General features: G+C 44.2%; 1 protein-coding gene and 1 non-coding gene across 2 annotated transcripts; one reads left to right on the forward strand and one right to left on the reverse strand.

Moving 5' to 3' along the window:
- The first annotated feature begins 4,980 nt into the window (after positions 1 to 4,980).
- Positions 4,981 to 5,052, forward strand: TRNAD-AUC (transfer RNA aspartic acid (anticodon AUC)). Its single transcript has one exon. It is a non-coding gene; the product is annotated as a tRNA-Asp (tRNA).
- Positions 5,053 to 20,719: 15,667 nt separating this feature from the next.
- On the reverse strand, positions 20,720 to 50,953 carry LOC141144366 (uncharacterized). Its single transcript, XM_073629992.1, has 9 exons — positions 49,879 to 50,953; positions 46,791 to 46,889; positions 36,775 to 36,853; positions 33,737 to 33,881; positions 29,721 to 29,770; positions 27,998 to 28,132; positions 27,084 to 27,195; positions 25,898 to 25,964; positions 20,720 to 20,837 (listed from the first exon to the last, which is right to left on the reverse strand). The coding sequence occupies exons 1-9, from the start codon at positions 50,891 to 50,893 to the stop codon at positions 20,746 to 20,748; spliced, it is 1,794 nt and encodes a 597-aa protein (XP_073486093.1). The 5' UTR covers positions 50,894 to 50,953; the 3' UTR covers positions 20,720 to 20,745.
- Positions 50,954 to 72,089: the final 21,136 nt, after the last annotated feature.

Consider the following 72,089-nt stretch of genomic DNA (forward strand, 5'->3'; position numbering starts at 1 on the left):
ATAAGCTGCAGCATTTGGTGGTGACACATGCTGCTGCATTTGGTGGTGACACATGCTGCTGCTTTTGGTGGTGACATGCCTCGGGCGGTGATGTCATAAGGGGCGGGGAAAGAAAGAAAGAAAGAAAGAAAGAAAGAAAGAAAGAAAGAAAGAAAGAAAGAAAGAAAGAAAGAAAGAAAGAAAGAAAGAAAGAAAGAAGAAAGAGAAAGAAAGAAAGAAAGAAAGAAAGAAAGAAAGAAAGAAAGAAAGAAAGAAAGAAAGAAAGAAAGAAAGAAAGAAAGAAAAAGAAAGAAAGAAAGAAAGAAAGAAAGAAAGAAAGAAAGAAAGAAAGAAAGAAAGAAAGAAAGAAAGAAAGAAAGAAAAAAAAAAAAAAAGAAAAAAAGAAAGAAAGAAAAAAAAGAAAAGAAAGAAAGAAAGAAAGAAAGAAAGAAAGAAAGAAAGAAAGAAAGAAAGAAAGAAAGAAGAAAGAAAGAGAAAGAAAAAAAGAAAGAAAAAAAAAAAACAAGAAAAAAAGAAAAAAAAAAAAGAAAAAGAAAGAAAGAAAGAAAGAAAGAAAGGAGTGCACAGAGCCTCCTTTCCTCCCTCCCTTCCCCTCACATAGAGACACTTCTAATCCTTTACCTGCTATCCAGCTTGAATCCATTGGTACTTCACCTGCTGCCCAGCCAGATTCCACTGATCCTTTACCCACGGACCAGCCTGACTTCATGGATATGCCACCAGCTATCAAATCTGGTGCCACTGATCTTCTACTGTTCATGCTGACACTACTAATCCTTTACCTGCTATCCAGCTTGAATCCATTGTTATTTAACCTGTTGCCCAGCCATATGCCACTGATCCTTTATCTGCTGACAAGCCTGATGTTGCTTATATACCACCTGCTGCCCAGTCTGCCTCTGCTAGTTTTGTGCCTGCTGCCCAGTCAGTCTCTGGTACTAGGGTCAAGATATCACCAACTCCAGAGGTCTAATACCTCTGCATCTCCATGCATGTTGCATGCCTGGCATGGGTTACCCGTTTGGTCCAAGATTCCTGTAGTCAACTTTCATGCGCCATTTGCTTAGGTTGTGTCAAAGCCTGGTGGTCCAGATTTCTGCTTTTTATTTACAGCTCCAGTAGTAGAGGTGTTCGGGGTAAGGGCAGAGTTCCATCTGAATTTTGTCCTGGTGTAATGTGTGCCTCTGCGATTCCAAGAGTGTTCGGGGACCTTTGCTGGGGAACCAATGTCTTGAAAAGACCTGGGTGACTGTTAAAATACACTTACAGCTCCAGTAGTAGAGGTGTTCTGGGTAAGGGCAGATTTCTATCTAAAGTTCGGCCTGATCCAGTTGTAATGTGTGCCCCTGCCACTCCAAGGGCATTAGGGGACCTTTTCTGGGGAACCAATGTCTTGGTAAGACCTGGGTGACTGTTAAAATATACTTACACTTACAGTTCCAGTAGTAGAGGTGTTCTGGGTAAGGGCAGATTTCCATCTGACGTTTGTCCTGATCCAGTTGTAATGTGTGCCTCTGCCACTCCAAGGGCATTAGGGGACCTTTTCTGGGGAACCAATGTCTTGGTAAGACCTGGGTGACTGTTAAAAAAAAACTTAAATTTACAGCTCCAGTAGTAGAGGTGTTCTGGGTAAAGGCAGATTTCTATCTAAAGTTTGTCCTGATCCAGTTGTAATGTGTGCCCCTGCCACTCCAAGGGCATTAGGGGACCTTTTCTGGGGAACCAATGTCTTGGTAAGACCTGGGTGACTGTTAAAATACACTTACAGCTCCAGTAGTAGAGGTGTTTAGGGGACCTATGCTGGGGAACCAATTCCTTGGAAAGACCTGGGTGACTGGTAAAATGAAAAGCAGTATGGGTTAGGGGACTCCACGTTAAGCCTGCAGATGGTCCATGGGATCCCAGCATTGGGATATTTTCTGCCCTGTGGAGCTGCAAGTTCCAAATGTTGTACTTGTTAAAGGATCTGACCTGCGGGAAACTCAGCCAGCTTCCAGGCCCCAACAGCAAGGCACTCAGCCAGCTTCCCAGACCCCAACAGCAGGGCACTCAGCCTGCTTCCAGACCCCAACAGCAGGGCACTCAGCCTGCTTCCAGACCCCAACAGCAGGGCACCTAGCCAGTTGTCAGAACCTGGCAGCATGGTATCTAACAGACTGAAGGACTATCACTTTTCAAATGTACTTTTTATCATGTTATAGAGCACTTTTAAAGCAGAACAGGTTACTTTCAACCAAACTATAAACACATCATATGGCTGGTATCATGGCTGATCACCATGAGAACTGCAGATCAAACAGAAATAAAAATGGAAGTTTCCTTGCTTGTAAAGGATAAGAGGTCAGTAGAAGCAATATTAACCACCAACAATGGTGTCAGTGGACACAATAATACCTGGACCTAGGTAGTATTACGCCTATTTGGATGCACTGTGCCCGCACGGGTGTGCTAGAGAGCCGCAACCTGGGAGCTGCCTTGCAGTGCAACATCCACACCTCCAGTGGCTCTGGTGAAGACCAGGTGGCTCCTTAGACCCTGTGACTCTGGTACACCTCCGTTTGCATGCGGTCACACTGCTCCAACTCCAAAAAATAGCCACAAAAATAGCTGAATTAAAAGAAAAATGGAGTCCATTCAAAGATACGTCAGAATACAAAGAAAAATCTGCTCAAATACAAAGGTTTTTGGCTAAAGCTGATAAAGACATCAAACATAAAAAACCTAAAAATACCAAAGGGATTGGAACAACTATAGAGAAAACAAAGTACTTTTTATCATAATGTAGGGCACTTTTAAAGAAGAACAGGTTGCTTTCAACCAAACTATAAACATATCATATGGCTGGTGTCATGGCTGGTCACCTATACAACACCATGAGAACTGCAGATCAAACAGAAATGAAGATGGAAGCTTCCTTGCTTGTAAAGGATAAGAGGTCAGTTGGACGCAATAATAACCACCAACAATGGTGTCAGTGGGTGCACCTTGTGTGTAAACATCAGAAGAGCATCTACGGTCTTCAACAATCTGCAAGGATGTGGAATGTGAAAGTGAACAAAGTACTTACTAAAGAGGGATTCTCAAGATGTAAAGCAGACGGGGGTCTCTACTCCAGGAATCAAGACAGATGGATATACATCCTTATCTATGTTGATGACATTATAACCTGTTTTGAACAAGAAGGGGATTACAATCAGAAAGTTCACAAGCTGAAAGAAAATTTTGAAATCAAAGAACTTGGGAACATTAGCTACTATCAGAGAAACTTCAAGAGTTTGTTTCCATGTCTAGCAACAAATTCCAATGCAAACCAGGACTAATACGCACTGTAGCAGAGCGTCCCAGAGAGAGCCAGGAAAAGTCCACTTCGAGGTTTATACATCTCCCAGGCAATTTTTCAGGGCAATGGCTGGTGTTAGTGCTTCAATCATCCCCGGCACCAAGGTTGGTATGGTGTCAGGAGTCAGGATGATTGAAACACATTATTTCTATCATTACATTGTAATGTAAAATGAAATGGTTCAACTCACCATAATGCAGAATCATTGGGAGCCCTGAGCGTGTCACTTGCCACCATCGCTTGTCACTTGCCACTATGCCTGCCACCAGATGGAGATGTCACTTGCCACGCTGCCTGGCTGCCACCAGATGGAGATGTCACTTGCCACGCTGCCTGCCACCAGATGGAGATGTCACTTGCCACGCTGCCTGGCTGCCACCAGATGTTGATGTCACTTGCCACGCTACCACCAAATGGAGATGTCACTTGCCACGCTGCCTGGCTGCCACCAGATGTTGATGTCACTTGCCACGCTGCCTGGCTGCCATCAGATGGAGGAGGGCGGAACAGCGGTGCGGGCAATGAGAGATGTCACCTCTCTCCACCGCCGCCGCACCGCTGACATTACTTCTCGATCTTTTCAAAAATGGCGCCGGGTGGCGCAATCACGCTACTGCGCATGTGCTGCCCGGCCGTGCATGTACGAGCCTTCCCAAGCCCGGCCGCTTCGGAACGGCGCATGCGCAGTAGTGGGTGGCTCGCGGCCATCTTTTCTAAGGGTACCGGTGCCCTTAATCGACTTTAACGGGCAGCCCGAAAGGGGGGGTGGCCGCGAAGTCGCCGCAGGAGCGGCGCCGCCCCTGCACCACTGCTGCTCCGAGGCCTGGCCTTGGTGGCCTTGTGGCAAATCTGGCCCTGGGAATATCCACAAATACCAAGCCAGACTAGTTGCCAAGGGTTGCTCTCAGAAATTTGGTGAAGATTATGACGAAAATTTCACTCCACCATCAGAGCACTTCTTAGCATTGCAGCCAGAAAGGGCATGCAAGTGAAATACCTAGACATGGAGACACTAAGGAAGATCTCTAGATAGAGCGACCACCAGGGTTTGAGAAAGGGGACAACCTTGTGTGTAAACATCAGAAGAGCATCTACGGTCTTATACAATCTGCAAGGATGTGGAATGCGAAAGTGAACAAAGTACTTACTAAAGAGGGATTCTCAAGATGTAAAGCAGACCCCCGTCTCTACTCCAGGAATCAAGAAGACAGATGGATATACATCCTTATCTATGTTGATGACATTTATAACCTGTTTTGAACAAGAAGGGGATTACAATCAGATAGTTCACAAGCTGAAAGAAAATTTTGAAATCAAAGAACTTGGGGACATTAGCTACAATCTGGGTATCCAAATAGAGAGAGAAAAAGATGGAAGTTCTCAGAAAATCTGCGAAATCTTGCAACAATTCTAATATGCAATATGCAAAGGAAGTGAAATGTCTATGGAACCAGGCTATCGAAAGAGCACTGAAGGAGAAAACTTGCTACCCAACAATGATACGTATCACAGAGGAATTGGTAAGCTGCTATATGTTGCCACTGTGACAAGACCAGACATATTTGCAGCACTGGGATCCAGCGTCATCCTCACCTCCCCATTCCCAGGTTTTTTCCTCCCACACTTCAAAAACTTTCCTCGCGTTGGTGGTGCAGTGGTGAGCATAGCTGCTTATCCAGCAGCTGACCCGGGTTCGATTCCCGGCCAATGCAATTGCCAACATGGCTGCCTCGACCGCTAACCACTTTGTGTCCCCAGGGAGAAATCTGCTGTGCAAATTAAATGCTGATGGAATAAAATTTAAATCAAAAGGAATGTGTTTTGTTAAGCATTTTGAATAATATATTTTTTTGCACAAGAAAATGATTGTTTTGTATTCTCATTTTCAGCCAGTAGGTGGAGCACTCAGCTCATTTTCAGGTATTTTCTAGGCTATCCTTAGCAACTTGGCTGAAAAAAAGCCTGCTGTTTACTATATAGTATTTACTATATACTATATAGCTCTCTCTAACACTAACCCTCCCTGTAACCCCAATACTATCACTCCCTATATCCCCAAGAGTAACCCTCCCTGTAACCCCAATACTATCCCTCCCTATATCCCCAAGAATAACCCTCCCTGTAACCCCAATACTATCCCTCCCTATATCCCCAAGAATAACCCTCCCTGTAACCCCAATACTATCCCTCCCTGTAACCCCAATACTATCCCTCCCTATATCCCCAAGAATAACCCTCCCTGTAACCCCAATACTATCCCTCCCTATATCCCCAAGAATAACCCTCCCTGTAACCCCAATACTATCTCTCCCTATATCCCCAAGAATAACCCTCCCTGTAACCCCAATACTATCCCTCCCTATATCCCCAAGAATAACCCTCCCTGTAACCCCAATACTATCCCTTCCTATATCCCCAAGAATAACCCTCCCTGTAACCCCAATACTATCCCTCCCTATATCCCCAAGAATAATCCTCCCTGTAACCCCAATACTATCCCTCCCTATATCCCCAAGAATAACTCTCCCTGTAACCCCAATACTATCCCTCCCTATATCCCCAAGAATAACTCTCCCTGTAACCCCAATACTATCCCTCCCTATATCCCCAAGAATAACTCTCCCTGTAACCCCAATACTATCCCTCCCTATATCCCCAAGAATAACCCTCCCTGTAACCCCAATACTATCCCTCCCTATATCCCCAAGAATAATCCTCCCTGTAACCCCAATACTATCCCTCCCTATATCCCCAAGAATAACTCTCCCTGTAACCCCAATACTATCCCTCCCTATATCCCCAAGAATAACTCTCCCTGTAACCCCAATACTATCCCTCCCTATATCCCCAAGAATAACTCTCCCTGTAACCCCAATACTATCTCTCCCTATATCCCCAAGAATAACTCTCCCTGTAACCCCAATACTATTCCTCCCTATATCCCCAAGAATAACTCTCCCTGTAACCCCAATACTATCCCTCCCTATATCCCAAAAGAATAACCCTCCCTGTAACCCCAATACTATCCCTCCCTATATCCCCAAGAATAACTCTCCCTGTAACCCCAATACTATCCCTCCCTATATCCCCAAGAATAACCTATTGCATTGGCGACCCTCTTTTCCACTTACAGTAGCTGTGCATTTCTCACCCTAGGCTTATACTCGAGTCAATACGTTTTCCCAGTTTTTTGTGGCAAAATTAGGTGCCTCGGCTTATATTCGGGTCAACTTATACTCGAGTATATACGGTACTGCTTTTCAGCCTAAAACGGCCTCACTGCCCCTGGAATTGCTAAGTCTCCACTATCCCAGGAGGCCGTGTATAGTACATCTGTGCAAATAGTGCCCATATAACACAACTGGCAGTGCTGTGCACATGGGAAGAAAACCCGCAGAGCATGCGCAAGGTACTCTGCCAAGTATTTGTGGTCTGACAGAAGCCAGCAGCACATCTGCACACACGCCGGAGCTCTGTAGAAAACGGCGTGGAAGAGGAACGGAGGGAAGGGAATGGATATGACAGTAAAGTTCTGCGTTTTAAATTTAACAGAGAAATTTTTCTTTGTAGTAGGGCTGGGGAAAAAAATCGATTTAAATCTTGAACTGAGTCGAGAGGTCAAATCGATTCAAAGCAAGTTGTTTTTTTTTTTCCCACCGCGCCGGTCCTGAAGAGCTGCGGGCAGGAGTTTTTAGGTGAGACCGCAGCTTCGGCCTAGTCCCCTAAGCCGCGGCCTCGCCTAAAAACTCCTGCCCGCAGCTCTTCAGGACCGTCGCTGTGTCCAAAAAAAAAAACTCCATTCGAATCGTGAATCGAGTGTTTTTTTTTTTTTTTTTTTTTTTTTAAAGAAAATCGCAGATTTTTATTTTTGTGAAAAATCTCCCAGCCCTACTTTGTATCAGCCTCTTGCAAACCCCTCTACAACAGAGCTTAGAATGTAAAAGGGAGGGGCAGGCCTGGGAGCCAATCAGGTGTACAGAATGCAAAAGCGCCCACAAGGAACACGCTGATAGGAGGAGAGAGCAGAAAGATGACCTTCTCAATCTCCTGCTACTTCCTCCAGTCACTGGGGAGGAGGATACAACTTTGACTTGGTATCATCCTCTTGCAGACATCATCTGGGTATCAAGATTGTCAGCTGGCATTTCCCTTTAACCACTTGCTTACCAGGCACTTATACCACCTTCCTGCCCAGGCCAATTTTCACACACATAGAGCTTTCTTTTGGTGCTATTTAATCACCACTGGGGTTTTTTATTTTTTGATAAACAAACAAAAAAAAAGACTGAAAATTTTGAAAAAAAAAAAAGTTTGTTATAAAATTTTGCAAACAGGTAATTTTTCTCCTTCACGGATGTGCGCTGTGGAGGCGGCGATAATAGTGGGCACAGGTAGGTGGCACTGGTGGGCCATGGCTGTCGGTGTGTGGGACCGATGTTCCTTTTTACATGAGCTGTCAGCGGGAGGGGGGGGGGGAGTGGAAGAAGGTGATTACCGGCTTCTGTTTACATCATTGTGATCAGCTGCCATTGGCTGACTGCTGATCACATGGTAAAGGGCCGGGATTGGCCCTTTACTCCGATCTGAGACTAGCCGAGTCCCATGGACCCGGTGATCACAGAGCATAATGCCCACGCCCCGTAGGGGGCGCACAGGACGACGTACATGGACGCCCTCCGGTAATTTAAGCCTGCGCTGTAGCCGTATTTTTTTTTAGCTATAGCGTGCCCCTTTCCCGTGCTCTGCCATTCCGGGAGCAATGCAACAGTTGGCGACACCTGTAGAGGGAGGAGGGGGGAGAGAGCGAGGGGGGAGAGAGAGCGAGGGGGGAGGGGGGAGAGAGCGAGGGGGAGAGAGCGAGGAGGAGGGGAGAGAGAGAGGGAGGAGGGGGAGAGAGAGGGAGGAGGGGAGAGAGAGAGGGAGGAGGGGGGAGAGAGAGGGAGGAGGGGGGAGAGAGAGAGGGAGGAGGGGGGAGAGAGAGAGGGAGGAGGGGGAGAGAGAGAGAGAGGGAGGAGGGGGGAGAGAGAGAGGGAGGAGGGGGGGGAGAGAAAGGGGGAGGGGGAGAGAGAAAGGGGGGAGGGGGAGAGAGAAAGGGGGAGAGAGAGAGGGAGGAGGGGAGAGAGAGAGGGAGGAGGGGGAGAGAGAGAGGGAGGAGGGGGGGAGAGAAAGGGGGAGGGGGGAGAGAGAAAGGGGGGAGGGGGAGAGAGAAAGGGGGAGAGAGAGAGGGAGGAGGGGGAGAGAGAGAGGGAGGAGGGGGAGAGAGAGAGAGAGGGAGGAGGGGGGAGAGAGAGAGGGAGGAGGGGGGGAGAGAGAGAGGGGGGGAGAGAGAAAGGGGGGAGAGAGAGGGAGGAGGGGGAGAGAGAGGGAGGAGGGGGAGAGAGAGGGAGGAGGGGGAGAGAGAGGGAGGAGGGGGAGAGAGAGAGAGGGAGGAGGGGGAGAGAGAGGGAGGAGGGGGAGAGAGAGAGAGAGAGAGAGGAGGAGAGGGGAGAGAGGGGGTAAAGAGGGGAGACAGAGAGGGGGGTAAAGAGGAGAGGGGGGGAGAGAGAGAGAGAGAGAGAGAGAGAGAGAGAGACTAAAGTCGTACCTGCCTCTCTGTGACCCCAGAAATCGGAAGCGACAAGGAAGTAGTCATTTCTGATTCCACTTGTTTACCTGGCCATTTGCATCAAGGAAAGCAGCTGATTCGACCGATCTATGTCTGATCAGCTGCATTGGAGGCCATCCCTTGTGATGGCAATAAAGTTAATTTTAAAAAAAGAATTAAAGAGACAGTGTAAAAGAAAAAGTTTTGGATCAATTGAAAAAAAAAAAATTGAAAGTGCCCCCGCCCCCACCAATGTTTATGCGCAAATGCGTAAGTCCCGCACACATATGTAAACTGCGATTGCACCACACTTGTGAGGTAGTGTTGCGAACGTCAGAGCGAGGGCAATAATTCTAGCGCCAGACCTCCTGTGTACCTCTAAACTGGTAATCTAAAAGCATTTAAAGCATCGTCTATTGAGAATTATGGAGAAAAAGTATCATGGTTTTGCTCCCACCTGTGTAATGGCACCAAATTTTAAAGCATGACATGTTTTGTATCCATTTACTCGGCATAACATCATCTTTCATGTTTTGGGTATTATATTTATAGTGTGCGAAAAAAAATGAATCATTAAAGTGTATTCCACCCCCCCCCAATTAAATTGCGTTTGAAAAACTTATGCCGAAATACCATGTGATATAAAAATTGCAACACCCTTCATTTTATTCTCTAGGGCCTCTGCTAAAAAAAAAAAAAAAAAAGTGTGGGGGGTTCTAAGTAATTTTCTAGCAAAAAAAAAAAGTAGATTTTTAGATGTATGTGAGAAGTGTCAGAATTTGCCCGGCATTTAAATGGAATCACACTAATCCGTTGTCTTTTCTTGGCAGGTATATTCAATGTATTAGGAGTGCCGGTCACCCAGTGCCCACTGGGGCTTAGCCAAGCTGGACTGCCGCTGGGCGTACAGATTGTCTCCTCCCAGTATAACGACCATCTAACGCTGGCCGTCGCCCAACACCTAGAAAAGGCTTTTGGAGGTTGGGCTCCGCCCAGAAACGTTTGACCATTCCGTCCTTTTAGAAAATCGATTTTTGCTCCTCGTTGCTGTCGGAATGTAAATCGGAAGAGGAAAGTTGTAAACTTCTTTTACATGACTTAGCGATTTTCTAATTTAACGAATTTTCTAGTTTTTGTGTCACAACACCAATATGTATTTCGGGTGCATCAAATAAAAAAAAAAGATGTACAGAGTCCTTTATCGGTGGGTTTTCTCTATGTAGAAGCGGTGGTCTCTCTGATTTAATCAGAGCTATAGTTTTGCAATCTGCACAGAGGATGCTCCCTTTCTGATTGGAGCGCTTGAGCTCCGACGTGCCAGGGGTGTGGCAGACCTCTGCAGAGAGACCACTGCTTCCACATAAGGAGCAAAGGGTCCTCTGCAATATGCTGGCCAGGGGACAGGCTTTTCTAAACTATAAGCCAGGGATATGCAATTAGCGGACCTCCAGCTGTTGCAAAACTACAAGTCCCATCATGCTTCTGGTTGTCGCTATGCCTCATGGGACTTGTAGTTCTGCAACAGCTGGAGGTCCGCTAATTGCATATCCCTGCTATAAGCTATTGTAAACTTTTTTTCATGCCCCTTGAATGTAAAGGTGATGTAAACGGAAAGTTCAGCTTTAGGGGCTTGTTTACACAGATGGCCAGGGGGTCTATAAGAGCAGGCAGTAGTAAACGAGGGCATGCAGCCGCTCCGTTCTGATGCATGTCTTTGCTTCGTGGCTGCTGCAAAAATGAAGTGCGTTGTTTTTCGTTAGGCATGATATATACTGGAATTTTTCTTAATTTTTTTTTTTTTTTATTACTAGTAATGGCGGCAATCAGCGACTTATAGGTGGACTGAGATGTTGCGGCAGCCAATTGGACACTGCCACTATTACAGTGATCAGTGCTAACAAAAAAAAAAAAAAAGCCACTGGCTGTGGAAGGGGGTCATATCTAGGGCAATCAAAGGGTTAAATGTATGTGCTGCATTCACTAGGGGAAGTAATAGAACTTATCCCCTGCTTTGCGGGAAAAGAAACTTTACCACTTCCCCCGCCTGACAGGACAGGGCTCTGCCTTGTTTACATAGGCAGAGCCCCCATCCTCTGTGAATTAATGACGATCGCCGGGTGCTGGCGGTAGTCCAGCGGCTGGCACCTGCTGATCGACATTTGCTGTGTCGAGTCACAGCACGGCCGGGTCGCTGGTAGCACGCACGCACCCTCTATGCAGAAGTGTCAGATCACGCACTAGGGACGTGATCTGGCGCAGCCGAGCCGCCTTATATCGAGAGATTATACGGTCAGCAAGCTGTTAAATATTCTGACATTGTCACTTTGAAGCAGGGGTCTCAAACTGGCGGCCCTCCAGCTGTTGCAAAACTACAAGACCCAAAGGTCTACAAGACCCATGAGGCATTGCAAGGCTCACAGTTACAAGCATGACTCCCACAGGCAGAGGCATGACGGGAGTCATGCTTGTAACTGTCAGCCTTGCAATGCCTCATGGGACTTGTAGTTTCGCAACAGCTGGAGTTTGAGACCCCTGCTTTAAAGGATGAGTAAAGTGGAACCTCTGCTAATTTGCTTCCTCCCCCCACCATACTTGGCACCTTTTTTTTTTCAGGGGGAGGAAGGAACGGGGACCTGTCCCCACTTCTGCACACTTCACGCATGCACAGTAGGGAACCAGCCCTGAAGCCGAAAGGCTTCACTGCCAGTTTCCCTTAGTGGAGATGGCAGCAGCACCTGAAAATCGGCAGGGGGTGCCGACGTCCCGGGCTCCCTGGACAGGGGAGTGTCCATATATTAAAAAAAAGTCAGCAGCTATAGTATTTGTAGCTGCTGACTTTTAACATCCCCATAGGCAGAACTCCTCTTTTTTAAGACAAAGTGCACTTATCCTTTTTCTCCCCGACCATCCCTAACCTACCTTCCTCCTTCCACAGATGATGATCTGACAGCGAGCAGTTCCACTGGTCGTTTACAGCCTGCGCATTACAGCTGCATAGACTTCTGTTGAACCCATCTCTCAAGCTTTGGGACACGGCCCCATAAAAGTCCATGGGGACTAAAAATGTGCAGGCCGGCCAAGGCAAATAATGGCCGAGTCCCAAAGCCTGAAAAGGTCCTATAGAAGCCTATGGAGCTATATAGTGTGCAGGCTCCGTGAGGACTTGCAGAGCTGGATGTAAACAAACCCTGGAGGCCCCGGCTGTCAGATCAAGGTTTGCATCTGGGGGGGGGGGGGATGGGTCCAAAATAGGTAAATGTACTTTGTTTTAAAGTGTACTTATCCTTTTTAAAGCAGGGGGTCCCAACCTCAATCACCCCCTTAGATCAGGCAGGAGGCAGCGGGACTTTTTATTACAGAGGCCACTGAGTAAACAGGATATTCTCCTGTATGTTACCTGTCGGTGCTTGTCTCGCCCCCTCCCTGGCCCCTTCCGAGGCTGCAGATGGGCATGGATCAGGCTGCATTGATTGCAATGGTGAGGCTGCAGCTGGGCATGGTTGAGGCTGCATTGATGGCAATGGCTGAGGCTGCATTGATGGCAATGGTTGAAGCTGCAGAATTCTTGTTGGGCAGTGTATTAGTGCTCGAACGAACAGACTTAGACCGAATTTTAATATTTCAAAGAGCGTCAGGCAAAACTATCAGCCCTCACGCATGTTCACTTCATCAAATCTGGCCCTCTTTGAAAAAAAGTTTGGACACCCCTGCCTTAGATAAAATAGTTTGTCCTAAAAACCAAGCAATTGACATTTATGCAAGGCACCTTTTTGCATGCTGAATGAAATTCTAAAAAAACATGACCTGTTGGGGGTACTTGAGAAGCACATATTTAAAGTAACCCTGTCCCAAAAATAATTGTTTAAAGCGACTTACTTGCTAATGATTGTAATGCCGATCTCTCCTTTTGCTAATAAAACAGACCTGGATGTCTGTTGGGAAACACGGTTGCTGTTCTCCTGGGTCCCTCCCCCACAGCGCTCACTGGTTCCTCTTGCTGACCTTTAGGTCCCTATAGTGCACACGTAAAGGTCATCAATTTTTTGGCAGGAGGACCCAGCGAGCCCTGTGGGGGCCGAAGAGGAGGTTCAGATTCCAGGAAGGGCTTGGTTTCCTGGCAGATCATTCTTAACGCAAAGGAATCTCATGTCTGACAACACAGGCGAGTGTCTTTTTACATAGTAGGTGAGGTTGAAAAAAAAGACCCAAGTCCAACCTATGAAATTAAATTGTCTTTTTTTTTTAACCTCCGAGTCCATTTAAGGTCTAGAGCAGGGATCTTCAAACTACAGCCCTCCATCTGTTGCGGAACTACACATCCCATGAGGCATTGTAAAACTGACATTCGCTGACATGACGAGGCATCATGGGAACTGTAGTTCCTGAACAACTGGAGGGCCATAGTTTGAAGACCCCTGGTCTAGAGACTCACCTGTGGTGGTGGTGGGGGGGGGGTGTTGTGTTGCAGCCTGACACCCATGAGGAAGGGGGGGGTGAAATCTGGATCTTACCAGTGCTATTAGATCCTGTCCCCGGCCAGCTCTTCTTCGTGACCACAGAGCGGGAAAGGAGTAGTGGTGCTAGGAGGAGGGGAGTGGGCGCCCTCTGGTGGTCTAGGAGTTGTATAGAAGCAGTGTGAACAGCGAGCTTTGTTGAAACTTTTAGATCCCCGGTCACATCGGTGCAAAACTATTTAAAATCCCATAAGTTGCACCCTATTGTCCACAATGGAAGCGGTCAAATCGGTGCGACTGACTCCTGTCGGAGTTGTGCCGATTTTGAAAGTAGCTCCGGCAGTACTTTTTGCAAGTGCAGGTGCGACTTGCATAGACATCTGTGCATGAAGTCGCACCAGCATGCAGATTTGAATTTGTGAAGTCGCATTTCAAAGTCAGATTCGGTGTGACCGAAGACTTAAAAGTACCCTTCAAATACAGCTTGCTGAATATAGAACCTAATGGGAGAGCTGATTGCCACTTTAAGCAAGCTTATCCTTTTGAGTGAGGGGGGAAAAAAAAGTATTTTATCTCCTGCTGATTTTGTACGTTTGCCCCACTGATAAGGAAATGATCAGTCTATAATTTTAATGGTAGGTTTATTTTAACAGTGAGAGACAGAATAACGACAAAGATCCATTTCAAAAAAGTTATAAATTGATTTGCATTTTAATGAGTGAAACAAGTATTTGATCCCCTATCAAGATTTCTGGCTCCCAGGTGTCTTCTATACAGGTAACAAGCTGAGATTAGGAGCTCTTTTTTAAAGGGAGTGCTCCTAATCTCAGCTTGTTACGTGTCTAAAAGACGCCTGTCCACAGAAGCAATCAATCGGATTCCAATCTCTTCACCATGGCCAAGACCAAAGAGCTGTCCAAGGATGTCAGGGACAAGATTGTAGACCTACACAAGGCTGGAATGGGCTACAAGACCATCGCCAAGCAGCTTGGTGAGAGGGTGACAACAGTTGGTGCGATTATTCGCAGATGGAAGAAACACAAAATAACTGTCAATCTCCCTCGGTCTGGGGCTCCATGGAAGATCTCACCTCGTGGAGTTTCAATGATCATGAGAACGGTGAGGAATCAGCCCAGAACTACACGGGAGAATCTTGTCAATGATCTCAAGGCAGCTAGGACCATAGTCACCAAGAAAACAATTGGTAACACACTACGCCGTGAAGGACTGAAATCCTGCAGCACCCGCAAGGTCCTCCTGATCAAGAAAACACATGTACAGGACCGTCTGAAGTTTTCTAATGAACATCTGAATGATTCAGAGGAGAACTGGGTGAAAGTAATGTGGTCAGATGAGACCAAAATCGAGCTCTTTGGCATCAACTCGCTGTGTTTGGAGGAGGAGGAATGTTGCCTATGACCCCAAGAACACCATCCCCATCGTCATACATGGAGGTGGAAACATTATGCTTTGGGGGTGTTTTTCTGCTAAGGGGACAGGACAACTTCACAGCATCAAAGGACGGGGCCATGTACCATCAAATCTTGGATGAGAACCTCCTTCCCTCAGCCAGGGCATTGAAAATGGGTAATTGATGGGTATTCCAGCATGACAATGACCCAAAACACACGGCCAAGGCAACAAAGGAGTGGCTCAAGAAGAAGTACATTAAGGTCCTGGAGTGGCCTAGCCAGTCCCCAGACCTTAATCTCATAGAAAATATGTGGAGGGAGCTGAAGGTTCGAGTTACCAAAACGTCAGCCTCAAAACCTTAATGACTTGGAGAGAATCTGCAAAGAGAGATGTGTGCAAACCTGGTGGCCAACCACAAGAAACATCTGACCTCTGCGATTGCCAACAAGGGTTTCTCCACCAAGTACTAATTTCACTCATTTAAAATACAAATCCATTTATAACTTTCTTTTAAATGCTTTTTTCTGGATATTTTTGTTGTTATTCTGTCTCTCACAGTTAAAATAAACCGACCGTTAAAATTATAGACGGATCATTTCTTTGTCAGTGGGCAAACTTATAAAATCAGCAGGGGGGTTAAATACTCCCCCCCCTCACTGTACACTTTTTGAAGCCAGCTAGTAGCTTGCTTAAAGTGACAATCAGCACTCCCATTAGGATCATTGAATGGCACTTTAAAGTGGTTGTAAACCCGTTACAACCACTTTAAACTACAGGCAAGCCTATAATTAGGCTCACCTGTAGCTGCACTGGATATCTCCTAAAACCATCCCTGTATTTGCATGTGCCGATGTCATCGGCACATGCGCACTTAAGCCAACTGAAGCAATGGCACGTAGGTGCCGTGGCTTCAGTTGTACTGTGCCGTTCCCGGCGGCTCCCGCGCGCATGCACGCGAGTGACCTCATCACGGCTCCGGCCAATCACAGCGGCGGAGCCGCGATACCCGGAAGTAACCCCCTGGAGAGAGAGGTCGCCGGCCGGAGGGGGAGACGAGGACGGCTGCGGGGGGGCTTCGTTCTCGGGTAAGTAATTCATAATGAGCTAGTATGCTATGCATACTAGCTCATTATGCCTTTGCCTTGCAGGGTCTTTTTTTTTTTTTTTTACCCGGGTTTACAACCACTTTAAGAGCTTCAAAACAGAGCTGAGTGAAAGCTCTGCAATTGCTTTTTGTCAAAACTTTCTGATCACAAAGCTCTTATAGAAGCTGAAGCCCGTGTGAAACAGTCCATACAGCTCCATGCCGAGACAAACCAGTTCTTTCCGCACTGGATAGTAGCCTTGTTTAGGGCTGCAGAGATGAGCTGACAGGTTCCCGACTCCTTTTCCTTAAAGCGGAAGTAAACCCATCCATAAAACAGTTACTTTTCTGGCATGTGCCGGAAATGTAACACTCCCATTGGTTGTGCTCTCAACCAAACTGTCAAACCATCCAATGGCTGGTGTCATAACTGATCACATGTGCAGCATCATGGCAGTTGTTGATTAAACAGAGGCAAAAATGGCAGCTTCCTTGGCTAGAAACGATAGTAGGGTTTACTTACACTTTAAAAGCTGATGTATCATATAATTACTATACTGTTTGGAATTCACCGGTAATAGGTATATATATAAAAAAAAAAAAAAACACACATTCCAGATATAAAGGACCACAGAGAGGAGGTAGTCCCTCTCCATCCGACACCACAAAAGGAACAACCACTTTGAAACGTCATTTATTTCTTCCTGTCAATTTACAATTGATGTTAAATGCATATGAATTTGATAAAGCACCATGTATAATAAATAATTGCCCTTTTTTAAGTTAATGTCCTCATTTTCTTTTTTTTTCAATCCTTTTATTAGTGCTGCTGATCTCCTGCAGCCTCTTCCTATCTACATGCACTCCAGCAATGGCTGCATGACATTTCTCAAGGTGGGTTTTCCAATGGTGACAACAGTGGACCATGTGTGTTGCAACAACCACTTGTAGTCTCTATTGGAAGCCTGTGTGAGGCAGGGACAGAGTTGTCACCCCAGGAAAGTGTCCGAACAAGGACCTTCATGGCAGGGTCACCAGGCTTTACGTTAACCATAGGTGCCCAACCTGTAGCCCTCCAGCTGTGGAACTACAAGTCCCATGAGGAATTGCAAGGCTCCGACAGGTACAAGCATGATACACCAAGGCAGAGGCATGATGGGACTTGTAGTTTTGCAACAGTTGGAGGGCCCGCAGGTTGAGCACACCCCCCTTCCTGCCGCTGCCTCCCGGCCCTTTAAGTGGATCTAAAATTCAGGGGTCTCAAACTGGCGGCCCTCCAGCTGTTGCGAAACTACAAGTCCCATCATGCCTCTGCCTCTGGGAGTCATGCTTGTAACTGTCAGCCTTGCAATGCCTCATGGGACTTGTAGTTTAACAGCTGGAGGGCAGCCAGTTTGAGCTCCATGATCTAAATCAGGGATCCTCAAACTACGGCCCTCCAGCTGTTGCAGAACTACACATCCCATGAGGCATTGTAAAACTCTGACATTCACAGACATGACTAGGCATGATGGGAATTGTAGTTCCTGAACACCTGGAGGGCAACAGTTTGAAGACCCCCTGATCTAAATAGTGGAGGTGGGCATTCTCTTAATGTGACTGCTGTTGTGATTTGTCAGTCACTTGATTGGAAAGCAACCAATCACAAGTATGCATTGGACACACCTTGAGGTAAAAGGGCCAATCACAGTGGCCCTTTACCATGTGATCAGCTGTGTCCAATCACAACTTGCTGGTTATTGGCATTCCTGTTTCCTCACGTGCTGTCACAGTGTGAGAAAAGCAGAGCCTGCAAAATTTTATAACAGAAACTAAGAAAAACGTTTTTTTATTTTTCCCCCCAAAAAATTGAGTTTTTTTTTTTTTAGCAAAAAAAAACAAAAAAAAAAAAAAAAAAACCGGTAGTGATTAAATGCCACCAAAAAAAAAGCGCCATTTGTGTGAAAAAAATGTCATAAGAGCAGTGGTGTATTTAGGTTTTGTGCTGCCCTAGGCCTGACTAAACGCATGCACCCCCCTAATTTAAATACGACCCACCCCATCCTGTCGAGGCCACACCCCTTCCTGTTTAGGACCCACCCTATCATCTGTAAACCAAGCCCCTTCCTCTTTAGGCTTATTTGGCACCTTTCAGGGGGGAACGGGTACCTGTTTCTGACAGGTACCCTTCCCCACTTCCGGGAGCCTGCGCTGTCCCCTTTGAAGTTTGCCCCCCCCTCCTCCTTCCTCCACTGGGCCATTCAGAAAGTGCAACGCGCTTCGCACATGTGCAGTAGGGAACCGGTCGGTTTCCCTTACCATGAATGATAGTGGTAAAACCCGAGAGGCAATCCGAAAATCGGCTGAGGTGTCAACATCGCTGGACCCTGGGACAGGTAAGTGTCCTAATATTAAAAGTCAGCAGCTACAGTATTTGTAGCTGCTGAGTTTTATTGCTATCATGGGGGGGGGGGGTCTCACTGTGCCCATCAATTGCAGCCTCACTGTGCCCCATCAAATGCAGCCACTGTGCCATCAAATGCAGCCACTGTGCCCATCAAACGCAGCCACTGTGCCCATCAAACGCAGCCACTGTGCCCTCAAACGCAGCCACTGTACCCATCAAATGCTGCCACTGTGCCAAATGCAGCCACTGTGCCCATCAATTGCAGCCACTGTGCCCATCAATTGCAGCCACTGTGCCCATCAATTGCAGCCACTGTGCCCCATCAAACGCAGCCACTGTGCCCCATCAAACGCAGCCACTGTGCCCAAACGCAGCCACTGTGCCCATCAAACGCATCCACTGTGCCCATCAAACGCATCCACTGTGCCATCAAATGTAGCCATTGTGCCATCAAACGCAGCCATTGTGCCATCAAACGCAGCCACTGTGCCCATCAAACGTAGCCACTGTGCCCATGAAACGTAGCCACTGTGCCCATCAAATGCTAACACTGTGCCCATCAAATGCTAACACTGTGCCCATCAAATGCTAACACTGTGCCCATCAATTGCAGCCACTGTGCCCATCAAACGCAGCCACTGTGCCCATCAAACGCATCCACTGTGCCCATCAAACGCATCCACTGTGCCATCAAATGTAGCCATTGTGTCATCAAACGCAGCCATTGTGCCCATCAAACCTAGCCACTGTGCCCATCAAATGCTAACACTGTGCCCATCAAATGCTAACACTGTGCCCATCAAATGCTAACACTGTGCCCATCAAATGCCACTGTACCCATCAAACGTAGCCACTGTGCCCATCAATTGCAGCCACTGTGCCCATCAAACGTAGCCACTGTGCCCATCAAATGCTAACACTGTGCCCATCAAATGCTAACACTGTGCCCATCAAACGTAGCCACTGTGCCCATCAAATGCTAACACTGTGCCCATCAAACGTAGCCACTGTGCCCATCAAATGCTAACACTGTGCCCATCAAATGCTGCCACTGCCAGTGCCCATAACACTGATATAATTTATTTAATCATTATACCTGCTGTCCTGGGGGTTTCCCTCGTGCTCCTCTCTCTCCTCTATCTGACGTCACAGCCAGATCCCGCCCCAGGGCCGAGGAGAAGATTCACTGCAGGGGAGGGTAGGCGGAGCTTAAGGCTCCACCTGTCACCTGCTGATTATAGAGGAGCGAGTGACACACGCCGCCCCCCCCCGCATGAGAAACCCCCCCCCCCCACCTGTCTTGCCGATTCCCGGATGCCGTCTCCCGCACACATGCAGCCCACGGCGGCCGGCTTTCTGTAGCGGCGCCACGGTGTATAGGCGTGCTTGGCAGAGAGTGGGGGGGGCGTGAGGTACACGCCCCCACCCTCTGCCAAGCACGCCCATACACCGCGGCGCCGCTACAGAAAGCCGGCTGCCTTGGGCTGCATGTGTGCGGGAGGCGACAGCGGGAGCCGGGAATCGGCCAGACGGGTGGGGGGGCTTCCTCTCATGCGGGGGGGGCGGCCCTTTTCGCCGCCCCCCGCAAAGTGCCGCCCTAGGCCTAGGCCTTGTTGGCCTAGGCCAAAACACAGCCCTGCATAAGAGTACACAGTGGGGGGTTATTTACTAAATAACAAATCCACAAGTGTAAAGTGCACTTGAAATTGCACTGAAAACGCACTTGGAAGTGCAGTCGCTGTAGATTCGAGAGGGACGTGCAAGGAAAATAAAAAACAGCATTTTAGCTTGCACCTGATTGGATAATAAAATCAGCAGAGCTTCCCCTCATTTCAGATCTTCCCCCTCAGATTTACAGTGACTGCACTTGGAGTGCAAAGTGGATTTGCCTTTTCGTAAATAACCCCCAGTGTTGCACGACCGCGCAATTGTCATTTAAAGTGTAACAGCTGAAAATTGGCCTGGAAGGGGGGTGAAAGTGGCCAGTATTGAAGCGGTTAAAGCCCACCTGCCAAGGAGCCTCATATGTGCCAGGTTGGGGGGGGGGGGGGAGGGGGAGTGGTTAATGAAAACTGCAGACTTAGATATTCCCCTCACTTCCTGTCCTACTGACAAAGTTTCACCAGACAGGAAATAGAGAAAATCTCCAAGAGGGACATGGAGATAAAAATCTAGCGGGTTCTCGCCTTACCCTATTCTACGAAAGAAAACACTTTTAAAAAAGTGTCTGTGTTGCTGTTGGAGAGTCCCCCCCCCCTCATTTCCTGTCTGGTAAAAATGTCAACAGGACAGGAAGTGAAGATAAATTTCTCCAGATATCAGTAAAAACCCCACAGGGATTCCATTCCGCTCATCCCTCGATGAATAGTAAAATAATTCAGCCATTGTGATGAAGAACAAATCCTTTATTAACAAAATGAAAAAAAATAACAAAAATTGAACACAAAAATTATATATTTTAGAACAGCCTTACATTTATTACGCTTAATCAAATGTAATAGGAAATCCTCTCTCTTGTTCCTTCCTCCAATTCTCACATTCCTTCGTCACCTGTTCCACTTTCCTCTGGAGAAGAGCTGGAAAACACAAGAGATGGAAAACAAATCAATGTAAGCAGCAAGATATGATTGGTAACACCCTAGGGCAGGGGGTAGGCAACCTCGGCCCTCCAGCTGTTTTGAAACTACAAGTCCCACGAGACATTGCAAGACCCTTACCATCACAGGCATGACTCCTAGAGGCAGAGGCATTATGGGATTTGTAGTTTCACCACAGCTGGAGGGCCAAGGTTGCCTACTCCTGCCCTAGGGTGACTATCCTCAGGGATGACTATGAGGACCGCCATCGGGAATGTTAAGCTGAATGGCTCTCCTCATTGATAGCACACATTAACAGATTGCAGTGGTCATGTGGAAGATGAGCCATCAAATACAGAGCAGCAGCAGGCTGCCAAGTGCTGTAAATATTTGTATTTCAGCACCGGACAATGGGGTTGATTTACTAAAACTGGAGTGCAAAATCTGGTGCAGCTGTGCATGGTAGCTAATCGGCTTCTAACTTCAGCTTGTTCAATTAAGCTTTGACAAAAAAAAAAAGAAGGAAGCGGATTGTTTTCTATGCACAGCTGCACCAGATTTTTGTACTCTCCAGTTTTAGAAAATCAACCCGAGTGTCTGTGCAGGGATCTCCAAACTACGACCCTCCAGCTATTGCAGAACTACATGTCCCATGAGGCGTTGTAGAATCTGACACTCACAGACATGACTAGGCATGATGGGATCTGTAGTTCCTATACAATTGGGAGGGCCATAGTCTGGAGAACCCTGAATCTCCAGCCCAACAGGGATCATTTAATTCTGGCATGACAGAGGAGGAAGGAAGCAGCATGGGTGTGCATGTTTTAGGTAAGTTACCACTGAACACCAATGCCGGGGGGGTGGGTTGTATTGTACGTAATGACACCAATGGAGGGGAGGAAGGTTTCTTTTTTAATGTACCCTGGGGGATGGGGGTATATTGCTGCCCCTGATGAAAAGGGGATTACCATTGAGGCCTCTGGTTTAATAACCCCCTTCCAGGGGGTGGGAAGGATCAGCAATCATGTGACCAATGTGATTGGCTGTTACAGTGGTCACATGATTGGACTCTGATCTCAGGACCGAGAGCCATTTTTGGCAGCTGATATATTTGGAATTGAAGAGTAAATGTAACCCTCCTTCATTTGGTTGTAGATGTGGCCCCTCTTACGTTGAGCAGCACTGATCTAGAGAATAGAATTTGAATTATGGGTAAATCCATTGTGTTTACCTCTTATGACACCATCCCTTATTTACAAGAGAATATGGTAACCTTTCTTCAAAACCATGATCTAGTACAGGGATATGCACCTAGCGGACCTCCAGCTGTTGCAAAACTATAAGTCCCATCATGCCTCTGCCTCTGGGTGTCATGGTTGTAGCTGTCAGTCTTGCTATGCCTCATGGGACTTGTAGTTCTGCAACAGCCGGAGGTCCGGTAATTGCATATCCCTGATTCTAGAGATATTGAATAGAATTTAAATCCATTCTGTGTTTACCTCTTATGGCACATCCCTTATTTACAAGAGAATATGGTAACCTTTCCTTAAAACCACATAACCTAGGAGTGGAGGGTGAATTGGGTCTTTAAAATGTAAGTTCTAAAAGGCAGAAGGTTTTTTTTTTTTTTTTTTACTCGAGCCTGATCTCACTCCAACAATATGCATGAGAGCAGAGGCTCGGTCTGCTCTCTCTCTCCTCATTGGCTCAGAGACAGCAGTGGGAGCCATTTGCTCCTGCTACTGTCAATAGCAGCCAGGCGGTGTGAGTCCTACTATCTGTGTCAATAGAGGTCATAAAACGAGCCCACATAGAGCAGCCCCCAATCCTCCCCTTCTTGGGTTCCCTGCTGGTGCTCCTGGATCCTCTTCCTTGCTGAGTGCCCCCATAGCAAGCAGCTTGCCCCCGGCAGGAAGGGGGTGGGGAGCAGCCAGGAGTACTGGCGGGGGAACTGGAGAGGATGAGGACCAGAGCTGCTTTGTACATCACCAATACACAGAGCAGGTATGTCAGGTTTGTTATTTTCAAGAAGAAAAAAAAAAAATAGAATCACTTTAAGCCCTCATTCATACCAGTTCCAAATCTCATGACAAGTCGCACCCCATTGCTGGCAATTGAACCGTTCAAACTGCCGCGACTTTGAAAAAGGTTCCTGTACCTTTTCAGATTTCATTGCGACTCGCATAGACTTCTGATAAAGTCGCAAGCCACAATAAAATCGTTAGTGCAAATCGCACTAATATGCAGCTTAAGTAGTGCGATTTCAAAGCCGCACCAGTGTGAACCAGGGCCAAGGAGGACATATAACAATTAACTGATAAAACATTAACACGTTTATTACACCATTAAAATTGCAGAAGGAAACAGCAGTTGCCAGATCAAGTTTAGTGCGGCAGGTGCGCGTTTACAGTTCCAAAATAGTGCACTGGGTCAACGTGTTTTGCAATATTCTCGCTGCTTCTTCATCCTGATCCATGATATGGCAACTGATGATTCTCTCCGTGATTTTGTGGATCAGGAAGCAGCCTGTCCATTACAAAGCCGCTCAGGCAGAGCAGACAGTCCCTGACAATACTAAGCCGTAGAAGTTGGATATACTTTCACAGTATGGACCACAATGGCAATCCTCTGCAGCAAGCCTTGAAAACCTCTGTGAGCCTAAAAGATCAAGATGTGCAGATAAACATCCACTGAAGCCAGAAAGTCCCCCTACTTAAAGTGGATCCTCACGCTCCTCACGCCCATTATATGTCACTTACCTGACACAGGAGCTTGCGATGTCCCCGATTTCCTCACTGGCAGCGAGTGCCCATTCTTCACCCCTCTTCCTTCCGGGGGCCACGAACTCCGGCTCTGTAACTGGCCGGAGTCGCCTGATGTCACTCCCACGCATGTGCGCGGGAGCCGCCAGTCACGGCATGAACCCAGCTTGAAACGGCACAGCGTGCCCTTTCAAGAGTGTGCATGCACCGAATACATCGGCGCATGTGCAGAAGAACTCATCGTACGGGAAATAGTAAATATCTCCTAAACCATGTAGGTTTAGGAGATAATTCAAGCACCTACAGGTAAGCCTTAATCTAGGCTTACCTGTAGGTATAAGTGGTGTGTAAGGGTTTACAACCAATTTAAAGCGGAGTTCCACCCAGAAATGGCACTACCGCGGATCTAATTCCTCCCCCACCACATTTGGCACCTTTCATGGAGGGGGAGGATACCTGTCAAAACAAGATATCTGCCTAGGTGAATGACATGCGGGGCAGGCCAGAGCTTTATTATTTAAAAAAAATAAAAAGGAAAACGCAAAAAATGAACAAAAGCAGAGGGGTGGATGGAAGGCAATATGTCACAGAGGGTCAAGAAGCACTTTAATCATCAACGAGGTGGACTCCATGTATTTTTGCACCTCCAGGAATCTGTAGACCCAGGTCCAAAATAGACTGAATGTATCCATTGGTCTTTGGAACAGTTTGAACACAGGCTGAGAAACATCTCCCATTTCAATACGGGCTCCGTTACACCCTAAACTCTCCAGGGCCACAAAGAACTCGCTCTTCTTTCAAAATTCAGAGAGACATTTGAGCACAAAGTGTGGAGGGGGAAAGCTCTGAAATTCCAGTTTTTAACCTCTTGACACCAACTGTGGGACCTATTCGTGTCCCGTGTCCAAACATCCATGAAGGCTGATAAAATTCCCCTCACCTGCAAGAGTTGGGGTGCTCCTTCACTGTGAATATGACTGGTCTCTGGACTTGGAGGTCTTTGGAGTCCAGTTTTCCTAGTGGAACTAGGTGGTAGGCTTAGGCTTGAAGCTAACTTCTACTTCTCAGCAGGAGAAGCAGGCCCCCGGTGTTTAACCTGTCAGTCTTATCTTCTTCAGAGGTAGCAGCGTGTTACCGTTACCTTCAAGATGAAAGCATCCAAGAATGACCCAATCAATGCTCGCCCTCAAAAGGCCAACAACTTGATTTGCTTCTTACAAAGAAGGTCAGCAGACTAACATTTTATCTACAGGAATCTCCTCCTATGGAGGGATAAAATGCCCAGTCTAGAGGGTCGCTCAATTTTGCAAGGCATCCATGAAGAAGCTCAAGGCTCTCAGGAATTCCTTTAGGGTCCATAACACAGAAGCACTCACCATTCAAGGCCTGCAGGGCTCATTACAAGCCCAATCTTCACCCATCACAGCAGGCCTTTCATGGATCCTGAAGGGAATCACTTTCCTGAACCTGTACAGCACAATACCATATACCGAACAGCTCTACCTGCAGTATTCAGTGCCAACAGTGCCAAAATTACCTACTCTCCTTCTTAAATTATATGCTCTAACGAGCAGAGCTCTCTGAGTCATACTATATTAAACTGTTTTGTAATTGTACTGTTTGCCCTTATGTTGTAAAGTGCTGTGTAAACTGTCGGGGCTGTATAATAATAATTACAGGTCACCCCCTTTCTTCCACAAGAGAGTCTGGGTAGGGCCCTCTAGGCCAGGGGTCTCAAACTGGCATCCCTCCAGCTGTTGTGAAACTACAAGTCCCATCATGTCTCTGCCTGTGGGAGTCATGCTTGGAACTGTCAGCCTTGCAATGCCTCATGGGACTTGTAGTTTCGCAACAGCTGGAGGGCCGCCAGTTTGAGACCCCTGATCTAGGCCATTGGCCACCAATCCAGATAAAGCCCTTCTTGCCCCACACCCAACAAGGGGGGTACTGAACAGGCATGAAAAAAATCCATAGGCAACTGCCCACAGAGGCTGGGGTCCCCACCCCCCTCGAATTATCGAGCACCAGCCGCCACTGGGTAGAGGGGCCTCGATTTATTTTTTTTTGCCAGTGTCCACATTTACCTGGAAAGGTGAAGGTAATCCAATCATTATGGATATCATGAAATCTTGTGATGTGTGATTAAGAAATACAAAATATAGCCATCGCACCCCTCCCCTGATGGAAGCTCAATTTCCCAAGACAACGATACAACACATATTAGGACCAACATCAACCTAAGGAAAAAAAAAAAAAAAAGAGTGCTATAAGCAGCTACAAATAAAACGTGACACTCACCAGAATTCTGATCAACCCACTGCAAGGAGTCCATGTGAGCATTGAGGATTTTACAGATCTGTTGTAGCTGTAATATAAAAACACAGTATATTGTTTAAAGTTCATTCAAAACTCTAATTTTCAATAAATATCATAAATGTTGTATTTTTTATCTTGGGTTTGTTCTTTTTTCCAGCCTGCAAACGCCATACAAAAATTACCAAGACATTAGCCTTGCCCTATAATCTATATAAGATTATAATCTCTATAAGCTAGATCATAAAAAAAAAAAAAAAAGAAAAATTTTCAAACCCATTATTTTTAAAGAAGTATAATGCCGCGTACACACGGTCGGACTTTTCGTCTACAAAAGTCCGACAGCCTGTCCGACAGACTTCCGGCGGACTTTCGGCGGACTTGCAGCAGACTTTCTAACGAACGGACTTGCCTACACACGACCACACAAAAGTCCGACGGATTCGTACGTGATGACGTACACCGGACTAAAATAAGGAAGTTCATAGCCAGTAGCCAATAGCTGCCCTAGCATGGGTTTTTGTCCGTCGGACTAGCACACAGACGAGCGGATTTCGGGGTCCGTCGTAGTTACGACGTAAAGATTTGAAGCATGTTTCAAATCTAAAGTCCGTCGGATTTGAGGCTGAAAAAGTCTGCTGAAAGTCCGGAGAAGCCCACACACGATCGGATTACCAGCCAGCTTTAGTCCGTCGGCGTCCGTTGGACTTTTGTAGACGAAAAGTCCGACCGTGTGTACGCGGCATAAGTGTGTGCTGTGTATGACATAGCCAGGTTACCCTGTACTAGATACCATCATGCCTTGAACTTTCGCACTGCATTACCTGTAGGTAGTCCAAAAACAAAGTTTTACTACCACATTAACTAATATGTATTCTGCTTCATGTTTTTGATAAAAAAAATAAGTGAATATTGATTGGTTTGCGCAAAAGTTATCGCGTCTATAAACTACGGGATATTTTTATGGCTTTTTTTTAACTAGTAATGGCGGTGATTTTTTGCCTGAACACAGATATCATGTACGTCTGACTTTTTCCAAAGAATAGTAGTTGCCCGGTCAATCTCAGGTCTTCATATTCTCTCACTATGGGATTTCCTATAATTAAAACATTGTTTCGTTCTGCAGAAATTAAATCGGGAAAAAAAATAAATAAAAGCGAAGGGCTCTAACCGGGTTACTGGAGTCTCCGGGGCCAGCGGATGTGTTCAGATGTTCGATGACATCCTTCAAATCCTGCGACATTCGCTTCAGTTGGGCATCAATGTTTTCTGCCAGTTTGTAACTGTTGGAGAAAAAAAAAAAAAAAAAAGAAATTCTACAGAATGCAATGCGAATTAAAAGACATATCCTAGTGTGCAGGGAACTTTAGTACAATATGGTTATATGAATAAAGGAAGGCAGGCAACTGGCATTTTTAGGAGATCAGCAATGGCCGGCCCTGTGTTTATGGCTCAACAAGTTCACTTTAAGAGCCCTTTCACACCGAGCCGCCCATAGCGTTGGCGGTAAAACGCCGCTATTTTTAGCGGCGTTTTACCGTCGGATAAGCGGCGCATTTCGGCCGCTAGCGGGGCGCTTTTACCCCCCCGCTAGCCGCGAGAAAGGGTTAAAACCGCCCGCAATGCGCCGCAATGGCGTTTTGCCGGCAGTATCCCAGCACTGTCCCATTGATTTCAATGGGGAGCGGTAAACACACCGCTCCAAAGAGGCTGCTGACAGGACTTTTCCTGACGTCCTGCCAGCGCAGCGCTCCGGTGTGAAAGCCCTCGGGCTTTCACACTGGAGACAATGCTGCAGCTGTTTGAGGGTGGATTGCAGGCGCTATTTTTAACGCTATAGCGCCTGCAAAACGCCCTCAGTGTGAAAGGGGTCTAAAAGTAGTGTTTGCAAACAAAAATTGCACCAGTCAACTTTAGCGCTATGCCCCACCCACTATCCATTCTGTGTCAATGAGTTGAAGTATACAAGACGGTGAACTACACAAAAAAAGAAAAAAAAGGGGGGGGGGATTATTTACTATTACAGACCAAAGCCATATGTATGACTGCTGGACATGAAATAAACGTTTTCTCCCCCAATCTTACGTCTTTTCTCTTTCTTCATCTGCATGCTGGAGGTAGATGGTTCCATTTTGCTCTCTGACCGAGTCCTCTAGAGGGCTCAGGATATCTTCTAGTTCTTTCTGCTGGGAGAGGATGAAATCTAATCCTTGGTCCAATCTAAAAAAAAAAAATAAATATTAAAGCTAAACCAGGAAGCCCATGAAGACAAACTGTAGAGCTGCACAATTAATCTTTAAAAAAATTGTGATCTCGATTCACCCCCTCTGACGATCTCTCCTGCAAAGTTTGACGATTCATATAAACAAGTGGAGAGACTGTGCTCACTCAACTGTCAAAAGAAAGCATCCCGGTGTTCTGCCGAGAAAGTTCCGCTCGGCAGATAAGGATCCCCCTCTGCTGCACCTGCGCAGTAGGATCCGGCGGAAATAGCCGAAGATGAATAGGGGAAAATCAGCTGTACACGGCGCCTGTAAGAGGGCCGCTCGCCACGCTTCGGGCATGGCTTCGCTTCGCTCGGCTCCTTTTTATTCCCCCTCTAGGTCCACTTGGATGGTGGGGAAGGAACCTGGACCTAGGGTGCAGGCGCCAGGTACAGCTGATTGTAGATTTTGTGCTTCGGCTATCTCCGGCGGCTGACAGTAGTTCGTACTGCACAGGCGCTGCGCCTGCGGAGTACAGGGGGGGGGAACTTATCCGCCGAGGGAACTTTCTCGGCAAGACACCGGCATTCTGCCCAGTCTTTAACTTGATACATTTTAACTAAGCTTCCTTCTTAGATCAAAGGGAGAAAACTTCTGTGTAAATAAATAATCCAGGCAGTCTGCCAAGTTTTCAACAACCTGTAAATGCAGGAAGTTTAACCACTTAAAAGTCTAAATCTTTTTCTGACACTTCTTTAAGTTAAAATGAATATTTTTTGCAAGAAAATTACTTGGAACCCCCAAACATTATAGTATATATATTTTAGGAGAGACCCTAAGGAATAAAATGGCAATTGCTGCAATAAAACAGTAAAAGTTAACCAAATTTTTTTTTTGTTTTAATGTGAAAGTCGCCACAAGAATTGTGATCTATCTTCTAAGCAAAAAAAATTGCGATTCTCATTTTATCCAGAATCGTGCAGCTCTAACAAACTGAACACTATTCTGATCTATTATGTGTGCGCTACTTAATGTTTGTACCCATATGTGGAATCTCCATACCACACATAGGGGTATCTCTGGCAAGAAATATACAGCTAAAACTTAAAAAGCCAAGTTAACCTTTCCATAACAAATGTACATATTTTTGCAGAAAAAAAAAAAGTGCATTTATAATTTATTCCTGCAGGAGCCTGGAAAGCATTGCACCCGTGACCATTGGATCAGTGGTTAAATGCCAGGCTTCTGCAGACAGGCCCTGCAGCTTTCTGCCTGTACCTACATACGGGCTCTGTCTGTTGAAATCTGCAGGGCTTGTGGATGAACTGTGAGAACACTTAACAACGCCCTCGCAGTTTATTCAGAACTACCCAGCCGTCAGCCGCAGTGGATGACCGTACTTGTAGTTTCGTTCATTCACTCACAGGAAACTGTGAATGAATGGCGCGGCCATGTGGGCGGAGCCCTGTATGGCTGCGCACTTTCCAAAAATACAGGTGGAACAAGGAACATGTTCCAAAAAGGTGACCTTATCCTTTAACATTTTTACTGCCAAATGAAGGCCCAATACATGGTACACGTGATTAAGAAAAAAAATGATTTACCTTTTTTGATCCAATTTTACCTTCTCCATCTCTCGATGTAAAGAGGTGATCTGAAAAATTAAAAATGTATAGATTATAGAGTAAAGAGGAAGTAAACTCTCCCACTCTGATGCTGCTTTTCATTTAGTCCATTATAATAAGTAATTATCAAACTATAGCCACTGTAATCCAGCCCAAATCGCATATTACCTACTGTTTAAAGCGGAGTTCCACCCAAATTTTGAACAATATCTGTATGTATTCTCTTCCTTGCCTAGATGCTGACATGCCTTTAAAAAAATTTAAATCGCCGTAATTACCTTTTATTTTTCTATTCTTCTTTGCACTTCCTGGTTCTCCTCCCAAGGGAGTAGGCGTGTTTCTAGCCTCTCCCAGACTCCTGGGAGCTAGTCTCAGGCTTCCCAGGATGCCACTGAGCATGTGCGGGAACGAGCAGTGAATGCTGGGAGCACAGCATTCACCACATCCAGGAAATAAATGCTTGTGGGCTTCAAATGCCCACAATGAAGATGGAAACCACCTGCAGTGAATAATATAAGTTATTCTTTCCGACGAAATCTGACACAGGCGGACATATTACACACAATATGTGAGTATGTAATGCTGAGAAGAAAAGTTTGTGAATGAACTCAAAAAAAAAAAAAAAAAAAAAGGATAGATAGGTGGACCCCCGCTTTAAAGAAACTTGTTTCCAGGGGTTAGGCAGCTCCATCTTAAGTATTGTTTTCTGAAGCCACAGTAGAGTGTATTTCCGCCCTTACATCGAGCACTTCCTGTACGGTTAACCAAACCTCCTTCTCAATCCAACGTTTCTATGGTAACCCTGCCTAACTGCTCATAGTATTTCATAGTATTTACTTGTGCCTATTATCTATTGTTTGCCTGTGTCAGTCTTATCAGCTTCGGCTGATATGGCTGCAGTAATGCTGTCTGTTGTCCAAATTTACACTCCATGTGATGTCACATGGGGCGTAGTAGGAAGCTCTGAGTGATTATGCAGTCTTGTGGGATTTCAGTGTCATGCTGTAGGAAGATCTGATAATAGACAGATAAGTACACAGAGTGTGCCGTAAATCAGGGGAGATCTGGGCATGCTCAGTGAAGTCATTCTAAAGAACAAAAAGGATTACAACAATACTAAGCAAGTAAGGAGAGATGTACAAGCAGCGTTCATTAGCATTTTTATGCTGATTTACATGGGACAAAGTTGTGGGGGAGGGTTTACAACCACTTTAAAACATACAGTCCTTTAGAACAGCCAACCATATTAAAAAATTGCATGTGCAACTCCAAAATATTAAAGGCCACAAACAAACATTCATTAGTCTTCATGTACAGTACACTACTGCTGGTAAACGGACGTTTAGGATGAGTTGGGTGTTTTTTTTTTCTCAGCTGCCACTGAACTCTCCTCTATGTTCTCTTATCAGTACATGTACACGGGGACCTTTATACTCCTTTCTAGGCAGTTTAGAAGCATTTTTTTGGAACGCAAAAAAAAAAAAAAAAAAAAAAAAAGGCATTCAGGATGGACGTTCAGAGGCATTTGAAAACGCCAAATGCCTGTAACAGCGTGTAAACACTGCTAAACGCGGTAACTCGCATTTAGCAGCGTTTCGTTTATAGATGTTTTTCATTTTAACAAAAAATTTATTTATTTTTTATTTTAACTACTTCAGCCCCGGAAGAATTTACCCCCTTCCTGACCAGAGCACTTTTTGCGATACGGCACTGGGTCGCTTTAACTGACAATTGCGCGGTTGTGCGACGTTGTACCCAAACAAAATTTATGTCTTTTTTTCCCAACAAATAGAGCTTTCTTTTGGTGGTATTTGATCACCTCTGTGTTTTTTTATTTTCTGCGCTATAAAAGAGCGACAGTTTTGGGAAAAAAGCAATATTTTTTACTTTTTGCTGTAATAAATATCCCCCCCAAAAATATAGAAAAACTAATTTCTTTCTCAGTTTAGCCACTTCAAGACTAGCCTCGTTTTGGATTTTAGGTGTTTACAAGTTTAAAACAGGTTTTTTTGCTAGAAAATTACTTAGAACCCCCAAACATTATATATTGTTTTTTTTCTAACATCCTAGAGAATACAATAGCGGTCATTGCAATACTTTTTTTTGCACCGTATTTGCGCAGCGGTCTTCTAAGCGCACTTTTTTTGGAAAAAATCCACTTTTTTGAAAAAAAAAATAAGACAACAGTAAAGTTAGCCCAATTTTTTTTTATATTGTGAAATATAATGTTATGCCAAGTAAATTGATACCCATCATGTCACGCTTCAAAATTGCGCCCGCTCGTGGAATAGCGTCAAACTTTTACCCTTAAAAATCTCCATAGGCGACGTTTAAAAAATTCTACAGGTTGCATGTTTTGCGTTACAGAGGAGGTCTAGGGCTAGAATTATTGCTCTCAATCTACCGGTCGCGGCGATACCTCACATGTGTGGTTTGACCACCGTTTTCATATGCGGGCGCTTCTCACGTATGCGTTCGCTTCTGCGCGCGAGCTCGTCGGGACAGGGCGCTTTAAAAAAAATTTTTTTTTTTTTTTTATTATTTATTTTATTTTATTTTATTTATTTTTTCACTGTTTTTTAAAAAAAAAAATTTGGATCACTTTTATTCCTATTACAAGGGATGTAAACATCCTTTGTAATAGAAAAAAGCATGACAGGTCCTCTTAAATATGAGATCTGGGGTCAAAAAGTCCTCAGATCTCATATTTAGTCGTTTAAAAAAATGACACAAAAAAAATTGTGCCTTTAAGAGAAGTGGGCGGAGCCGTCGTAATGACGTCGCTCCGGCCGTCACATGGTATGGAGACAGGTGGGCGCCATCTTGGCCTCACTCGTCCCCATACCTAAGCAGGGAAAGGACCCGATCGCCTCCGCCGCTACCGACGGCTCCGGTAAGCAGCGGAGGGTGCGGGAGAGCGGCGGGAGGGGGGGTGGCACCTCTCCCGCCGCCGATAACGGTGATCTCGCGGCGAACCTGCCGCAGAGACCACCATTATCGTGTACGGAACCGCCCGCTGAAAAGATGGATACCTCGGTTGTGGCAGCAGCTGCTGGCGTTACCGAGATATCCATCTTCAAAAAAATGACGTATATATACAGTGGGCGGTCCGGAAGTGGTTAGGCCGATATGTATTCTTCTACATATTTTTGGTAAAAAAAAAAAAAAAATCACAATAAGCATATATTAATTGGTTTGCGCAAAAGTTATAGCGTCTACAAAATAGGAGATAGATTTATGGCATTTTTATTATTATTTTTTTTTTTTTTTTATTAGTAATGGCGAAGATCTGCGATTTTTATTGTGACTGCGACATTGCAGCGGACACTTTTGACACTATTTTGGGACCATTGTCATTAATATAGTGATCAGTGCTATTAAATTGTACTGATTACTGTGTAAATGACACTGGCAGGGAAGCGGTTAAACACTGGGGGGGGGGGGGGATCAAGGGGTTAAGTGTGTCCTAGGGAGTGATTCTAACTGTGGGGGGATGGGCTCACTACAACATGACAGAGATCACTGCTCCTGATGACGGAGCAGTAGATCCCTGTCATGTTGCTAGACAGAACAGGGAAATGCCTTGTTTCCACAGGCATTTACCAGTTCTGTCGCTCCGTGTCACGATCGCGGGCCCCCAGCGGACATCGAGTCCACGGGGCACGCTCTCGAAGTACGCCCACTAAGTCGCGTCTTAAAGGGGACGTACAGGTAGGCCCATATGCACAGCCGTGCCATTGTGCCGATGTACATAGTCGTGTGCTGGTCGGCAAGCGGTTAAAAAAACGCTTCTAGACGCAAACCTGGCTAAACGCAGCATGTAAACGCTGCTAAACAGATGTTTTTTGCACCAGATTTTGCCCTCTCCAGTTTTAGCAAAAATTTCCCCCCTCTTATGTTTTTGTATTTTGCACAGAATAAAATGTAAAGTTTGGATCACCGTACAGAACGTGTCTGGGGTTTCTCCTGCACCTTCCACAATACCCGATACTCACTCTTTCCCCATTGCTGATCAGGGTCTTGTCCCAGAGATTGACTTGTGTGGCTTGTTGCAGGAAATGCTTCTCCTGATCCTCGAGCTCTAAACTCCATTTATTAATGAGGTTTTCGAGTTGCATGTAGGTCATTACGGTAGGTGCACTAAACAGGAGTGAAATCACAGAAAAAAGTAACGACTAAAACTTTAATTTTTTTTTTTATTCCTTTCAAAATTTTTGGTTTGTTTTTATCCTTCTGAATACATTGTGAGTGCAGTCCACATACCTACATACACATAAAACACAATATATTTGCCCTGGGACTTTATATGAGGCTCATCACAAACAACCAATACATACAGTGAATTGCAAAAGTATTCACCCCCCTTGGCTTTTTACCTATTTTGTTACATTACAGCCTTTAGTTCAATGTTTTTTTTTAATCTGAATTATATGTGATGGATCAGAACACAATAGTCTAAGTTAGTGAAGTAAAATGAGAAAAATATATACATAAAACTATTTTTTCAGAAATAAATAAATTATAATTGGCACGTGCGTATGTATTCACCCCCTTTGCTATGAAGCCCATAAAAAGCTCTGCAACCAATTACCTTCAGAAGTCACATAATTAGTGAAATGATGTCCACCTGTGTGCAATCTAAGTGTCACATGACCTGTCATTACATAGACACACCTTTTTGAAAGGCCCCAGAGGTGGCAACACCTAAGCAAGAGGCCCCACTAACCAAACACTGCCATGAAGACCAAGGAACTCTCCAAACAATTAAGGGACAATGATGTTGAGAAGTACAAGTCAGGGTTAGGTTATAAAAAAAATACCCAAATCTTTGATGATCCCTAGGAGCACCACCAAATCTATCATAACCAAATGGAAAGAACATGGCACAACAGCAAACATGCCAAGAGACGGCCGCACACCAAAACTCATGGACCGGGCAAGGAGGGCATTAATCAGAGAGGAGCACAGAGACCTAAGGTAACCCTGGAGGAGCTGCAGAGTTCCACAGCAGAGACTGGAGTATCTGTACATAGGACCACAATAAGCCGTACGCTCCATAGAGTTGAGCTTTATGGCAGAACGGCCAGAAGAAAGACATTACTTTCAGCAAAAAACAAAATGGCACGTTTTGAGTTTGCGAAAAGGCATGTGGGAGACTCCCAAAATGTATGGAGGAAGGTGCTCTGGTCTGATGAGACTAAAACTGAACTTTTTGGCCATCAAAGAAAACGCTATGTCTGGAGCAATCCCAACACATCACATCACCCAAAGAACACCATCCCCACTGTGAAACATGGTGGTGGCAGCATCGTGCTGTGGGGATGTTCTTCAGCAGTCGGGACTGGGAAACTGGTCAGGGTTGAGGGAAAGATGGATGGTGCTAAATACAGGGATATTCTTGAGCAAAACCTGTAGCACTCTGTGTGTGATTTGAGGCTAGGACGGAGGTTCACCTTCCAGCAGGACAATGACCCCAAACACACTGCTAAAGTAACACTTGAGTGGTTTAAGGGGAAACATGTAAATGTGTTGGAATGGCCTAGTCAAAGCCCAGACCACAATCCAATAGAAAATCTGTGGTCAGAATTAAAGATCGCTGTTCACAAGCGCAAACCATCCAATTTGAAGGAGCTGGAGCAGTTTTGCAAGGAGGAATGGGCAAAAATCCCAGTGGTAAGATGTGGCAAGATCATAGAGACTTATCCAAAGTGACTGCGATAGCCGCAAAAGGTGGCTCCACAAAGTATTGACTTTTTCTGTTTTTTTTGTCCCTTTTGTTGCTTGCTTCACAATTAAAAAAAAAAAAAAAATCTTCAAAGTTGTGGGCATGTTCTGTAAATTAAATGATGCAAATTCTCAAACAATCCATGTTAATTCCAGGTTGTGAGGCAACAAAGCACGAAAAATGCCAAGGGGGGGGTGAATACTTTTGCAAGGCACTATAACTAATATACATGATTACTGATTTATGGATCAACGGATAAGATTTGAATCTATTAATCAATAAGGCAGTAATCCTGTATATTAGTTAGTGATGGTTTGTTTGTGATGCGCCTCATATACAAAAAAAAAAACACAATATATTTACCCTGGAACCGTATATGAGGCACATAAACAATAAACTAACCAATATACAGGATTACTGCTTTATTGATCAATGGATACAAATCTCATTCTCTGTCGATCAATAAAGCAGTAATCATGTAGATTCGTTAGTTTGTAATGCGTCTCATATAAAAAGTCCCAGGGTAAATGTATTGTGTTTTTTGTATATGTTGATGTAGGGATGCACCTTACTAGGAAGAGAGCTGTTAGAAATAAATAGAGAACCTCCTCATGGCCGCAGTCTGACAATGAGTGATGAAGTCACACACTGTGGCTATACCCTGTGAGTTTTCCTCACTAGAACCCGCCCCTGACAATGTCCCCCTAGTGACGAAACACACAGGGTGGAGCTACGGCATGTGATGCCATCGCGCACCGTGACGGACCGCAGCCATCTTGATAGTTGGTTACACAAATGACTGGTTAATGCTTCATACCTCAGTTCGCAAAAGTGCAATACTTTATTTAAACTTATTTGAATTTTAACATGTACTACACCATGAGGAGGCTCTCTGTTCTTTTCTAATATACATGACGTTCTGGAGAGGACTGCGAGCATAACCATAGTGTTGGAACCTGAAGTGATGCCTTTGGAAAGTTTTTTTTTTTTTTTTTCAATCTTGCCTGGAGCGGGATTACTGACGCTATTTGGCTGCTTAAAAAAGGTAGCCAAACCTCTTTGGTAAGACGCTGCATGATTGGAGTGTTGGCGAAGGATTCGTCTGTACACCCTTTCATCACACAGCGACTACTCTATGCCTATTTGTTTAAATTAGCTGCATCCACCTTTTGGGATTCCAGGTTGTGAGTGACTTCAAATTTCACACATGTTGACATATTCTTAAAGGGACAGCGCTGCATTTTTATTCCACAAGGTGTAAGATATGCCTTCATGCTCAAAGAATGAAACCGTTTAAATTGTGCTTACCTGATATTGGAACTAGGAATGGTGCTGGCAGCACTGGTCTGCGCTACTGAAGTAGTAGGGAGCTTTGCGTTTAAGGATGCTGTTAAGAAAAGAAAAAAAAAGGATTAGCTTGTATGTTAGTAAAAATTCTGAAGACTGGTACAAGATAATCCAAACGTATTGTGCCGACAGCCGCAAACACTGACAGCCGCAACACTCCCCTCCCATCTCTTCCAGGTGAAATGACATCCAACGTCATTTAACCATTTTCAGATGGGCCCACAGTGGGGACATCCCCCCGAGGGACCACCCCGCCGGCCAGAGAAAGGAGCTTACATATGAATAAGTGAGCGGGCATTCTGTGGAGCAGCAACCATCATGTAATAGCTATAAGACTTTATTACAGATCGGGGTACTGAATCAAAATTCAGAAAGGTCCAGTCTGTGAAATTTTTTTCTTGCCAGGGGTCCAAATTTCATTCCTGTTCTAAAATTCAGATCCTTCACATTACAGCTCCGCCCTCCTCCCTTTGCATCGCAGCTGCCCCTTCCTCCCTTGACATCGCAGCTGCCCCCTCCTCCCTTGACATCGCAGCTGCCCCCTCCTCCCTTGACATCGCAGCTGCCCCCTCCTCCCTTGGCATCGCAGCTCCCCCCTCCTCCCTTGGCATCGCAGCTCCCTCTCTCCCTCCCCCTCCCTTTGCATCGCAGCTCCCCCCCTCCTCCCTTTGCATCGCAGCTCCCCCCCTCCTCCCTTTGCTTTGCAGCTCCCCCCTCCTCCCTTTGCATCGCAGCTCCCCCCTCCTCCCTTTGCATCGCAGCTCCCTCGCTCCCTCCCTTTACATCGCAGCTCCGCCCTCCTCCCTTTACATCACAGCTCCGCCCTCCTCCCTTTACATCACAGCTCCGCCCTCCTCCCTTTACATCACAGCTCCGCCCTCCTCCCTTTACATCACAGTTCCGCCCTCCTCCCTTTACATCACAGTTCCGCCCTCCTCCCTTTACATCACAGCTCCGCCCTCCTCCCTTTACATCACAGCTTCGCCCTCCTCCCTTTACATCACAGCTCCGCCCTCCTCCCTTTACATCACAGCTCCGCCCTCCTCCCTTTACATCACAGCCCCATTTAAGTCAGTGTCTTCAGCCATCTCCTTTGTATCACAGACATCCCCTTCACATTAGTGTCTTATGCCCCCCCCCCCACCCCCTTCACATAACAGTCTCCCTTGAAAACACTGCCCCACCACTTCCTCACATGACAGCCCGCCCCCTTACATCACAGTCTCCCTTGCAATCACAAGTACCCCATCCCTAAATCACAGCTCCCCCTTACATCACACTCCCACCTTCACATCACAGAACCCACCCTCATTACATCACAGTCCCCCTTGCAATCACAGGTTCCCCCCCCTCACATCACCCGCTCCCTCTAAAACACAGCCCTCTTGCAATCACCGACCCCACCCCACTCATCTCACAGCTCCACCCCATCCTCACAGTCCCCTATTGAAACAAACACTGACCCCTTTGCAATTACAAGTCCCCCCCCTCCCTTCACACTCCTCCCCAACGCAGCACATCAAAAGGCGGATGAAATGGCAGGTCTGCACAGAGGGCAGGAGTGAGGAGGCGGGGCCGAACCGCGACTCCATGTGTGAATGGACACACGGAGCTGTGGCTCGGCGTGCCCTCCATAGCAAGCTGCTTGCTGTGGGGGCACTCGACAGGAGGGAAGGGCCAGGTGTGCCGAAGTGGGACCCGAGAAGGGGGAGGATCCGGGTTGCTCTGTGCAAATCCACTACACAGAGCAGGTAAGTGTAACAGCTTTGCTATTATTAAAGAAAAAGAAAAAAAAAAAAGAACTTTTAGTATCACTTTAACTACTTGTCAACCAGCCGCCGTCGTTATACGGCAGTTTGGCTTCCCTGCGCGAATCGCCGTAGCTGTACGGCGGGCGCTTTAAGGGGGTATAGGGGGTGCGTGAGCGCTCGTGTGACGTAGGAGCTGATGCACGTGCGAGGCGGCCGACATGTCCGCCGGGCACCCTAGATCACTCCAGAGAGAGACAGAACGGAGGTCTGTCAATGTAAACAGACAGATCTCCGTGCTGTCAGGGGAGAGGAGACAGATCAGTTGTTCATACTGCTTAGGAACAGCGATCGGTCTCCTCCTCCAGACAGTCCCACCCCCCCCCCCCCCCAGTTAGAAACGCTGCCTAGGACACACACTCAACCCCTTGATCGCCCCTAGTGTTAACCCCTTCCCTGCCAATGAAATTTATACAGTAATCAGTGGCCATTTTTAACTCTGATCGCTGTATACAGGTCAATGGTCCCAAAAAAGTGTCAAAAGTGTCCAATCTGCCCGCCGCAATGCTGCAGTCCCACTAAAAATCACAGATTGCCGCCATAACTAGTTAAAAAAAAAAATTATTAAATAATAATAATATTAAAAAATGCCAGAAATCTACTCCCTATTTTGTAGACACTATAACTTTTGCGCAAACCAATCATACGCTTAATGCAATTTTTTTTTTACCAAAAATATGTTGAAGAATACGTATTGGCCTAAACTGATGAAGAATTTTTTTTTTTTTAAATTATGGCTATTTTTTATAGCAGAAAGTAAAAAAATAGTGCTTTGTTTCAAAACGGTCGCTCTTTTTTTGTTTATAGCGCAAAAAATAAAAACCGCAGAGGTGATCAAATGCCGCCAAAAGAAAGCTCTATTTGTGTGAAAAAAAAGAACATCAATTATGTTTGGGTACAGCGTCGCACGACCGCGCAATTGTCAGTTAAGGCGACGCAGTGCCGTATCTCAAAAAAAAAAAAAAAAAATGGCCCGGTCATTAAGGGGGCAAATCCTTCCGGGGCTGAAGTGGTTAAAAAGTAGCACAGTGGGCGGACATGGAGTGACGCAGGACGTCCGCACGGGGGAGGGGCCCAATGCCGGCACTGGATTGAGGGCGGAAGCGGAGTCTCTCGTTCGTGCAGGACATGCAGAGCGGGGTGAGAGCCCGTGAGATGCCTGGACGAGACCCGGCGAGCCGCCGTTCCTCCGCGTGACCCCCCCACCTTCAGGCATAGGCAGCAACAGGTCGAGCAGACCCCCCCCTCGAGTGGCTGAGAAAAGAGAGAGACGGGATCCCGGAGCAGCAGAGGGCGAAACATTTGAGGAGAGAGACTTCTCCTAAGTTATCAGACCTTCTGAAGGAGTCAGCAGAAGACGACAGAAGCCTCCAGGCGATAGCTGGCGGGAGCAGGAAACGGAGCGCGTCCCCTGCATGATGAACTGTGAGCTCTGCTTTCCCCCAAGGCATTCACCACGATGAAAACAAGGTAATGACAGCTGGTCATAAATACGCTGGCTGAGTGAAGAGAGCAAAGGGAAGAAGGACATGAAGGTATGACAAGCTTTTTTTTCTCCCTGCTTTTCTCAACTGCATTACTCAACTTTAAAGTGTTACAAGTGAATGGTGCATTTCATAGTACTGACCTCAATTTAAGCTGCAGCAGTAAGGGGGCTATTCAGGATTGGACTGTATTACTTAAACCCGTGAGTGTTTTCCCAGATGAGTCAGACATGATCAAACTGAGGCCCTCCCTGATTCTCCCCTCCTGACTCGTGGACTATGGTTTGAGAAACTATCTGTAAACCAAACAGATGAGGTGCAGCATCTAAATGGGGTCGCCACAAAAGTAAAAGAAACAGAAATAATAAAGAAATAGCAAAGTGTGTGTAAGAGTTAAAACCTGACTTAAATCAAGGGGAAATCAACAAAAACCACTCAGCTTGCATATAAATTCTGGACTGTTGTACCGATGCTTTCGAGGGTGGGACAATCTGTCGGACCTACTGGTGGCCCCTATATAAATTATATGTGCTCATGAGACTGAGACTGGAATACTTATCTACTTGTGTGCTTGTCTGGGAGGAAGTAAAGTGTGCTTAAACTAGGATCCCCCCTGACTCTACCCACAACCGTCAGGAGCGAATTTGAGAGACTATCTGTAAATTGAACGGAGTATGCATGTGAGTCTACTCTAGTTACTAACTGAGGCGACCGAGATAAAAATCTTTCTATATATTCAATATTAGGACTGTCGCCCCTGTGCCTCTGAGGATCTGACTGGATCCGTCCCCCTGCCTCCCCCTTGGTAGTGCGGACGGTGGGGTGGGTTCTCGGCCTTAATTTTTGTCTTCTTATGCAAACTACATACCCCACTCATTTGGGATAAAGAGTAAACAAATTGTAAACAGTGGGGGGGGGAAGTATGAGAGGACGCTCCTCAAGAGTAGCGGAACCCCAGAACTCAAGGGAGAGTTTGAATACCAGCTCTATACAAAAATATTTAAAAAAGGCGAATTTGAAGAGCCCCGGAATGGAGGCTAAACAAACAGGAGCAAAGGACAAGAAGAAAGACCAGCAGAAGCAGAAAGGGGGACAGGGGGACAGGGCCAGAGAAGAGCAAGAGCTGGATGGCGCATCCGTCTGTGCTAGTGTGGAAGAGCAAAGAATAATGGCGTTAGTACCAAGCAAATCTGAAATGATCGACATGTTTGCTAAACTAGAAAATGTGATAAAAGCAGAAATAGTAAACGTCCGTACCGACATGGGACATCTCCTGCGTAGAGTGGAAGAGGCGGAAGAGGCGTCAGGAAACTTTGCTAAAGAAATCTGTGAGTTAAAAGAACAGGTCAAGAAAATGCAGATTGAGAATCGCATGTTGGCGTTTAGACTAGAAGAACAGGAAAATCAGAGTCGACGCCAAAATCTACGGATTAGATACATCCCGGAACAACATAATGAGGACCTGTGGGAGAAGATGAGAAAAATATTCAATCCGATTCTGGGTAGGCATGAAGAGGAAGCTCTGAGGATCGATAGGGTCCACAGAGTAAGGAAGCCCCCAAATATAAAACAAGAGATTCCCAGGGACGTCATTGTAAAGTTTCACTCGTATGAAGATAAAGAAAAAATATGGAAGAACTTAAAGGGGGCTCCCCCAATAAGCTTTGAAAATCAAAATCTACAGGTGTTCACAGATTTGTCAGCAGGAACTCTAGCGCGAAGAAGACAGATGAAGCCAGTTCTAGACCAGCTCAAGAGGTCTAACTTGAAGTACAGCTGGGGATTTCCAACATCCCTGATAGTTATGAAAGACGGCAGATCGCACAGAATGCGTTTCCAGGAGGAGCTGCAGGACTTTTGTGACAGTCTGGGTATTCCCATCCCTGACCTGCCATAAGGAGAGACATGAAGTGTCGAGATTGTTCAGCTGGGGTGCGGGTAGTGTTGGGGTGTTTTTTTTTTTTTGCCCCCCAGCTGAAAGTCTCGGTCTATAAATTTCTTACTGAGGCATATGGACTTTAAACTTAGTCATTGTAATGCAGTATTCGGAGATAAGGAGGGGGAGAGTATTACTGGTTGATAGGATGCTCCTGCGGGGGGGGCGGGGTCGGCGGGGGTGGTTTCGTAGGGCTAGGGAGCCGGTTTACTGTCCTCCCGGCTCCCCCCTCGAGGCATTGCTTCTTGGGGGGGTTCCGGATGCCGGCAGGGGAGTCCCACCCCGAGGAAGGAGGCACATTGAGGGAAATGGGTGATTTCCCAACATGTGGGCTCGGAGTCGGTCTTCCACCGAGGGGAGGGAGGGGAATGGGGGCGGGGGTGGGTTGGGTGAGGGAGGGAAGGGGGGGTGGGGGGGACGGGAGGGAGAGGTGTTCCTGCAGGTGGGGTTCCAGGGGATCAGGAGGGAAGGGAGAATGGCGTGATTGATCGATATGCCAGGGCTCAAATTTTTATCATACAATGTGAAGGGATTAAATTCGCCAAAAAAAGGGACAAATTATTGGGGGAGCTCCGGCACTTAGGTGCCGACGTTGTATTCCTTCAGGAGACCAACCTGACCCTAGATTCCAGAATCAGGATTTTTTCCCCAGGATTCCCCACGTGGTTCTATGGAGACACGCCTCTTAAAAGAGCAAAAGGGGTTGCTATCGGGTTTTCGAAAACATCAAATTTCACATTAGTAGACAGGATGACGGACCCAGATGGTCGCTATATTTTATTGAAAGGCAAAATGGGGAATAGGATGTTTACCTTGGTGAATGTATATTGCCCCAATAGACACCCGTCAGTTTTTCTGGGACAAGTGCTTACAAAGCTCATGGAATTTAGGGAGGGGGAGGTGGTCTTGGCGGGGGACCTCAACTTCTGTCTAGATCCAGATCTGGACAGTACGTCCCGTGCCCAGGGGATAGGGAAAGCCTCGACCCGCGCAATCGGGCAGAGGTTATTTCATTGCCAGTTAATGGATGTATGGAGAATGCAGCACGCTAAAGAGAAAGACTTTACTTTTTTTTCCCCTGTGCACGGGACCTACTCCAGACTGGACTATATATTTGTGGACCACAGCATGTTGGAGTGGGTTAAGGAAACGAGAATAGAAATTTCCTCCCTGTCTGATCATTCTCCGGTAGTGATGAAGGTAGAAATCCCAGAATGGCAACGACAACCTTTCTCGTGGAAACTTAATGAATCCCTGTTGAAGGATCCAAAGGTAGTTGAAAGGGTCCAGGAGGAAGTGGACTTCTTTTTCAAGTCAAACGACACGGGGGAAGTATCCCCCTCTATGTAATGGGAAACACACAAAGCCTACATTAGAGGGATCTTTATGTCTCTGGGAGCAGGTCTGAAAAAAAAGAGAAAGGAAGAAAGGGAAAGGTTAATAGAAGAAATTTTCTCTTTGGAACAGGTACATAAAAAGTTTAATGGGCAGAGTCAGGATTGTTATCGCCAATTAATAGCCAAAAGGGAGGAGTTGAGGGATCTGATGGAGCAGGATACTAAGAAAGCCCTTAACAAGATAACAAAGGATAATTACCTCTGGGCGAATAGGTCGAGTAAACACCTGGCTAGATTGATAAGAAAAAAAAGAGGGCGAAACTTTATTGAAAAAATTCAAAACAAAAAAGGCGAGGTAATAGTGACCAGCAGAGGCATGGCAGAGGAATTTAAAAAGTTTTATACGTCTTTGTATTCTATTGGGCAACAAGGAGCAGAGGATCCCACGCGCAGTTGTAGAGGGGAGGAATTTCTGAAGGAGGCGGGATTGGTTGAGCTATCTCAGGAAGAGAGATCTATCCTGGATAGACCTATCGAGGAGGAGGAAATATTTGCCGCATTAAAAGATTCTCCAAAGGGTAAGAGCCCCGGTCCAGATGGATTCTCTACTATCTATCTTGAAAAATTAAAACATATTTTGGTGCCTAGGTTATGTCACTATTGGAACGAATTAGGCATCAACTGTGAAATGGAGAGGGAGGCTCTAGCCGCGACGATAACGTTGATTTTAAAAGAAGGGAAGGATGCCAGGCTTTGCTCAAGCTTTAGACCCATTTCACTGTTGAATACAGATGTTAAACTTTACGCGAAAGTACTGGCTAATAGACTGAAGGAAAAAATGTCCTATCTAGTTCACCCAGACCAGGCAGGTTTTGTACCGGGGAGACAGAGTAGGGACAATGGGGTGCGAGCAGTACTTCTGGGGGAAACCAGCAAAAAGGGAGGGCCCCCAGTTCTATTCCTGTCGATTGATGCAGAAAAAGCGTCAGGGTAGACTGGGGGTTCATGATGAAAACTCTTGAGGCCATGGGAATTGGACCGAGGTTTATCTCGTGGATCAAAATACTCTATAACAATCCCACAGCATCAGTTAAGGTGAATGGAGCACTTTCAAAGCCCTTTAGTATGTCAAACGGGACTAGGCAGGGCTGCCCGCTCTCCCCTCTTCTGTTTGTGTTGACACTCGAGCCTCTACTGGCCACTATCCGTAACAATCCTAACTGTAGTGGAGTGAAGATAGGAACTGAGGAACACAAACTCGCGGCATTCGCCGATGATGTTTTGTTCTTCATCACGAATCCCAGAATTACGCTCCCTAACTTGAGTCAGATTCTTAGAGGTTATGGGGACATTTCTAATTTCAAAATAAATGTAAAGAAGTCAGAGATATTAAATATTAGTATAAGAAAACAGGAGGAGGTCCACCTAGCTGAAGTGTTCCCCTTTCCGTGGAAAGAAGAAATCAAGTATCTGGGGATAAAATTAGCTAACACTTATAAAAAACTGTTTCTAAAAAATTATATCCCTCTGATGGATGAGATCAGGCAGGAGGCTAGGAGACTATCGTCAAGACCCCTCTCCTGGTTTGGACGCGTAAACGCGGTAAAAATGGTACTGACACCGAAAATATTATATAAGTTTCAGATGGTACCCATCCCTCTGCCCAGGTACTATTTTAGAGCTCTACGGGGCGTGATTACGAAATTTGTCTGGGGAGGCAAAAAACCACGTATTTCTTATGCAACTTTAAGCAGGGGAAAAAAAAAAGGCGGGCTTGCTTTGCCCGATTTCAACAGATATTATATAGCTGTAGTGTTAGCACGAGTGATGGATTGGTCCAAGAAGGAATCGGAGAAAAGATGGTTAAATATAGAACACAACTTAAGTACCACTAATCTAGGGCACGTTTTGTGGAATCCACCTAAATTCAGAGCACTTAGTAGTAATACGGCCGTTTTGACACGTAACACTTTTAAATACTGGGATTTAATACACAAGAGAAATAAATGGACATATAATTCACCATTGATTTATATGAAAAACAATATATTGTTTGAACCTGGGAAGAGGGAGGTGGGGGGGAATTGGTTGAAAGATGATTGTATTCAATTAAAAAAATTTTTGAGTAAAGGGAGAATTCGCACGTTAGATGAGTTAAGGAAGGAACTGGAGTTATGGGTGATAGATGAGTGGAGGTTCCTCCAGCTTTCGCATTTCATAGACAAGTTACCTAAACCACTGAGAAGTGAAGACGAGTATAGACCGCTTGAGCGGTTCTGTACGAGGGGGCAAACAGGCCGAGAGATCGCTCAATTATATAGGATCTTGGGAATGGAGATGGAACTGGAGGAGCCTCCTTACATTAAAAGGTGGGAGCAGGAGTTGGGGTTACAGTGTAGTAAAGTGTTACTAGAAAAGATCCTGCAGTTGGTACACTACTCAGCACTTGACATAAGAAGAACGGAGATTCATTATAAATGTCTTGCAAGATGGTACGCCACCCCAGACAGATTAAGCAAAATGGACAATTCGAAATCTAGTGCCTGCTAGAGGGGGTGTAGATGTTTGGGAACAATGGCTCACATGTGGTGGAATTGCCCCATCATTAGGATTTACTGGAAAAAAATTATAGCCTTGATTAAAGAGATCACTGGGGAAGAAATAGCAGAGGACCCCTGGGTTTGTCTCTTTCATGGCACAACGATGTCGGTAAAAAGATACCGGTCCTCCCTGGTCCCTATAATGCTCGACGCAGCTAAAAGACAGATCGCCCAGAAATGGCGGGAACTGCCAAATCCAAATATACGAGATTGGCTATTGAATATAAATGAAATATATAATATCGAGTGTTTGGACGAGAGGGGACAGGTACCAGACGAAGGGGAGGAACGGACGGGGAAATGGGCAGGTTGGCAAGGATTTAAAAGGTCTTGGAGTTACTTGGAGGAGATAATAAATATAGAATAAATGGCGGAAGTTTATTTGAGACAGGCAAGACTTAACTTATAGGGTGGTCCCTTGAGGAGTCCTTTTGCAGGAAAGGGGGGAGGGAGTGGTTGGGGTCTTAGGTAAATGTGAGTAATATGTGATCGTGGAAATGGAAATGGAAATGTTTTTGGTGGGATACGGTTTTGTACTGATAAAATCATAAATAAAGAATTAAAAAAAAAAAAAAAAGTAGCACAGTGCAGAACTGCAAAAAAATGGCCTAGTCATTAAAGAGGGTAAAAACCTTCCGGAGCTCAAGTGGTTAAATCTGAAAAAACAGACATAAGCTGACCTAAAACCTTATCCATATGAAAGGAGCACAAAAAAAAAAAAAAAACAAAACAAAAGTCAGTGTATTTTTAGCAATCACCCTGTGCGATAAAATAACAAAGCAGCTTGATAGATACAACGGATAGTCGCATACCTGAAGCAGTTGTAGAGCTGAGTGAAAAAAGTGATGGCGCAGAGGTCGCAAGGAGAGAACCGATAGCCGAAGCGCTGGATGTAGATGCTGCTGTTGATACTAAAAAAAGTAAGAAAATAAAAACATACCATAAAACAATTTGTAAAAAAACAAACAAAAAAAAAAAAAAAAAAACAAACACACATACACACAATGCTCTTGCTATAAACTCCTGTCAATCGATAAAGTCTAGCGAGGGCAGCATCAGCCAGACCACTGAACGGCAGGTACGGTGGGCGGTCCTGTAGCATGGATTAGAAGCTGGGATGCAAACCGACCACACCAACCTGAATCTGTTTCTATGCTTGTGCAACCCTAATAAAAACATTAAAAGGCTACATTTACCAAGAACTATATAAATAATTAGGGTTGTACCGATGCTCTTTATCTTTATTTTTTTTAAATTGGCAAGTATTATTATTATACAGGTTTTATAGAACGCCAACAGTTAGTACCGATATTTTCAGTCAAGTACTCGCCGAATCTCACCGATACTTTGTGGTGTGATTCACATCAATACAAAAAAAAAACAAAAAAAAAAAAAAAAAATTTACGCAAATCACGCTGCAAAGAATCGCAAGTGATTTGAACAGGAATGTGGTGCGTTTCCATTTCAAATCGTTTGCGAATTCCATGTGTGTAGAAAGGGAAAAGCGCCATCTAGTGGGTAGTTTTGAAAAAAAATGTTAGTAACTCACAGTACATCTCTGGCCACATGCAAAATAAATCTACATAGGTGTCCCGGTCCGTCAATGACAGAAAATCAGAGCCGCCGAAGGTGCTCACAGGGCTGGAGAAGTTCCGGGACCCCGTGGTTATAAGGTGGAAGTGATGTCAGCTTGAGTGCAGACTGCCCTCTATATCTCCTCCAGCGGCCCCGATTTGCTATCATGGACAGACCGGGACACCTATGTCGATTATTTTGAAAGCAGTGTGCTGATGATAGCAAATCAGGGCCGCTGGAGGTGCGCACAGGGCTGGAGGAGATGTAGAGGCGGTCCGCCCCTAAGCTGACATCACTTCTGCCCTATACACACACAGGGTCCCGGGAAACTTATGCTTCAGCCCTGTCAGCACCTCCAGCAGCCCTGATTTGCTATCATCGGCGGACCGGGACACCTATGTAGAATATTTTGCATGTGGCCAGATATGTACTGTGAGTTCTAACATTTTTTTTTAAACTGCCCACTAGATGGCGCTTTAATCCCTTTCTATAAACACACATATGCGGTGGGGGAAATCGCATGCAATTCAGACAGGAATCCCACTGCATTCCTGTTCAAATTGCATGCGATACTTTGCAGTGCGACTTGCACCCATTCATTTTATATTGACGCAAATTGCTCAGCAAAGTATCAGTTTCGGTATCGGGAGCATTTGAGCCAGTACCGATACTCGCCCAAATGCTTGGCATCAGCACCGATACCGGCATCGGAGCATCCCTATGAATAACACAACACATATAAAGGGGGGTAACATGCAATTTGAAGCCTAATTGACTTGTAAGGGGAAAATGTTCCGTAGGATTATAGTGTGTAGGAAAAAGGGTACATTTTTAACTGTGTAAAAAGTACCCCCAACAGGGGTAGAAAATCCTCTGCCCTGCAAAAGGTGCTGTGCTTTTCCAAGCGAGAACAGCAGACCCTTGGTGGCAGTCCGACAAGCATGTTAGCAGGAGGTAGCAGAGAAACACCAGGACGTTGAAGAGCTGTACACTGAAGAGCTGTACAGGGAAGGAGGGCTGGGGAAAAAATCGATTTAAATTTTGAATCGATTTGAGAGGTCAAATCGATTCAAAATTTCAGCAAATCGATTTTTTTTTTCACCAGGACCGGTGCTGACACCGCGCCGGTTCTAAGGAGCTGCTGGCAGGAGTTTTTAGGCGAGGCCGTGGCTTGTGAATTGAGTTTTTTTTTTTTTTAAATCAATCATCGCAGTTTTTTTTCTTTTGAAAAAAAAAAATCGCCAAGCTCTACAGGGAAGGAGGGCGGGAAGCCTGCCAGCACAAGCCTGACCACAGGAAGACAGGCAGAGTTGTTCTCCAAAGTGCAAAGAATAAAGAAAATGGACTATGCTAGGATGGACGTCCTTCCAGTGCTAGTGTGGTCAGTTGAAAATAGGAAAGCAGGGGACTGACAGATCAAGCAGGGGTTTCACATGAAGGAAGCAATGCGAAGAGAACGGGAGACATTTAAATACAAGTACATGGTAACAGAGAGGCAAAGCAGGAATATGAAATATTGGGGGGAATATATACACTTTAGCAGACCTGAGGGAATGGTCATATGTACCAAGAGTGCTGACGATGTCTGCCCCTCCCCCTTCCTCCATTCACAGACGCTGTACTATAGCTATCTATGAATGAAGGAGGTAGACCTTTCATTCACTTCATCCATCCCCCATTCATAGAGTGTTCTTATTGATGGAAACTTTAGTACCGGTTATTTGGTGCACGCACAACCCAGTGTAATGTGAGCCCATTCAAAATCTCATGTGAAACAGGAATGCTTCCAACGCACACGTTCCTGTAGAAATGGATGTGCGTATAAAGTGGGCGACTGAAGGAACCGTGTCAAGTTAGGGCGAAAGAACGTCACCAGCACACCGAGGATCTGCGGAAAAGGGTCCTAGGCGTTAATCAGCCACCACATCGTTACAGCAGATTTCAACGTATCGGAGTCACACAGGACCCCTTCATCATCACTCCAAAACGCTGCAATCTGCTGCAACGATGTGATCTCTGATTAAAGCATAGGAACCATTCTGGAGATCCTCGGTGTGCTGGTGACATTGGCTTTGAACAGGAATGCAGTGCAGTTCCTGTGCGATTTACATGCAGGTTCATAGTGTGAATGGAGGCTTAAAGCTTACTAGTTATGAGAAGGAGACACGTCACGCTGCTGCTAAATGAATAAAAGGTGTTCAGAGCTAAGATCAAAGTAAAAAAAGAAAAAAAAAAAAAAAAAAAAAATTTTCTGGCTTTTTTACAAAACAAATGGTATAATAAAAAAACATTACGAAGCATTCCTCAAGATTACTGCGCGATTACCTGATGCAGTCTCAAGTGGTCTTGAAAATAAAGTGGAAGTCTGCTGGGCGGCAGGTGCCTGCGCTGGGGCTAGGGTAGTGGTGGGTGCGGTGGACGTGGCAGTTGGCGCCATGGAAAATGCCGACGTGAAGAAGGATGCGCCTGTCTGAGCGGTGCTCGCTGGGTTTGCAGTTGCGGAGGCGGTCGTCGCTGGTTGGCCAGAGAAGGCGAAGCCTCCGGTGAGAGATGGCTGTGGCTGTGACTGTGCCGTTGTAGTTCCAAACGAGAAACCTGCACTTTGAGCGGCTCCACTTATAGCAGGCTGGGTAGCTCCACCAAGAGCAGACTGCGTAGCTCCTCCAATGGCAGGCTGGGTAGCTCCGCCAATGGCAGGCTGGGTAGCTCCTCCAAGAGCAGACTGCATTGCCCCACCAAGAGCAGACTGGGTAGCTCCGCCAATAGCAGGCTGGGTAGCTCCACCAAGAGTAGACTGCACAGCTCCACCAAAAGCAGGCTGCATAGCTCCACCCATAGTAGACTGCATGCCCCCACCCATAGCAGACTGCATGCCCCCACCCATAGAAGACTGCATAGCTCCACCCATAGCAGACTGCATGCCCCCACCCATAGAAGACTGCATAGCTCCACCCATAGCAGACTGCATGCCCCCACCCATAGAAGACTGCATGCCCCCACCCATAGAAGACTGCATGCCCCCACCCATAGAAGACTGCATGCCCCCACCCATAGAAGACTGCATGCCCCCACCCATAGAAGACTGCATGCCTCCACCCATAGAAGACTGCATAGCTCCACCCATAGAAGACTGCATAGCGCCACCCATAGAAGACTGCATAGCTCCACCCATAGAAGACTGCATAGCTCCACCCATAGAAGACTGCATAGCACCACCCATAGCATGCTGGGTGGCTCCACCCATAGCAGACTGCAAAGCTCCACCAAGAGCAGACTGCATAGCTCCACCCATAGAAGGCTGTGCCATTCCACCGATAGCAGGCTGTGTAGCTCCACCCATAGTACTATTTCCGATCTGTGTATTTAGAGAGAACTTGGCAGTATTAGCCCTAGAGAGGGAGAAAAAAAAAAAAAAGTTATGTTAAATACTGTATTTAAAATTATAGTGGCGAGTTGGTATCGATATCTGTTATCACATCAGTTATGTTTACACTGCTCTGCACTTTACAACTCAGTCACTGAAAAGAAAATACTTTGTGACTGGAGGAGGGCAGTCACATGACTTTGAAAATAAATAAATAAAATATGTATCTCTATCACATACACACGTCATCCTGCACCTCCTCGCTCCTGCTGCGATTCTACACAGTGGGTCCCGCAGACCTGATGTCCTCAGTCACCCAGGCAGAACGGCCATCTGCCCACGTAAACAAAGCAGATCGCCGTTCTGCCAGTAAGGAAGGCATGGATCCCGCGTTCCTGCAAAGCAGAGACACAGGATCTATGCCTTCCCCCTAGTAAAAGCCCCTCCCGCACTGTAACAAAACTCAGGCTAGGCACACGTTTAACCCTTTGATCGCCCCCTGATGTTAACCCCCTTCCCAACCAGTGTCATCAGTACAGTGACAGTGCATATTTTCATGCACTAATCACTGTATTCGTGTCACTGGCCCTCCAAAAAGTGTCAGCTAGTGCCCAATCCATCGCAATAATCGCAGTCCCACTATAAGCCGCTGATTTCTGCCATTACTAGTGAAAAAAAAAAAAAAAAAAAGGTAATAAACAAAATTTCCAAAAATCTATCCCATAGTTTGTAGACGCTATAACTTTTGCGCAAACCAATCAATATACGCTTATTGGGATTTTTTTTTTTTTTTTTAACCAAAAATATGTAGCAAACTACATATTGGCCTAAATTGCAGAAATGTATTTTTACATTTTTTTTTTTTTTTTTTTTTAATCGGATGTGTTTTATAGCAAAAAGTAAAAAGAATATATATTTTTTCCCCAAAATTGGCGGTAGTTTTTTGTCAATAGCGCATAAAAAAAAAACAAAACAAAACAAACAAAAAAACAAACAAACGCAGAGGTGATCAAATATCACAAAAAAATAAAACAAAAAAAAAAACTAAAAAAAACACTATTTTTTTGGGGGGAGGGGGGAGATTTCATTTAGGTACAGGGTCACATGACCACACAATTGTTAAAGTAACGCAGTGCCGTATTGCAAAAAGGGGGTAAATCTTCCCGGAGCTGAAGTGGCTAACCACTTGAAGACCAGGCTTTTTCTGGCACTTTTTTGTTTACAAGTTTACATCAGTATTTTTTGCTAGAAAATTACTTAATAACCCCCAAACATTACACGTTTTTTTTTTGTTTTTTTGAGACCCTAGAGCAGTGATGGCGAACCTTGGCACCCCAGATGTTTTGGAACTACATTTCCCATGATGCTCGGCTACACTGCAGAGTGCTGGAGCATCATGGGAAATGTAGTTCCAAAACATCTGGGGTGCCAAGGTTTGCCATCACTGCTCTAGAGAATAAAATGGTGATTACAATTTTTTATGTCACACAGTAGTTGCGCAGTGGTTTTGCAAACACAATTAAAAAAAATAAATAAATAAAATTACACTACTTTCCGACCAGTTCTGGGAGGGCGTCATATGAGGTCCTTCAGTGATCGGACCCGTTGCGGCGCGCTCTGTGATAGCAGTGTCCTCGGGAAGTAAAGAGCCAATCAATGACTCTTTACCACATGATCAGCTGTATCCAGTCACACCTGATCACAATGTAAACAGAAGCCGGCTTTAGGCATTCCTTTCCTCACACTGACAGCATGAGGAGAAGAGAGCCGATAACTGCCTTATGAAAAAAGGACATCTGCACTCACAATCAGGGCACCGACTATCAGTGTCATGATTGTCAGTGCAGTCCCATTAGTGCTGCCAATCAGTGCCCAGCATTGCCGCCAATCAGTGCAGCCTCATCAGTGAAGGAGAAAAAAAAAAAAAATTACCTGTTTGCAAAATTTTATAACAAACTATGAAAAAGTTAATTTAAAAAAAAAAAAAAAATATGTTTGGCCTTTTTTTCATTTATTTAGCAAAAACTAAACACCCCAGTGGTGAATAAAAACCACCAAAAGAAATCTTTATTTGTGTGAAAAAAATGATAAAAATTTCATATGGGTACAGAGTTACATGACCGCGCAATTGTCAAAGTGTGAACGTGCTGAAAGCTGAAAAATGGCCTGGGCAGGAAGGGGGGTATAAGTGCCTGGTAGGCAAGTGGTTAATGAATAATAAAAAAAAAAAAAAAAAAACACACTACATACCCTAGTTTTTTTTGTATTAGGTGAACGATGATGCAACACCGCGTAAATAGATACCCAACATGTCACGCTTTAAAATAGCGCAGTCATGAAATGGCGACAAACTACGGTACTTAAAAAAAAAACTCCATAGGCGACGCTTTAAACACCTTTACAGGTTACCTGATTAGTTACACAGGAGGTCTAGCGCTAGAATTATTGCTCTCACTCTAACAGTCGTGGCGATACCACCTGTGAGGTGCGAATTCCGTTTACATACGCGTAATGCGTTCGCTTCTGCGCTCGAGCGCGGCGGAACGGGGGGGGGGGGATGCTTTCATTTATTTTTACACTGTCCCTTTAAATTTTTTTTTTTCGATTACTTTTAAATTTCTATTACAAAGAATGTATAAACATCCTTTAGAAAAGAATGAAGGACGACAGGTCCTCTTTATTGAGAGATCTGGGGGTCAAAAAAGACCCCAAATGTCTTCTTTACCGTTAAAAGCAAAAAGAAACTTAAAAACGTATTTACTTCCCCCTGAACCGGAAGTGACGTCACAACGTCGCTACAGTCCTCCAAGGCCATAGAGGCGATGAAAGAGGATCAATTCTTTGATCACCTCTGGAACCAGCCAGCCGTACAGCCGGACCGTTTCTCGGGTGACCTGGTGTAAACGGTAAGCCCGAGAAATACCAGCGAGTTGTGGGAGGGGGACATCCCCTCCGGCTGCTTCTGAAAGCGTTCCAATATATATAAAATGCTACTACAATAAGCTATTACCAGCGTTTGTTATTCGGCAGTTTTTGCAGCACTTTTTTATCTTAAAAAACCCACAAGTGTTCATGGAGCCGAAAAATCTTGCTGTACCATGTCAATGGTTACGACATGATAATATCCCAGTCTATACATAAAAAAGGCTCACACATAATACAGAGGTGTCTTAGGACTCAGGGTCAGAAATCTGTGAAAAGAGAAAAATCATTGGTATCTTGAGTATCCAGCTGAGGACACCCGAACTTGTGAAATTTCCTTGGGCAACCTCGTGCCTCATACGTTAGTTTAGTACATTTTGGTTAATTAATCTCTTCCACATACCAATGTACAGAAGTTTGTTGTGAATCCCTTGCAAAACTATAGTTTTTCTGGCATAAAACAATAAGAGATGGAGAAATAGTTTGGTCACTGCAGGGATATCTAAATCCCCAAAAATGCCAAGTAAGCACCACCTGGGGCTATAAATGTTTTTATAAATGGCAGATCGAAGGTAGTGGAAATAAATGCTGGAATTTGGGACAAGAAGGGCCTAACCTTACCACAGCTCCAAACCATATGTAAGAAGTTACCCGTTTCAGTTTCGCACATATGACAAATTGGGGTAGCTCTATTATGCATTTTTAACAATTATTGCGGAGTGTAGTAAACCCTGTGTAGATATTGTAATTGGATGAGCCTGTCCCTGGCTGAAATCACCGTACCAGATTGGGAATTGTATAACTCTTGCCAATCTTCACAAGAGAGATCAGGTATGTCGGTGGACCAACAAGATTGCAGTTGGCAGGATTGTTTCTCCATGAACAAGGAGTAATACGTATGAGGAGATAAGGCGCATGTCGCCTAGACAGAGGAGGGCTTCCTCAAGTTTGGAAATAGGAAAATATACATTACAAATTCCAAACTGCTCCTCTACGGTGTATCTGAGCTGTACACCGAGAAGGGATTTGTAAGTCTTGGCAAATCTGTGCTTTTTTAATTTGTTAAAAGGTCCACAGAAACATATATTAACAATGTATTTTTCCATTGTAAACGGTCCAAACTGATATTAGTAACGCAACACATTTATTTGAATAGTCAACAAATAAAATGTAATTTCTGGGAAACTAGAGTTTCATATGCTTATGTGCACTAATCCTTTACATTACATGTCTAGTTAGTAAACACCATCAAGCCATAAACTGGCAGATTATTATACAGTAACATGAGTTTTCTGTGCTGCCATGTGATAACCTTGATGGATGGAGCGCAACTGATTATAATAGCTGACCACATTGCATTGACCGAATGCATTGACAGTTTTTTTCATTGTTCTGTTCATCAATGCTTATAAAGCAGACATAGATCCTAGATCATGCACTGTGATAAGTAAAGGGTGGGAAGGTTTCTCTAATACCACTTATAGTGCCTTGAAAAAGTATTCTCACCCCTTGAAATTTTCCACATTTTGTCATGTTACAACCGAAATTAATGTATTTTAATTGGGATTTTATGTGATAGACCAACACAAAGTGGCACATTATTGTCAAGTGGAAGGAAAATTATAAATGGTTTTCAGAATTTTTTACAAACAAATATTTGAAAAGTGTGGCGTGCATTTGTATTCAGCCCCCCCTGAGTCAATACTTTGTAGAGACACCTTTCGCTGCAATTACAGCTTTTTGGGGATGTCTCTACCAGCTTTGAACATCCAGAGAGTGAAATTTCTGCCCATTCTTGCCGAAGCAAAATAGCTCAAGCTCTGTCAGATTGGATGGAGAGCGTCTATGAACAGCAATTTTCAAGTTTTGCAACAGATTCTCAATTGGATTTAGGTCTGGACTTTGACTGGGCCATTTTAACACATGAATATGCTTTGATCTAAACCATTCCATTTTAGCTCTGGCTATATGTTTAGGGTCGTTGTCCTGCTGGAAAGTGAACCTCCACTCCAGTCTCAAGCCTTTTCCAGACTCTAATAGGGTTTCTTCTAAGATTGCCCTATATTTGGCTCCATCCATCTTCCCATCAACTCTGACCAACTTCCCTGTTGAAGAAAAGCACCCCCCAACATGATGCTGCCACCACAATGTTTTACAGTGGGGATGGTTTGTTCAGGGTGAGGTGCAGTGTTAGGTTTCTGCCACACATAGCATTTTGCTTTTAGGCTAAAAAAGTTCAATTTTGGTCTCATTTGACCAGAGCACCTTCTTCCACATGTTTGCTGTGTCCCCCACATGGCTTCTCGCAAACTGCAAATGGGACTTTCTTCTTGCCACACTTCCATAAAGGCCAGATTTGTGCAGTGCACGACGAATAGTTGTCCTGTGGACAGATTCTCCCCCCTGAGCCTTGGATCTCTGCAGCTCCTCCAGAGTTTACAATGAGCCTTCTTGGCTGCTTCTGTGATTAATGCTCTCCTTTCCCAGCCTGTCAGTTTAGGTGGCCGGCCATGTCTTGGTAGGTTTGCAGTTGTGCCATACTCTTGCCATTTTCAGATGATGGATTGAACAGTGCTCCGTGAGATGTTCAAAGATTGGGATATTTTTTTAGAACTTAACCCTGCTTTAAACTTCTCCACAAATTTATCCATGACCTGTGTGGTGTTTGTTGACCTTCATTAAGCTGTTTGTTCGCTAAGGTTCTCTAACACACCTCTGAGGTCTTCACAGAACAGCTGTATTTATTCTGAGAATAAATAACACACAGATGGACTCTATTTTTTATAATTAGGTGACTTCTGAAGGCAATTGGTTCCACTAGATTTTCATTAGGGGTATCAGAGTAAGGGGGGCTAAATACAAATGCACGCCACACTTTTCACATATTTATTTGTGAAAAAAATTGAAAACCATTTATCATTTTCCTTCCCATTCACAATTATGTGCCACTTTGTATTGGTCTATCACATAAAATCCCAATAAAATACATTTACGTTTTGGGTTGTAACATGATAACATGTGGAAAATTTAAAGGGGTATGAATACTTTTTTAAGGCACTGTAAATGATCAGACTGACCACATAGAGGGATGTATGCATTGGTACTCATTGCTCAAAGTATGTTAAAGTGGAATTCAAAACAAATCTGAGTTTAAAGCCTGGTACACACTAAGTTTTCTTTCATTCAACCCAGCAGGTTGAAAAAAAAAACCTGACAGCTCTGGTCAGAGCCGCTGTACTAATGATCTTACATTAGTACAGCGATCACCCCCACTGAGTTCTTGTGTTCTGACAGCGGGACGGCCCACCCTGTCAGAACACTCCAATCAGCGCTCTCAGCCATTGGTCGAAATCAGGAACCGGTCGGCTGCTGGTATTTGCCAGCATGCTCGTCCGACAGAAGCTGGCCAAATGGACCGACTGACATACACACGAGCCGAATGTTGGACAGTTTTTATTGAACCAGCCAATGTCTCCCAACATTCGGCCCATGTTTACTGGGCTTAAAGTAGAACGAAAGGCAAAACTTTTTTCTAGTTATGGACAGAGTGGAGAGGGATTAGAACGCTTGCCAGTTTTTATTGCTGTCCGTGACCCTGTTAAGGAGATTCACCCTCTCTATTTGTCCTGTTTACCATTGTCATTGAAAGTGAAAGTAAAAGAAAACCCTAAATTTTAGGCTGTCCCCAGAAAAGTAATAAAGGGGAAATCTTCCGATGGGGACACTAGTTCTGGTGACCTTTCCTTTGTGGGGATTTCCTCTGAGTTCCTGTTTGGCTATGAGACAGAAAAGGAAGGGAAATCTCTGCAATGGGACACAGATGGCAAAAAAAAAAAAAAAAAAAACTGACAGGGGTTATAACTCTCCCTTGCTCTATCCAAAATTCGAAAAAAAAAAAAAAAAAAAGTTTTGCCTATAGTTCTACTTTAACTACATCCTGACTGACCGCCTGCCATACATATACTGCGGCAGGGCGGCTCTATTACCTGTACGTGATTTTGTCAATGGCCACAGGGGGGAGCGCTCACGCTGCCCGAGCCGCGATCATGCTCTGACTAACCACAGGGGGAACAAATCAGTGGGCCTGGTGCGATTGCTCCCCGCAGACACAGAATGGCGGTCTGCCGATGTAAACAAGCAGACCGGCGTGCTGACAAGCATGGACACTCTGATCTAGTGTTCCTGCTAATCAGGAACACGGATCAGAGTGTCCATGCAGTGAGCCCATCCCCCCACACAGTTAGAAACACACTGAGGGAACACTGTTAACCCTTTCATTGCCCCTCATGTTAACTCCTTTCCTGCCGCTGTCATTAGTACAATGTTCGTGCATATTTTTAGCACTGATCACTGTAATAATGTCACTGGTTTCCAAAAAAGTGTCAAAAGTGTCAGCTAGGTGTCCAATCTGTCCAATGGAATGTCACAGTCCCGCTAAAAATCGCTGATCACCGCCATTACAAGTAAAAAAAAAATAAAATAAAAATGCCATAAATGCCATTAATCTATCCCCTATTTTGTAGATGCTATAACGTTTGCGCAAACCAATCAATATAAGCTTATTGGGATTTTTTTTATCAAAAATATGTAGCAGAATACATATCTGCCTAAACTGATGATGAAATTAGATTATTTACATTTTTTTTTCCTTGTCAAAAGAAGTTTATTTAGTATACAATGTTATAAAGATACATAAAGTAAGTTTACAAGGATCTATAAAGTAAGCTCATTGTTTTACAGTAGGGTTTCTATAGGTAAATATAATGAAATTTCAAATATTAAACATTGGGTTTACGTAAACCTAAATTAAAGATATATATCATTTCCTTAGTTACTTTTGTAGGTATTTAAATGATTTATACCTACTATACATATTGTTTACAAGTAGAGTGTATATAGGTCAAATAAATTCTGATAATGAGCTTTAATCGTAAGGTGGAGAAAAGGAAAGAAAAAGAAGAAAAAGGGTTGAAAGGTAGAGGTATGGTCCACAAGGTTGTCCCGCTCGTCAGTTTATTATTCTTTTTAGTTCTCTTTGAAGCCTTAGAATGGGTGTCTCTGTAAGTCATTTAATCTGTTACCATGGCAACAGGACAGAGTCATTGAAGTTTGACAGGAACTGTTGTTTTATCCAAGGATGCCAAAGTTTTTCAAATTTTGGAATTTGATTTTGATCGATGGCTACCATCTTAGCATGGGACATTGTATTATTCATTCTGTGAATTGTTTCTGCTAGTACCAATGTAGGAGATTTCCATGCCTTGGCCACTGTTTGTTTTGCAGCCGTTATTAGTTGGATCATAAGTTTGAATTGAGAGAGTGTTAACCATTCCGGTTTTAGATTAAGTAAAGTTAAATATGGATCTGGTTGTATTATTTTTTTAAATATTTTAGATGCAATCACGAAGACTTCCTTCCAGAAGGTTTGGATTACTGGGCACGTCCACCATATGTGTAAATATGTGCCTATTTCTGGGCATCCTCGAAAACAAAGAGCTGAGGTATTAGGTGAATATTTTGCCACTCTAGCGGGTACAAGGTACCAGCGAGTTAGGACTTTATAATTTGTCTCCAGTGCTAAGATGTTGGGTGAAGATGACTTAGATGTGAGCCATATGTTAGACCAGTCCGTGTCTTCTAAAGTTCGTCCCAGGTCCTCCTCCCACCTCTGAACGTAAGAGGGTCTATTAAGATTTGCTACTCCATATAATTGATTATAAAGTGATGAAATTGTACCTTTAGCAAATGGATCTTTTGTACAGATTGATTCAAAAATGGATAATTGGGATAATGGTGTATCCCCCTTTAGGAATGGTGTATAGAAATTTTTGATTTGGAGATATCTAAATATCTCAGAGTTTGGTAGATCATATTTTTCTCTAAGCGATGGGAATGAAAGGAATGATTTAGATGCTATGAAGTCATTTAGTGTCTGAATGCCTGATGTTGTCCAAGCTTTAAAAGAATTTGGGTAGATCCATGCCGGATAAAAGGCCGGATTTCTGATAAAAGAAAGGAGAGGATTGTGTGGAGATTGTAACTGATATTTGGTTTTTAGTTTATCCCAGAGAGATAAGAAGTGTTTAGTTATGGGATTATGAATTTTAAAGCGGTCTTTAGGATCAAGCCATAATAAATTTGATATTAATAGAGGGTCATTTTCTGAAGCCTCTATAAATACCCATAATGGGATTTCCTGTTTTGCATGGTATTTGGACAGACTGGCCAAATGTGCTGCTCTGTAGTAGTTAGTAAAATTAGGGTATCCCAGGCCTCCTTTATTTTTGGGAAGATGTAGTGTGTATATAGGTATACGTGGTTTAGAAGAGCCCCATATAAACGAAGTTGCTCTTTTTTGTACTATTCTCAAAAAATAGGTAGGAATTGGAATAGGGAGGACTCTGAATAGATAAAGCAATTTGGGTAGAATAGTCATTTTGATTGCATTAATCTTCCCTATACAGGATAAAGGAAGTTGCGACCATTGTTTTATTAGATTTGTGATCTGTCTTAATACAGGAGGATAATTGGTTGAGAATAAGTCAGAATGAGATGCTGTTAACTGAATTCCAAGATATGGGATTGATTTTTCTGCCCATGTGAATGGGAGTGCAGCCCTAGCCGGGATCAATTCCATGTTTGTGAGTGAAATATTAAGCATTAGGCATTTCTTAGGATTAATCATAAGGCCGGATAGGGCTGCAAATCCATCAAGAGCTGGTATTAAGTTAGGACCAGAGACCTGTGGTGATGATAGAAAAAGTAATATATCATCTGCAAATATACATAATTTGTGTGTAATACCTCCTACTTCAATGCCAGTTATAGTTTGGTTTGTTCTGATGTATTGGGCCATGGGTTCGAGTATAAGGGCAAATAATAAGGGAGATAATGGGCAACCCTGTCGGGTACCTCTTTCGATATTAAAGGCTTCAGATTTGTATCCAGCATATTTTATATAGGCTTTGGGTTTATTATATAATGCTTTGATCCATGTTAAAAAGTGGGGTCCAAAACCCCATTTTTGTAATGAATACTGCATATATTGCCAGGATACTGTGTCAAATGCCCTCTTAATATCGAGAGATAGAAAACATAAAGGGATTTTCCGTTTTTTAGCAATATGTGCCAATAACACTGCCCTGCGTATATTATCGCCTGCCTGTCTATTTGGCATGAAGCCTACTTGATCTCTATGTATTAATTTTCCTATAATGCTATTAAGGCGTTTTGCTATTATTTTTGCTAATAATTTAATATCGAGGTTTAACAGAGAGATAGGCCGATAATTCACACAGGAAGTATCATCAGAAAGGGGTTTTGGGATCATACAAACAATTGCCATTAGTGTTTCTTGCTGAAAAGAATGTCCATCTAGAAGTTTGTTAAACGTTTCAGTGAGAATGGGAGAGAGTATTTCTGAGAATGTTTTATAGTATAAAGCCGAGTAGCCGTCTGGGCCTGGTCTTTTGTTAAGTTTTAGGTCTTTTATGGCGTTAGCAACTTCATCTATAGTTATAGGCTCATCCAAACTGCTTTTTTGATTCTGAGATAACTCAGGTAAGGTTATTTTTGAGAAGAAGGATTCAGCCTCTGTAGGATTAAATTCATTGTTTGTCTTATATAAAGTTGCGAGATGTGAGTGAAATTTATGGACTATTTTAACTGGATTACAAGTGTAAACATTTTTTGATAATTTCAAACGTATTGGTTTGAAAGATTTGTTAGCTGAATTTAATGCCCGAGCCAAATATGTACCTGGTTTGTTTGTATTCATGTAGAAATTGTGTTTGGAGCGTTTGAGGGATTTATCAACTGACTCAGTGAGAAATAGATCGTATTCCAATCTAGATTTTTCCAGATGAGATTTTGTACTCTGAGATGGATTATCTTGAAATGATATGTAGGCTGCATTAAAATTGAGTTCTAGTTTTTTTGCTAGATTTTTGCGTTCCCGTTTAAATAGTGCCATTTGTCTTTGTATTGTACCACGCAAGACAGGCTTATGAGCTTCCCACTGTGTTATTGGGGAGATGTCTGTTGTATTATTAATTGATATGTATTCCTTTAAAGCTTGTTCAATGGCCATCTGATGTAGTGGGTGTTTGAGCATTATGTCCGGTAAGTACCACGTTGGGTCATGCGCTTTTGGTATGGCTGAGGCTATAGTAGTGTATACTGCATTATGGTCAGACCACGGAATCGGAATTATATCTGATGCAATAATTTCTGGTATCATTCCTATTGTTAGAAAAATATGATCTATTCTGGTGAAGATTTGATGAGGGTGCGAGAAATAAGTGAATTTCTTTTTCATTGGGTTATTTTCTCTCCACGAATCTACCAGATTGTATTTGGAAAGAAGTTGAGAAAAAGGTAATCTAGAGGTTATTTTGGATGGTGTAAAAGGTGATTTATCTAGAAATGGGAGGAGGACCTGGTTCGAATCCCCACACATTATCACTGTTCCTATTTTGTGTGTATTAATCACTTGTAATATATGTGAGAGGAATGGTGTAGGTTGTTTGTTAGGAGCGTAGTAGGAAATCACCGTGATTGCTGTATCCATTATATAACCCATGAGTATCAGGTATCTACCTTCTGGGTCTTTAATTTCTGATGATAAGGTGAATGGTGTGGATCGGTGAAATGCAATTAGAGTTCCCCTTTGCTTGGTACAGGCAGAAGCCGTGTAAATTTGTTGATAAAAAGGAGAAATATATTTTGGAGTAGAATCTTTGGTGAAGTGTGTTTCTTGGAGGCATACTATGTGAGCCTTCTTGTTATGGAAAGTACGGAAGGCTTTGGTCCTTTTTTGAGGGACATTTATTCCCTGAACATTCAGGGAAAGTATATTCAGTGGTGCCATGGCAATAGATCAAATAGTTTTGACTTACTTTTTGTTATGCAGAGCTGACTGCGCAGATCAACCTGTGTGGACTGAAGAGATGAATAGATAGAAAAGAAACCAGTGAATTCTGGAGTAAAGAGTAAACAAAAAACATATGAGATTAGATGATACATTGTATAAATTATTTTTTGCAAGTAATCACAATTTACCCGTGAAAGAGAATAAATATCTCTCTCAGGGAAATAAGTGCCTTCGTCACACTCTCACATAATATGGTTGGGAGAATGAGGAGGGCTAATGGGGGTACACGGATCTTCCGCTTACAGGAGAGAAGTGCTATGTCAAAAGACATCAAAATGATGTTTCATTAATTGGAGTGCAGAATATAGTTTTTGTTGAAATTATTTATTCCAGGGTGGTTGTATATGGTTAGTCTTGCCCTAGGCTAAATAATTCAGTTAGAAAGGTACTGTTAATAACTTTGGTATTGATGAAGATAGTTTGAATTATTTTGGGATTTTAACCCTTTTAGAGTAAACAATTACATATTTTATTCATATGCAACTGTTTAGATATGTTAACTCATAAAATTGAGGTTGTATTGCTTCAGATTAGAATAAACAAAAACATAATTCTAGGAACTAGTTAGGTAATATATTTGTTTTAAGAAAAGAAAGAAAAAGCTTCCATTACTTCTGGATTATTGAACATATTTGTCCTAAAAAGTAATAAATCTATTGTTATTACCTGATAATATATAACTGAACAAGAATTTCCTTATTTCACTTATATATTCTAAGGCTATATGAATCAGAAGTAATAAGAAATATAACTGGAATGTAACATGATCCCACACAGTGTGTGACTATCAGAATGCAGTTACATTCAGTTATAAATATAGGTTTTTTATAGAGAACCATCTCTTAGTATAATAAATGAAGAGATATCAGGAATTAGGATGTCAGTCCATTGAATCTTCTTGGTCCATGGATGATGTGGCATAACGGCCTCTTTTGTGAGAATGATGATTCCCATTTTGTTCTGAAATTTTCTGAGTGCTGCCTGAAGGTGACGATGATGCCATTCTTCTGCGTGTGGGAGTGTTGCTGCTTGTGGGTTCTGTCAGATTTAATTTTAAAAGGGTTTGTTGTAGTTCATCTGCTGATCTGCTTCTGTAAATTGTACCTTGGTAGTTAAATCTGACTGAAAAGGGGAAGCCCCATTGATACATAATGTTGTGGCGTTGCAGTTCCATTAGTTGGGGTTTCATGGATCGTCTTTTAGTAATAGTAAGTTGGGATAGGTCAGCAAAAATTTGATAATTGTGTCCTTGAAAATTAAGTTCCTTTTTTTCTCTTGCAGCAATTAGTATTTGTTCTTTCGTTCTGTAATAATGAAATTTTGTGATTATATCACGTGGGGGTCCATCTTTCTTTTTGGCTGTGAGGGCTCTGTGTACTCTGTCCAGTTCTAAACGTTCAATAGGGATATCTGGCTTTAGTTCTTGTAATAGAGCAGTAATAGTAGATTGCAGGTCTGTCACAGTTTCAGGTATTCCCCTTATGCGCAAGTTTGAACGTCTGGCTCTATTTTCATAATCTTCGAGCTTAGTTTGAAGTATTAGATTCTCTTTTTTTAATTGTTCCAATTCTGTTATATTTTCTTGGGTTGTAATTTCAATTTCATCCATTTTTATTTCTAAGGCTGCGGTGCGGTTTCCCAGCTCTCTTATTTCTTTGGTTAGGCTTTTTGTTATTTGGTCTGAGGTTTGTTTTAAAGCCTTATGAAGCATCTTTTCAAATTGTAATAATACTACTGGGGATGCTGAGGAGGCTTGTGGAGAAGTTTGTGAGAGGATTTGTTCTGTATCTGACTCAAATGGAAAGTCTTGCTGTGACATTTTCTGTCTGTGAGAGCGCCCTGATGCTGTATCTTGTGAGGTGACTGGAGCTGCTTCAGCTGCAGTGAGTGCCTGTGAGCTCTTTGTGAGGTGATTTTTATTTCTGCCACGGTTTCCTCCCAGTACCATATTTCCTGCCCAAACTTTCACAGTTTGTTCCCTGGGGCAAAAAGGTTCAAATGGATACCTTTTGAGCCTGCAGGCTCCGCTTTGTCCTTCTCTTCTCTCCTCAGCGGTGTGGAGCTCTAACAATGCATGTCTGCTCCGCTAGGCTCCGCCTCCTGCCCTTCATTTACATTTTTTTTTTATTGGATATGTTTTATAGCAGAAGGTAAAAAATATTGTTTTTATTCAAAATCGTCGCTCTTTTTTTGTTTATAACGCAAAAAATAAAAACCCCAGAGGTAATCAAATACCACCAAAAGAAAACTCTATTTGTGTAAAAAAAAAGACATCAATTTTAATTGGGTACAGTGTCGCAAAACCACACAATTGTCAGTTAACCGGTTCCCGACCGGCGCACGTCGGCAGAATGGCACGGCTGGGCAAATGGGCATACCCGTATGTCCCTTTGTATTTGCCGCCATGCCATTGCGTGCGTGCCGGCCGGGAGCTCCGTGAGTCAGGACGCGGGTCCCGTGGACTTGATCGCCGCGGGGATACCCGCGATCGCCTCACGGAGAGGACGAACGGGGAGATGCTAATGTAAACAAGCATCTCCCCGTTCTGCCTAGTAACAGTGTCACTAATCTCTAGCCACGCCCCCCACAGTTAGTAACACATCTCTAGGACATACTTAACCCTCCCCGCCCCTAGTGGTTAACCCCATTCACTGCCAGTGTCATTTACACAGGAATCACTGCATTTGTATAGCACTGATTGCTGTATAAAGGACAATGGTCCCAGAAATGTGTCAAAAATGTCCGATGTGTCCGCCATAATGTCGCAGTCACGATAAAAATCGCTGATTGCCGCCATTACTAGTAAAAAAAAATAATAATAATAAAAATGCCATAAAACTATCCCCTATTTTGTAAACGCTATAACTTTTGCGCAAACCAATCAATAAACGCTTATTGTGATTTTTTTTTTTACCAAAAATATGTAGAAGAATACGTATCGGCCTAAACTGAGGAAAAAAATGTTTTTTTAAATAAATTTTTTGGGGATATTTATTATAGCAAAAAGTAAAAAATAATGCGTTTTTTTCAAAATTTACGCTATTTTTTTGTTTATAGCGCAAAAAATAAAAACCGCAGAGGTGATCAAATACCACCAAAAGAAAGCTCTATTTGTGGGGAAAAAAGGACGTGAATTTTGTTTGGGAGCCACGTCGTACGACCGCGCAATTGTCAGTTGTCAGTGCCGAATCGCAAAAAACACACTGGTCAGGAAGGGGGTAAATCCTTCCGGGGCTGAAGTGGTTAAAGTAACGCAGTGCTGTATCGCAAAAAATGGCCTGGTCATTAAGGGGGTAAAACCTTCTGGGGCTGAAGTGGTTAAAGTGGATGTGAAACTGATTCATGAAATTTGACCTAAGATCATATACCTGTACTGTTTTTTTATCTCTCTCCAAAGCACTAAGTCCTGTGTGTTTCTGCTGTTTCCTTGCTCTGTTATCAGCATGATAACTTCTGACAAGTTCTCTGTCAACCAGGAGAAAACCAGCCTGAAATTTGTCTCCAGGGAGGTCGCTATAAAAAGATTAGCAGAAAGCTAATGGAGTGGGGGTGTGTGGGGGTGTGTGCCTTTCCTCCAATCAGCTGTCTTGGCTGTATATCAAGACTCCACTCCCAGTGCTGAGCAGGAAGAGAAAATTTCTAACATGACCTGCACTTTCTAAAGAATATAGCAAGCTGAAGACAGCAGATATACAGTGGGGACAGAAAGTATTCAGACCCCCTTACATTTTTCACTCTTTGTTATATTGCAGCCATTTGCTAAAATCATTTAAGTTCATTTTTTCCCTCATTAATGTACACACAGCACCCCATATTGACAGAAAAACACAGAATTGCTGACAATTTTGTAGATGTATTAAAAAAGAAAAACTGAAATATCACATGGTCCTAAGTATTCAGACCCTTTGCTCAGTATTTAGTAGAAGCACCCTTTTGATCTAATACAGCCATGAGTCTTTTTGGAAAAGATGCAACAAGTTTTTCACACCTGGATTTGGGGATCCTCTGCCATTCCTCCTTGCAGAACCTCTCCAGTTCTGTCAGGTTGGATGGTAAACATTAGTGGACAGCCATTTTTAGGTCTCTCCAGAGATGCTCAATTGGGTTTAAGTCAGGGCTCTGGCTGGGCCATTCAAGAACAGACATGGAGTTGTTGTGAAGCCACTCCATCGTTATTTTAGCTGTGTGCTTAGGGTCATTTTCTTGTTGGAAGGTAAACCTTCGGCCCAGTCTGAGGTCCTAAGCACTCTGGAGAAGGTTTTCATCCAGGATATCCCTGTACTTGGCCGCATTCATCTTTCCCTCGATTGCAACCAGTCGTCCTGTCCCTGCAGCTGAAAAACACCCCCACAGCATGATGCTGCCACCACCATGCTTCACTGTTGGGACTGTATTGGACAGGTGATGAGCAGTGCCTGGTTTTCTCCACACATACCGCTTAGAATTAAAGCCAAAAAGTTCTATCTTGGTCTCATCAGACCAAAGAATCTTATTTCTCACCATCTTGGAGTCCTTCAGGTGTTTTTTTTAGCAAACTCCATGCGGGCTTTCATGTGTCTTGCACTGAGGAGAGGCTTCCGTCGGGCCACTCTGCCATAAAGCCCAGACTGGTAGAGGGCTGCAGTGATGGTTGACTTTCTACAACTTCTACTGCATCTCTGGAGCTCAGCCACAGTGATCTTTGGGTTCTTCTTTACCTCTCTCACCAAGGCTCTTCTCCCCCGATAGCTCAGTTTGGCCGGACGGCCAGCTCTAGGAAGGGTTCTGGTCCTCCCAAACATCTTCCATTTAAGGATTATGGAGGCCACTGTGCTCTTAGGAACCTTAAGTGCAGCAGAATTTTTTTGGTAACCTTGGCCAGATCTGTGCCTTGCCACAATTCTGTCTCTGAGCTCTTCAGGCAGTTCCTTTGACCTCATGATTCTCATTTGCTCTGACATGCACTGTGAGCTGTAAGGTCTTATATAGACAGGTGTGTGGCTTTCCTAATCAAGTCCAATCAGTATAATCAAACACAGCTGGACTCAAATGAAGATGTAGAACCATCTCAAGGATGATCAGAAGAAATGGACAGCACCTGAGTTAAATATATGAGTGTCACAGCAAAGGGTCTGAATACTTAGGACCATGTGATATTTCAGTTTTTCTTTTTTAATAAATCTGCAAAAATGTCAACAATTCTGTGTTTTTCTGTCAATATGGGGTGCTGTGTGTACATTATTGAGGAAAAAAAATGAACTTAAATGATTTTAGCAAATGGTTGCAATATAACAAAGAGTGAAAAATTTTAGGGGGTCTGAATACTTTCCGTCCCCACTGTACTTATGTAAAACTTATGTAGGAAGATTTGTTTCATCTCTGTGTATCATCTGAGGCTGTTCACTTCACTGGGTAAATGTGAGGGTTTACATCCACTTTAAGTAGAGCAAAAAAATAAAAAGGGCTAGAACTTCTGGTAGGGCTAGTTAAAGGAGAACTCCAGCTAAAAATGAAAAAAATAAAATAAATATCCCATTTTTTTACATGTCCTCATTCTGATGGCTGGCATCATTCAACCCATTTCCTCTGAGCCCAGACCATCATGGACCCACATCGAGCCTGTGACTTGACAATAAAGGGGAGGAAGCACTGTGATGATCTCTTCTCTCTGTCACTCTGTTACAAAAGATGAAATGGCTCCTAAGACTTCTGCAATCCTGAACTCTAGCTCACATGTGCACACTCCCCTGGGGTCCACTTCTCTCATACATCATACCTCCCAACTTTAGAACTTGAGAATGAAGGAAACTTCAGGATGAGTGAACTGCGACGAAGAGTGGGTGCGATTAAATTGTGGGTGTGTCCAAACTGTTAACAGTGGGAAGAACTTAAGGGGCATTCCAGGTTTCTTTGTATGTATAAAATAAGCTTTGATTGTAGTGCCACAAGCAAGAGTCTCACAGACACATATAAACCTCAGCACATACTGTAAAAAAAATGACACTCCTCTATTATATGATTTTCTACACACTAAAAATAGACAGAGAGCTAACATTTTATTTGAGCCTGCCTTAAATAAGAACTTCATTAAAAAAGTCAGGAACTGCTTAGCAACCAACAACTGTTAAGTCAGTGAATACTTTGGTGAGGAGTATGTAATGTACAATATAGTGTATATTGTGCGTGAGTTTGTAAGGCAGGGTACAGGGTCCATGGTGTGCAATGCACAGAGTGCAAGGGTCAGGAGTACATAACGCATTGAGTGCTGCAGTCAGTGTCGGGTTTAGAGTACATAGCACACAGAGAGCAGGGTCAGGAGTGTGTAATGCACAGTATAGGGGGCAGAAGATTGCAAAATGCCCCCCCCCCCAAGCAATACTCTCTCCCATTTTACCCTTTCAGCAAACATCCCCACACTCCCACTCCAAAAAAAAAAAAAAAAACCCACAGCCTCCCATGCTGGCACAAATTCAGTCCCCCGCCCCCATCCCCTCCAAACCCGCACAGCACAAATATTCCTTTCCCCCAATCTTCTATCCCAGCACAAATCCCTCCCAACTCCCCCCCCCCATCAAAACTTCTCTCTTCCATTCTAGCACAACCCCCTTCCTCAAATCTTCCCTCCCAGCACAAACCTGCCCCCACTTCTAGCATCCCCCCAAAACTTGCTTCTAGTACAAATGCTCTTCTGCCCCCAAATCCCCCCTCCTAGCACAAATCCCCCTCCCAGACAGATTGTAATCCCCCCCAGTGTAATTTCCCCCAGTGTAAATTTTTCATCTCCATTACAGACCTCAGATCAACATGGCTCCATCCAAAGGAAAATCCCTCTTTTTGGGCTCCTCTTCCTCCTGCTGTGGATGAAAACATCAAAGTAGAAGAGGAGCCTAAAGAAAAATTCCCTTGGCTCTGACGTGTTTTATTGAGATAGGCAGGCAAAAGTCTGTCACAACAATAGAGGGGATGAATGGGGTAGCTTAAAGTGAGATGTTTATACAGAATCTATGCCTAGTGGGTGTATGCACTGTACATCTACCCCAGTCCTTACTGTACAGCAAGTCACAGTTTTACAGACACACATAAATCTCAGAACTAAGGATTATTTTAAAAAAAAGTAAAGGTTTCCATCACATATGTTTTTCTGCACGCAGAAAATAATCACTTTGTTTTTTTGAGCCTACCCTAAAGGTAAAAAACCTTCTGTGCTTCATCTGCCCTCCAGACCCCCCTATTTCTTATCTGAACCATTCATTCATTCCAGCGACGAGCACGAGCGGCTCCAGCCACTGTCTCGGGTCCTCACTGGATAGTCTGATAGATTGTCAATCAAATCCAATGACATGGGAGCCGGGTGCGGGGCCGAGCCCTGCTCTCTGTGTCAATGGATGCAGCGCCGCCGAGACACTGCAGAAAAGGAGGATTGGGGCTGCTCTGTGCAAAACCTTTACAATCACTTTAAGTCAGGGTCCCCAGAATCACCTTCCTTACCTCAGGGCCACCAATGCCACCCCCTTTACATCAGGGTCTCCAAAGTCACCCTTTATCTCACGGTCCTCAGAGTCACTCCCCTTTACATTAGGGTCCCCAGAACCACCTCCCTTACATTAAAGTCCCTTGCATCGCTCTTGCATGTGCTTCTTGCTGCAAAGGCTAGTTATAGGTTGGGGTGGTTGCCATTTGTTTGTACTGTTGGTAAATTGTTGAGGGGGCACACTGAACACCTTCGCTGCCATTGTGCTACTGCTGAGTGTCCAGTGTGTTCCTATACCTTTAAGGAGGGGTGGGCTCCCTCCAGGCATACCTGCCATTAATCTATGCATTATTATATACATACTCCAACTTTGGAGGCTCTCAAAATTTAATTTAGAGTTAGGAATGCAGTAAACCGGGATGACATGAAGTGGGCCTGTAGCTTAATAATAAATTTGCAAATGTGTGCAAACGAATTCCCGGTTTTAACTTGAACTGTTAGACAATACAATTCGGTCTGTTGCAAGCTGGTTGGTAAGTGATACTAGTTGGTGTATGTGAATGCGCTACTCCCTTAATATCTCAAATACACAAGTGAAAGCTACCATCACCTGTAATACTTATCAACTACCCATCACAAATGTTCCATGTGCATAAGTTTAAAATTTTAGATCAATAAATCATACATATACATATAACAAAAAAAAATCCTTCAGATATGTTGCAAAGTCTTGTAACCATTAAAGTGACTGACGTGCTCCTATATTGCTTCAGTATTCATATGTGACTGAGTGGGACCCTCCACCATTCAGATTGGCCACTCACCAGATACTTCACTAGGGGTGCGCCTTTGGTTCATTCAGGGATAACCACTCCACCCAGGTACCGCTTCTCACCGGCTAAAAACTTGTGTTCTAATGCTCCTCATAGGAAAGCATAGGGACAAAAGGCGATCATAGCGCAATATGTTTGAACCATTTATTTCTTAAAAAATTCCAAAGGTTAAAATCACTCACATTTAAAAGTGCCCTCGAGCCGGCACGAAGCTTATCCAGCAGTTACGGACGAGTGGCTATTAGCATGGTTCGCCTGGTGTTAGTGTGCGGTCTCCACGCTCGGCTTGCGCTCCAAGCCTCGTTTCCGTTTTCATCCGGTCACGTGATGCATAAAATTCTCCCAGCAGCCTCTACGCGTTTCGCATCATCAAATGCGTCACCAGGCAGCTTCCTGATGACGCATTTGATGATGCGAAACGCGTAGAGGCTGCTGGGAGAATTTTATGCATCACGTGACCGGACGAAAACGTGGAGACCGCACACTAACACCAGGCGAACCATGCTAATAGCCACTCGTCCGTAACTGCTGGATAAGCTTCGTGCCGGCTCGAGGGCACTTTTAAATGTGAGTGATTTTAACCTTTGGAATTTTTTAAGAAATAAATGGTTCAAACATATTGCGCTATGATCGCCTTTTGTCCCTATGCTTTCCTATGAGGAGCATTAGAACACAAGTTTTTAGCCGGTGAGAAGTGGTACCTGGGTGGAGTGGTTATCCCTGAATGAACCAAAGGCGCACCCCTAGTGAAGTATCTGGTGAGTGGCCAATCTGAATGGTGGAGGGTCCCACTCAGTCACATATGAATACTGAAGCAATATAGGAGCACGTCAGTCACTTTAATGGTTACAAGACTTTGCAACATATCTGAAGGATTTTTTTTGTTCTATGTATATGTATGATTTATTGATCTAAAATTTTAAACTTATGCACATGGAACATTTGTGATGGGTAGTTGATAAGTATTACAGGTGATGGTAGCTTTCACTTGTGTATTTGAGATATTAAGGGAGTAGCGCATTCACATACACCAAC

This window comes from Aquarana catesbeiana, linkage group LG05 (genome assembly GCF_042186555.1).
Source record: "Aquarana catesbeiana isolate 2022-GZ linkage group LG05, ASM4218655v1, whole genome shotgun sequence".
NCBI lineage: Eukaryota > Metazoa > Chordata > Amphibia > Anura > Ranidae > Aquarana > Aquarana catesbeiana.

What these genes read in the sequence shown, in the direction of transcription:
- LOC141144366 (XM_073629992.1), bottom strand. Translation starts at nt 50,893, where the DNA reads ATGGGTGGAGCTACACAGCCTGCTATCGGTGGAATGGCACAGCCTTCT. An exon ending in ACCACTTGAGACTGCATCAG is followed by an intron (nt 46,890 to 49,878) that starts GTAATCGCGCAG and finishes TACTTTTTTTAG; the next exon opens with TATCAACAGCAGCATCTACA. An exon ending in TGATCAGCAATGGGGAAAGA is followed by an intron (nt 29,771 to 33,736) that starts GTGAGTATCGGG and finishes TTAATTTTTCAG; the next exon opens with ATCACCTCTTTACATCGAGA.